The sequence below is a fragment of the Ixodes scapularis genome, unplaced genomic scaffold (genome assembly GCF_016920785.2).
Source record: "Ixodes scapularis isolate PalLabHiFi unplaced genomic scaffold, ASM1692078v2 PGA_scaffold9__187_contigs__length_104089568, whole genome shotgun sequence".
In the NCBI taxonomy this organism is placed as follows: domain Eukaryota; kingdom Metazoa; phylum Arthropoda; class Arachnida; order Ixodida; family Ixodidae; genus Ixodes; species Ixodes scapularis.
In genome coordinates, this window is record NW_024609884.1 from 100,614,496 (window position 1) to 100,686,584 (window position 72,089).

The window sequence follows — 72,089 nt, forward strand, 5'->3', positions numbered from 1 at the left end:
GCACACCTGAGTCGTAATAAACGAGTGCACGCCGTTGTGTCTCAGCAAGCGCTTTCTCTCCGTTTGTTCTTCGCGAGCGCTCCCCGTCCCCACCTCGCTCGGAACCAGATCGCCAGCATCAGGATTTTACTAAGAGCACACCTGAGTCGTAATAAACGAGTGCACGCCGTTGTGTCTCAGCAAGCGCTTTCTCTCCGTTTGTTCTTCGCGAGCGATCTCCGTCCCCACCTCGCTCGGAACCAGATCGCCAGCATCAGGATTTTACTAAGAGCACACCTGAGTCGTAATAAACGAGTGCACGCCGTTGTGTCTCAGCAAGCGCTTTCTCTCCGTTTGTTCTTCGCGAGCGCTCCCCGTCCCCACCTCGCTCGGAACCAGATCGCCAGCATCAGGATTTTACTAAGAGCACACCTGAGTCGTAATAAACGAGTGCACGCCGTTGTGTCTCAGCAAGCGCTTTCTCTCTGTTTGTTCTTCGCGAGCGCTCCCCGTCCCCACCTCGCTCGGAACCAGATCGCCAGCATCAGGATTTTACTAAGAGCACACCTGAGTCGTAATAAACGAGTGCACGCCGTTGTGTCTCAGCAAGCACTTTCTCTCCGTTTGTTCTTCGCGAGCGATCTCCGTCCCCACCTCGCTCGGAACCAGATCGCCAGCATCAGGATTTTACTAAGAGCACACCTGAGTCGTAATAAACGAGTGCACGCCGTTGTGTCTCAGCAAGCGCTTTCTCTCCGTTTGTTCTTCGCGAGCGCTTCCCGTCCCCACCTCGCTCGCTCGGAACCAGATCGCCAGCATCAGGATTTTACTAAGAGCACACCTGAGTCGTAATAAACGAGTGCACGCCGTTGTGTCTCAGCAAGCACTTTCTCTCCGTTTGTTCTTCGCGAGCGATCTCCGTCCCCACCTCGCTCGGAACCAGATCGCCAGCATCAGGATTTTACTATAGCACACCTGAGTCGTAATAAACGAGTGCACGCCGTTGTGTCTCAGCAAGCACTTTCTCTCCGTTTGTTCTTCGCGAGCGCTCCCCGTCCCCACCTCGCTCGGAACCAGATCGCCAGCATCAGGATTTTACTAAGAGCACACCTGAGTCGTAATAAACGAGTGCACGCCGTTGTGTCTCAGCAAGCGCTTTCTCTCCGTTTGTTCTTCGCGAGCGCTCCCCGTCCCCACCTCGCTCGGAACCAGATCGCCAGCATCAGGATTTTACTAAGAGCACACCTGAGTCGTAATAAACGAGTGCACGCCGTTGTGTCTCAGCAAGCGCTTTCTCTCCGTTTGTTCTTCGCGAGCGATCTCCGTCCCCACCTCGCTCGGAACCAGATCGCCAGCATCAGGATTTTACTAAGAGCACACCTGAGTCGTAATAAACGAGTGCACGCCGTTGTGTCTCAGCAAGCGCTTTCTCTCCGTTTGTTCTTCGCGAGCGCTCCCCGTCCCCACCTCGCTCGGAACCAGATCGCCAGCATCAGGATTTTACTAAGAGCACACCTGAGTCGTAATAAACGAGTGCACGCCGTTGTGTCTCAGCAAGCGCTTTCTCTCCGTTTGTTCTTCGCGAGCGCTCCCCGTCCCCACCTCGCTCGGAACCAGATCGCCAGCATCAGGATTTTACTAAGAGCACACCTGAGTCGTAATAAACGAGTGCACGCCGTTGTGTCTCAGCAAGCACTTTCTCTCCGTTTGTTCTTCGCGAGCGATCTCCGTCCCCACCTCGCTCGGAACCAGATCGCCAGCATCAGGATTTTACTAAGAGCACACCTGAGTCGTAATAAACGAGTGCACGCCGTTGTGTCTCAGCAAGCGCTTTCTCTCCGTTTGTTCTTCGCGAGCGCTTCCCGTCCCCACCTCGCTCGGAACCAGATCGCCAGCATCAGGATTTTACTAAGAGCACACCTGAGTCGTAATAAACGAGTGCACGCCGTTGTGTCTCAGCAAGCACTTTCTCTCCGTTTGTTCTTCGCGAGCGATCTCCGTCCCCACCTCGCTCGGAACCAGATCGCCAGCATCAGGATTTTACTAAGAGCACACCTGAGTCGTAATAAACGAGTGCACGCCGTTGTGTCTCAGCAAGCGCTTTCTCTCCGTTTGTTCTTCGCGAGCGCTTCCCGTCCCCACCTCGCTCGGAACCAGATCGCCAGCATCAGGATTTTACTAAGAGCACACCTGAGTCGTAATAAACGAGTGCACGCCGTTGTGTCTCAGCAAGCACTTTCTCTCCGTTTGTTCTTCGCGAGCGATCTCCGTCCCCACCTCGCTCGGAACCAGATCGCCAGCATCAGGATTTTACTAAGAGCACACCTGAGTCGTAATAAACGAGTGCACGCCGTTGTGTCTCAGCAAGCGCTTTCTTTCCGTTTGTTCTTCGCGAGCGATCTCCGTCCCCACCTCGCTCGGAACCAGATCGCCAGCATCAGGATTTTACTAAGAGCACACCTGAGTCGTAATAAACGAGTGCACGCCGTTGTGTCTCAGCAAGCACTTTCTCTCCGTTTGTTCTTCGCGAGCGATCTCCGTCCCCACCTCGCTCGGAACCAGATCGCCAGCATCAGGATTTTACTAAGAGCACACCTGAGTCGTAATAAACGAGTGCACGCCGTTGTGTCTCAGCAAGCGCTTTCTCTCCGTTTGTTCTTCGCGAGCGCTTCCCGTCCCCACCTCGCTCGGAACCAGATCGCCAGCATCAGGATTTTACTAAGAGCACACCTGAGTCGTAATAAACGAGTGCACGCCGTTGTGTCTCAGCAAGCACTTTCTCTCCGTTTGTTCTTCGCGAGCGATCTCCGTCCCCACCTCGCTCGGAACCAGATCGCCAGCATCAGGATTTTACTAAGAGCACACCTGAGTCGTAATAAACGAGTGCACGCCGTTGTGTCTCAGCAAGCGCTTTCTCTCCGTTTGTTCTTCGCGAGCGATCTCCGTCCCCACCTCGCTCGGAACCAGATCGCCAGCATCAGGATTTTACTAAGAGCACACCTGAGTCGTAATAAACGAGTGCACGCCGTTGTGTCTCAGCAAGCGCTTTCTTTCCGTTTGTTCTTCGCGAGCGATCTCCGTCCCCACCTCGCTCGGAACCAGATCGCCAGCATCAGGATTTTACTAAGAGCACACCTGAGTCGTAATAAACGAGTGCACGCCGTTGTGTCTCAGCAAGCGCTTTCTCTCCGTTTGTTCTTCGCGAGCGATCTCCGTCCCCACCTCGCTCGGAACCAGATCGCCAGCATCAGGATTTTACTAAGAGCACACCTGAGTCGTAATAAACGAGTGCACGCCGTTGTGTCTCAGCAAGCGCTTTCTTTCCGTTTGTTCTTCGCGAGCGATCTCCGTCCCCACCTCGCTCGGAACCAGATCGCCAGCATCAGGATTTTACTAAGAGCACACCTGAGTCGTAATAAACGAGTGCACGCCGTTGTGTCTCAGCAAGCGCTTTCTCTCCCTTTGTTCTTCGCGAGCGATCTCCGTCCCCACCTCGCTCGGAACCAGATCGCCAGCATCAGGATTTTACTAAGAGCACACCTGAGTCGTAATAAACGAGTGCACGCCGTTGTGTCTCAGCAAGCGCTTTCTTTCCGTTTGTTCTTCGCGAGCGATCTCCGTCCCCACCTCGCTCGGAACCAGATCGCCAGCATCAGGATTTTACTAAGAGCACACCTGAGTCGTAATAAACGAGTGCACGCCGTTGTGTCTCAGCAAGCGCTTTCTCTCCGTTTGTTCTTCGCGAGCGATCTCCGTCCCCACCTCGCTCGGAACCAGATCGCCAGCATCAGGATTTTACTAAGAGCACACCTGAGTCGTAATAAACGAGTGCACGCCGTTGTGTCTCAGCAAGCGCTTTCTTTCCGTTTGTTCTTCGCGAGCGATCTCCGTCCCCACCTCGCTCGGAACCAGATCGCCAGCATCAGGATTTTACTAAGAGCACACCTGAGTCGTAATAAACGAGTGCACGCCGTTGTGTCTCAGCAAGCACTTTCTCTCCGTTTGTTCTTCGCGAGCGATCTCCGTCCCCACCTCGCTCGGAACCAGATCGCCAGCATCAGGATTTTACTAAGAGCACACCTGAGTCGTAATAAACGAGTGCACGCCGTTGTGTCTCAGCAAGCGCTTTCTCTCCGTTTGTTCTTCGCGAGCGCTTCCCGTCCCCACCTCGCTCGGAACCAGATCGCCAGCATCAGGATTTTACTAAGAGCACACCTGAGTCGTAATAAACGAGTGCACGCCGTTGTGTCTCAGCAAGCGCTTTCTCTCCGTTTGTTCTTCGCGAGCGATCTCCGTCCCCACCTCGCTCGGAACCAGATCGCCAGCATCAGGATTTTACTAAGAGCACACCTGAGTCGTAATAAACGAGTGCACGCCGTTGTGTCTCAGCAAGCGCTTTCTCTCCGTTTGTTCTTCGCGAGCGATCTCCGTCCCCACCTCGCTCGGAACCAGATCGCCAGCATCAGGATTTTACTAAGAGCACACCTGAGTCGTAATAAACGAGTGCACGCCGTTGTGTCTCAGCAAGCGCTTTCTCTCCGTTTGTTCTTCGCGAGCGATCTCCGTCCCCACCTCGCTCGGAACCAGATCGCCAGCATCAGGATTTTACTAAGAGCACACCTGAGTCGTAATAAACGAGTGCACGCCGTTGTGTCTCAGCAAGCGCTTTCTTTCCGTTTGTTCTTCGCGAGCGATCTCCGTCCCCACCTCGCTCGGAACCAGATCGCCAGCATCAGGATTTTACTAAGAGCACACCTGAGTCGTAATAAACGAGTGCACGCCGTTGTGTCTCAGCAAGCGCTTTCTCTCCGTTTGTTCTTCGCGAGCGATCTCCGTCCCCACCTCGCTCGGAACCAGATCGCCAGCATCAGGATTTTACTAAGAGCACACCTGAGTCGTAATAAACGAGTGCACGCCGTTGTGTCTCAGCAAGCGCTTTCTCTCCGTTTGTTCTTCGCGAGCGATCTCCGTCCCCACCTCGCTCGGAACCAGATCGCCAGCATCAGGATTTTACTAAGAGCACACCTGAGTCGTAATAAACGAGTGCACGCCGTTGTGTCTCAGCAAGCACTTTCTCTCCGTTTGTTCTTCGCGAGCGATCTCCGTCCCCACCTCGCTCGGAACCAGATCGCCAGCATCAGGATTTTACTAAGAGCACACCTGAGTCGTAATAAACGAGTGCACGCCGTTGTGTCTCAGCAAGCGCTTTCTCTCCGTTTGTTCTTCGCGAGCGATCTCCGTCCCCACCTCGCTCGGAACCAGATCGCCAGCATCAGGATTTTACTAAGAGCACACCTGAGTCGTAATAAACGAGTGCACGCCGTTGTGTCTCAGCAAGCACTTTCTCTCCGTTTGTTCTTCGCGAGCGATCTCCGTCCCCACCTCGCTCGGAACCAGATCGCCAGCATCAGGATTTTACTAAGAGCACACCTGAGTCGTAATAAACGAGTGCACGCCGTTGTGTCTCAGCAAGCGCTTTCTCTCCGTTTGTTCTTCGCGAGCGATCTCCGTCCCCACCTCGCTCGGAACCAGATCGCCAGCATCAGGATTTTACTAAGAGCACACCTGAGTCGTAATAAACGAGTGCACGCCGTTGTGTCTCAGCAAGCGCTTTCTCTCCGTTTGTTCTTCGCGAGCGATCTCCGTCCCCACCTCGCTCGGAACCAGATCGCCAGCATCAGGATTTTACTAAGAGCACACCTGAGTCGTAATAAACGAGTGCACGCCGTTGTGTCTCAGCAAGCGCTTTCTCTCCGTTTGTTCTTCGCGAGCGATCTCCGTCCCCACCTCGCTCGGAACCAGATCGCCAGCATCAGGATTTTACTAAGAGCACACCTGAGTCGTAATAAACGAGTGCACGCCGTTGTGTCTCAGCAAGCGCTTTCTCTCCGTTTGTTCTTCGCGAGCGATCTCCGTCCCCACCTCGCTCGGAACCAGATCGCCAGCATCAGGATTTTACTAAGAGCACACCTGAGTCGTAATAAACGAGTGCACGCCGTTGTGTCTCAGCAAGCGCTTTCTCTCCGTTTGTTCTTCGCGAGCGATCTCCGTCCCCACCTCGCTCGGAACCAGATCGCCAGCATCAGGATTTTACTAAGAGCACACCTGAGTCGTAATAAACGAGTGCACGCCGTTGTGTCTCAGCAAGCGCTTTCTTTCCGTTTGTTCTTCGCGAGCGATCTCCGTCCCCACCTCGCTCGGAACCAGATCGCCAGCATCAGGATTTTACTAAGAGCACACCTGAGTCGTAATAAACGAGTGCACGCCGTTGTGTCTCAGCAAGCGCTTTCTCTCCGTTTGTTCTTCGCGAGCGATCTCCGTCCCCACCTCGCTCGGAACCAGATCGCCAGCATCAGGATTTTACTAAGAGCACACCTGAGTCGTAATAAACGAGTGCACGCCGTTGTGTCTCAGCAAGCGCTTTCTCTCCGTTTGTTCTTCGCGAGCGATCTCCGTCCCCACCTCGCTCGGAACCAGATCGCCAGCATCAGGATTTTACTAAGAGCACACCTGAGTCGTAATAAACGAGTGCACGCCGTTGTGTCTCAGCAAGCACTTTCTCTCCGTTTGTTCTTCGCGAGCGATCTCCGTCCCCACCTCGCTCGGAACCAGATCGCCAGCATCAGGATTTTACTAAGAGCACACCTGAGTCGTAATAAACGAGTGCACGCCGTTGTGTCTCAGCAAGCGCTTTCTCTCCGTTTGTTCTTCGCGAGCGATCTCCGTCCCCACCTCGCTCGGAACCAGATCGCCAGCATCAGGATTTTACTAAGAGCACACCTGAGTCGTAATAAACGAGTGCACGCCGTTGTGTCTCAGCAAGCGCTTTCTCTCCGTTTGTTCTTCGCGAGCGATCTCCGTCCCCACCTCGCTCGGAACCAGATCGCCAGCATCAGGATTTTACTAAGAGCACACCTGAGTCGTAATAAACGAGTGCACGCCGTTGTGTCTCAGCAAGCGCTTTCTCTCCGTTTGTTCTTCGCGAGCGATCTCCGTCCCCACCTCGCTCGGAACCAGATCGCCAGCATCAGGATTTTACTAAGAGCACACCTGAGTCGTAATAAACGAGTGCACGCCGTTGTGTCTCAGCAAGCGCTTTCTCTCCGTTTGTTCTTCGCGAGCGATCTCCGTCCCCACCTCGCTCGGAACCAGATCGCCAGCATCAGGATTTTACTAAGAGCACACCTGAGTCGTAATAAACGAGTGCACGCCGTTGTGTCTCAGCAAGCGCTTTCTCTCCGTTTGTTCTTCGCGAGCGATCTCCGTCCCCACCTCGCTCGGAACCAGATCGCCAGCATCAGGATTTTACTAAGAGCACACCTGAGTCGTAATAAACGAGTGCACGCCGTTGTGTCTCAGCAAGCGCTTTCTTTCCGTTTGTTCTTCGCGAGCGATCTCCGTCCCCACCTCGCTCGGAACCAGATCGCCAGCATCAGGATTTTACTAAGAGCACACCTGAGTCGTAATAAACGAGTGCACGCCGTTGTGTCTCAGCAAGCACTTTCTCTCCGTTTGTTCTTCGCGAGCGATCTCCGTCCCCACCTCGCTCGGAACCAGATCGCCAGCATCAGGATTTTACTAAGAGCACACCTGAGTCGTAATAAACGAGTGCACGCCGTTGTGTCTCAGCAAGCACTTTCTCTCCGTTTGTTCTTCGCGAGCGCTTCCCGTCCCCACCTCGCTCGGAACCAGATCGCCAGCATCAGGATTTTACTAAGAGCACACCTGAGTCGTAATAAACGAGTGCACGCCGTTGTGTCTCAGCAAGCGCTTTCTCTCCGTTTGTTCTTCGCGAGCGATCTCCGTCCCCACCTCGCTCGGAACCAGATCGCCAGCATCAGGATTTTACTAAGAGCACACCTGAGTCGTAATAAACGAGTGCACGCCGTTGTGTCTCAGCAAGCGCTTTCTCTCCGTTTGTTATTCGCGAGCGATCTCCGTCCCCACCTCGCTCGGAACCAGGTCGCCAGCATCAGGATTTTACTAAGAGCACACCTGAGTCGTAATAAACGAGTGGACGCCGTTGTGTCTCAGCAAGCGCTTTCTCTCCGTTTGTTCTTCGCGAGCGCTCTCCGTCCCCACCTCGCTCGGAACCAGATCGCCAGCATCAGGATTTTACTAAGAGCACACCTGAGTCGTAATAAACGAGTGCACGCCGTTGTGTCTCAGCAAGCGCTTTCTCTCCGTTTGTTCTTCGCGAGCGCTCCCCGTCCCCACCTCGCTCGGAACCAGATCGCCAGCATCAGGATTTTACTAAGAGCACACCTGAGTCGTAATAAACGAGTGCACGCCGTTGTGTCTCAGCAAGCACTTTCTCTCCGTTTGTTCTTCGCGAGCGCTCCCCGTCCCCACCTCGCTCGGAACCAGATCGCCAGCATCAGGATTTTACTAAGAGCACACCTGAGTCGTAATAAACGAGTGCACGCCGTTGTGTCTCAGCAAGCGCTTTCTCTCCGTTTGTTCTTCGCGAGCGATCTCCGTCCCCACCTCGCTCGGAACCAGATCGCCAGCATCAGGATTTTACTAAGAGCACACCTGAGTCGTAATAAACGAGTGCACGCCGTTGTGTCTCAGCAAGCGCTTTCTCTCCGTTTGTTCTTCGCGAGCGCTCCCCGTCCCCACCTCGCTCGGAACCAGATCGCCAGCATCAGGATTTTACTAAGAGCACACCTGAGTCGTAATAAACGAGTGCACGCCGTTGTGTCTCAGCAAGCGCTTTCTCTCCGTTTGTTCTTCGCGAGCGCTCCCCGTCCCCACCTCGCTCGGAACCAGATCGCCAGCATCAGGATTTTACTAAGAGCACACCTGAGTCGTAATAAACGAGTGCACGCCGTTGTGTCTCAGCAAGCGCTTTCTCTCCGTTTGTTCTTCGCGAGCGATCTCCGTCCCCACCTCGCTCGGAACCAGATCGCCAGCATCAGGATTTTACTAAGAGCACACCTGAGTCGTAATAAACGAGTGCACGCCGTTGTGTCTCAGCAAGCGCTTTCTCTCCGTTTGTTCTTCGCGAGCGCTCCCCGTCCCCACCTCGCTCGGAACCAGATCGCCAGCATCAGGATTTTACTAAGAGCACACCTGAGTCGTAATAAACGAGTGCACGCCGTTGTGTCTCAGCAAGCGCTTTCTCTCCGTTTGTTCTTCGCGAGCGCTCCCCGTCCCCACCTCGCTCGGAACCAGATCGCCAGCATCAGGATTTTACTAAGAGCACACCTGAGTCGTAATAAACGAGTGCACGCCGTTGTGTCTCAGCAAGCGCTTTCTCTCCGTTTGTTCTTCGCGAGCGATCTCCGTCCCCACCTCGCTCGGAACCAGATCGCCAGCATCAGGATTTTACTAAGAGCACACCTGAGTCGTAATAAACGAGTGCACGCCGTTGTGTCTCAGCAAGCGCTTTCTCTCCGTTTGTTCTTCGCGAGCGCTCCCCGTCCCCACCTCGCTCGGAACCAGATCGCCAGCATCAGGATTTTACTAAGAGCACACCTGAGTCGTAATAAACGAGTGCACGCCGTTGTGTCTCAGCAAGCGCTTTCTCTCCGTTTGTTCTTCGCGAGCGCTCTCCGTCCCCACCTCGCTCGGAACCAGATCGCCAGCATCAGGATTTTACTAAGAGCACACCTGAGTCGTAATAAACGAGTGCACGCCGTTGTGTCTCAGCAAGCGCTTTCTCTCCGTTTGTTCTTCGCGAGCGCTCCCCGTCCCCACCTCGCTCGGAACCAGATCGCCAGCATCAGGATTTTACTAAGAGCACACCTGAGTCGTAATAAACGAGTGCACGCCGTTGTGTCTCAGCAAGCACTTTCTCTCCGTTTGTTCTTCGCGAGCGCTCCCCGTCCCCACCTCGCTCGGAACCAGATCGCCAGCATCAGGATTTTACTAAGAGCACACCTGAGTCGTAATAAACGAGTGCACGCCGTTGTGTCTCAGCAAGCACTTTCTCTCCGTTTGTTCTTCGCGAGCGCTCCCCGTCCCCACCTCGCTCGGAACCAGATCGCCAGCATCAGGATTTTACTAAGAGCACACCTGAGTCGTAATAAACGAGTGCACGCCGTTGTGTCTCAGCAAGCACTTTCTCTCCGTTTGTTCTTCGCGAGCGCTCCCCGTCCCCACCTCGCTCGGAACCAGATCGCCAGCATCAGGATTTTACTAAGAGCACACCTGAGTCGTAATAAACGAGTGCACGCCGTTGTGTCTCAGCAAGCACTTTCTCTCCGTTTGTTCTTCGCGAGCGATCTCCGTCCCCACCTCGCTCGGAACCAGATCGCCAGCATCAGGATTTTACTAAGAGCACACCTGAGTCGTAATAAACGAGTGCACGCCGTTGTGTCTCAGCAAGCGCTTTCTCTCCGTTTGTTCTTCGCGAGCGCTCTCCGTCCCCACCTCGCTCGGAACCAGATCGCCAGCATCAGGATTTTACTAAGAGCACACCTGAGTCGTAATAAACGAGTGCACGCCGTTGTGTCTCAGCAAGCGCTTTCTCTCCGTTTGTTCTTCGCGAGCGCTCTCCGTCCCCACCTCGCTCGGAACCAGATCGCCAGCATCAGGATTTTACTAAGAGCACACCTGAGTCGTAATAAACGAGTGCACGCCGTTGTGTCTCAGCAAGCGCTTTCTCTCCGTTTGCTCTTCGCGAGCGATCTCCGTCCCCACCTCGCTCGGAACCAGATCGCCAGCATCAGGATTTTACTAAGAGCACACCTGAGTCGTAATAAACGAGTGCACGCCGTTGTGTCTCAGCAAGCGCTTTCTCTCCGTTTGTTCTTCGCGAGCGCTCTCCGTCCCCACCTCGCTCGGAACCAGATCGCCAGCATCAGGATTTTACTAAGAGCACACCTGAGTCGTAATAAACGAGTGCACGCCGTTGTGTCTCAGCAAGCGCTTTCTCTCCGTTTGTTCTTCGCGAGCGCTCTCCGTCCCCACCTCGCTCGGAACCAGATCGCCAGCATCAGGATTTTACTAAGAGCACACCTGAGTCGTAATAAACGAGTGCACGCCGTTGTGTCTCAGCAAGCGCTTTCTCTCCGTTTGTTCTTCGCGAGCGCTCTCCGTCCCCACCTCGCTCGGAACCAGATCGCCAGCATCAGGATTTTACTAAGAGCACACCTGAGTCGTAATAAACGAGTGCACGCCGTTGTGTCTCAGCAAGCGCTTTCTCTCCGTTTGTTCTTCGCGAGCGCTCTCCGTCCCCACCTCGCTCGGAACCAGATCGCCAGCATCAGGATTTTACTAAGAGCACACCTGAGTCGTAATAAACGAGTGCACGCCGTTGTGTCTCAGCAAGCGCTTTCTCTCCGTTTGATCTTCGCGAGCGCTCTCCGTCCCCACCTCGCTCGGAACCAGATCGCCAGCATCAGGATTTTACTAAGAGCACACCTGAGTCGTAATAAACGAGTGCACGCCGTTGTGTCTCAGCAAGCGCTTTCTCTCCGTTTGTTCTTCGCGAGCGCTCTCCGTCCCCACCTCGCTCGGAACCAGATCGCCAGCATCAGGATTTTACTAAGAGCACACCTGAGTCGTAATAAACGAGTGCACGCCGTTGTGTCTCAGCAAGCGCTTTCTCTCCGTTTGTTCTTCGCGAGCGCTCTCCGTCCCCACCTCGCTCGGAACCAGATCGCCAGCATCAGGATTTTACTAAGAGCACACCTGAGTCGTAATAAACGAGTGCACGCCGTTGTGTCTCAGCAAGCACTTTCTCTCCGTTTGTTCTTCGCGAGCGCTCTCCGTCCCCACCTCGCTCGGAACCAGATCGCCAGCATCAGGATTTTACTAAGAGCACACCTGAGTCGTAATAAGCGAGTGCACGCCGTTGTGTCTCAGCAAGCGCTTTCTCTCCGTTTGTTCTTCGCGAGCGATCTCCGTCCCCACCTCGCTCGGAACCAGATCGCCAGCATCAGGATTTTACTAAGAGCACACCTGAGTCGTAATAAACGAGTGCACGCCGTAGTGTCTCAGCAAGCGCTTTCTCTCCGTTTGTTCTTCGCGAGCGCTCCCCGTCCCCACCTCGCTCGGAACCAGATCGCCAGCATCAGGATTTTACTAAGAGCACACCTGAGTCGTAATAAACGAGTGCACGCCGTTGTGTCTCAGCAAGCACTTTCTCTCCGTTTGTTCTTCGCGAGCGATCTCCGTCCCCACCTCGCTCGGAACCAGATCGCCAGCATCAGGATTTTACTAAGAGCACACCTGAGTCGTAATAAACGAGTGCACGCCGTTGTGTCTCAGCAAGCGCTTTCTCTCCGCTTGTTCTTCGCGAGCGCTCTCCGTCCCCACCTCGCTCGGAACCAGATCGCCAGCATCAGGATTTTACTAAGAGCACACCTGAGTCGTAATAAACGAGTGCACGCCGTTGTGTCTCAGCAAGCACTTTCTCTCCGTTTGTTCTTCGCGAGCGCTCTCCGTCCCCACCTCGCTCGGAACCAGATCGCCAGCATCAGGATTTTACTAAGAGCACACCTGAGTCGTAATAAACGAGTGCACGCCGTTGTGTCTCAGCAAGCGCTTTCTCTCCGTTTGTTCTTCGCGAGCGCTTCCCGTCCCCACCTCGCTCGGAACCAGATCGCCAGCATCAGGATTTTACTAAGAGCACACCTGAGTCGTAATAAACGAGTGCACGCCGTTGTGTCTCAGCAAGCACTTTCTCTCCGTTTGTTCTTCGCGAGCGATCTCCGTCCCCACCTCGCTCGGAACCAGATCGCCAGCATCAGGATTTTACTAAGAGCACACCTGAGTCGTAATAAACGAGTGCACGCCGTTGTGTCTCAGCAAGCGCTTTCTCTCCGTTTGTTCTTCGCGAGCGATCTCCGTCCCCACCTCGCTCGGAACCAGATCGCCAGCATCAGGATTTTACTAAGAGCACACCTGAGTCGTAATAAACGAGTGCACGCCGTTGTGTCTCAGCAAGCACTTTCTCTCCGTTTGTTCTTCGCGAGCGATCTCCGTCCCCACCTCGCTCGGAACCAGATCGCCAGCATCAGGATTTTACTAAGAGCACACCTGAGTCGTAATAAACGAGTGCACGCCGTTGTGTCTCAGCAAGCGCTTTCTCTCCGTTTGTTCTTCGCGAGCGATCTCCGTCCCCACCTCGCTCGGAACCAGATCGCCAGCATCAGGATTTTACTAAGAGCACACCTGAGTCGTAATAAACGAGTGCACGCCGTTGTGTCTCAGCAAGCGCTTTCTCTCCGTTTGTTCTTCGCGAGCGATCTCCGTCCCCACCTCGCTCGGAACCAGATCGCCAGCATCAGGATTTTACTAAGAGCACACCTGAGTCGTAATAAACGAGTGCACGCCGTTGTGTCTCAGCAAGCGCTTTCTCTCCGTTTGTTCTTCGCGAGCGCTTCCCGTCCCCACCTCGCTCCGAACCAGATCGCCAGCATCAGGATTTTACCAAGAGCACACCTGAGTCGTAATAAACGAGTGCACGCCGTTGTGTCTCAGCAAGCGCTTTCTCTCCGTTTGTTCTTCGCGAGCGATCTCCGTCCCCACCTCGCTCGGAACCAGATCGCCAGCATCAGGATTTTACTAAGAGCACACCTGAGTCGTAATAAACGAGTGCACGCCGTTGTGTCTCAGCAAGCGCTTTCTCTCCGTTTGTTCTTCGCGAGCGATCTCCGTCCCCACCTCGCTCGGAACCAGATCGCCAGCATCAGGATTTTACTAAGAGCACACCTGAGTCGTAATAAACGAGTGCACGCCGTTGTGTCTCAGCAAGCGCTTTCTCTCCGTTTGTTCTTCGCGAGCGCTCTCCGTCCCCACCTCGCTTGGAACCAGATCGCCAGCATCAGGATTTTACTAAGAGCACACCTGAGTCGTAATAAACGAGTGCACGCCGTTGTGTCTCAGCAAGCGCTTTCTCTCCGTTTGTTCTTCGCGAGCGCTCCCCGTCCCCACCTCGCTCGGAACCAGATCGCCAGCATCAGGATTTTACTAAGAGCACACCTGAGTCGTAATAAACGAGTGCACGCCGTTGTGTCTCAGCAAGCACTTTCTCTCCGTTTGTTCTTCGCGAGCGCTCCCCGTCCCCACCTCGCTCGGAACCAGATCGCCAGCATCAGGATTTTACTAAGAGCACACCTGAGTCGTAATAAACGAATGCACGCCGTTGTGTCTCAGCAAGCACTTTCTCTCCGTTTGTTCTTCGCGAGCGCTCCCCGTCCCCACCTCGCTCGGAACCAGATCGCCAGCATCAGGATTTTACTAAGAGCACACCTGAGTCGTAATAAACGAGTGCACGCCGTTGTGTCTCAGCAAGCGCTTTCTCTCCGTTTGTTCTTCGCGAGCGATCTCCGTCCCCACCTCGCTCGGAACCAGATCGCCAGCATCAGGATTTTACTAAGAGCACACCTGAGTCGTAATAAACGAGTGCACGCCGTTGTGTCTCAGCAAGCACTTTCTCTCCGTTTGTTCTTCGCGAGCGCTCCCCGTCCCCACCTCGCTCGGAACCAGATCGCCAGCATCAGGATTTTACTAAGAGCACACCTGAGTCGTAATAAACGAGTGCACGCCGTTGTGTCTCAGCAAGCACTTTCTCTCCGTTTGTTCTTCGCGAGCGCTCCCCGTCCCCACCTCGCTCGGAACCAGATCGCCAGCATCAGGATTTTACTAAGAGCACACCTGAGTCATAATAAACGAGTGCACGCCGTTGTGTCTCAGCAAGCGCTTTCTCTCCGTTTGTTCTTCGCGAGCGATCTCCGTCCCCACCTCGCTCGGAACCAGATCGCCAGCATCAGGATTTTACTAAGAGCACACCTGAGTCGTAATAAACGAGTGCACGCCGTTGTGTCTCAGCAACCGCTTTCTCTCCGTTTGTTCTTCGCGAGCGATCTCCGTCCCCACCTCGCTCGGAACCAGATCGCCAGCATCAGGATTTTACTAAGAGCACACCTGAGTCGTCATAAACGAGTGCACGCCGTTGTGTCTCAGCAAGCACTTTCTCTCCGTTTGTTCTTCGCGAGCGCTCTCCGTCCCCACCTCGCTCGGAACCAGATCGCCAGCATCAGGATTTTACTAAGAGCACACCTGAGTCGTAATAAACGAGTGCACGCCGTTGTGTCTCAGCAAGCACTTTCTCTCCGTTTGTTCTTCGCGAGCGCTCCCCGTCCCCACCTCGCTCGGAACCAGATCGCCAGCATCAGGATTTTACTAAGAGCACACCTGAGTCGTAATAAACGAGTGCACGCCGTTGTGTCTCAGCAAGCGCTTTCTCTCCGTTTGTTCTTCGCGAGCGATCTCCGTCCCCACCTCGCTCGGAACCAGATCGCCAGCATCAGGATTTTACTAAGAGCACACCTGAGTCGTAATAAACGAGTGCACGCCGTTGTGTCTCAGCAAGCACTTTCTCTCCGTTTGTTCTTCGCGAGCGCTCCCCGTCCCCACCTCGCTCGGAACCAGATCGCCAGCATCAGGATTTTACTAAGAGCACACCTGAGTCGTAATAAACGAGTGCACGCCGTTGTGTCTCAGCAAGCGCTTTCTCCCCGTTTGTTCTTCGCGAGCGCTCTCCGTCCCCACCTCGCTCGGAACCAGATCGCCAGCATCAGGATTTTACTAAGAGCACACCTGAGTCGTAATAAACGAGTGCACGCCGTTGTGTCTCAGCAAGCACTTTCTCTCCGTTTATTTTTCGCGAGCGCTCCCCGTCCCCACCTCGCTCGGAACCAGATCGCCAGCATCAGGATTTTACTAAGAGCACACCTGAGTCGTAATAAACGAGTGCACGCCGTTGTGTCTCAGCAAGCGCTTTCTCTCCGTTTGTTCTTCGCGAGCGCTCTCCGTCCCCACCTCGCTCGGAACCAGATCGCCTGCATCAGGATTTTACTAAGAGCACACCTGAGTCGTAATAAACGAGTGCACGCCGTTGTGTCTCAGCAAGCGCTTTCTCTCCGTTTGTTCTTCGCGAGCGATCTCCGTCCCCACCTCGCTCGGAACCAGATCGCCAGCATCAGGATTTTACTAAGAGCACACCTGAGTCGTAATAAACGAGTGCACGCCGTTGTGTCTCAGCAAGCACTTTCTCTCCGTTTGTTCTTCGCGAGCGCTCTCCGTCCCCACCTCGCTCGGAACCAGATCGCCAGCATCAGGATTTTACTAAGAGCACACCTGAGTCGTAATAAACGAGTGCACGCCGTTGTCTCAGCAAGCACTTTCTCTCCGTTTGTTCTTCGCGAGCGCTCTCCGTCCCCACCTCGCTCGGAACCAGATCGCCAGCATCAGGATTTTACTAAGAGCACACCTGAGTCGTAATAAACGAGTGCACGCCGTTGTGTCTCAGCAAGCGCTTTCTCTCCGTTTGTTCTTCGCGAGCGATCTCCGTCCCCACCTCGCTCGGAACCTGATCGCCAGCATCAGGATTTTACTAAGAGCACACCTGAGTCGTAATAAACGAGTGCACGCCGTTGTGTCTCAGCAAGCACTTTCTCTCCATTTGTTCTTCGCGAGCGCTCTCCGTCCCCACCTCGCTCGGAACCAGATCGCCAGCATCAGGATTTTACTAAGAGCACACCTGAGTCGTAATAAACGAGTGCACGCCGTTGTGTCTCAGCAAGCACTTTCTCTCCGTTTGTTCTTCGCGAGCGCTCTCCGTCCCCACCTTGCTCGGAACCAGATCGCCAGCATCAGGATTTTACTAAGAGCACACCTGAGTCGTAATAAACGAGTGCACGCCGTTGTGTCTCAGCAAGCACTTTCTCTCCGTTTGTTCTTCGCGAGCGCTCTCCGTCCCCACCTCGCTCGGATCCAGATCGCCAGCATCAGGATTTTACTAGGAGCACACCTGAGTCGTAATAAACGAGTGCACGCCGTTGTGTCTCAGCAAGCACTTTCTCTCCGTTTGTTCTTCGCGAGCGCTCTCTGTCCCCACCTCGCTCGGAACCAGATCGCCAGCATCAGGATTTTACTAAGAGCACACCTGAGTCGTAATAAACGAGTGCACGCCGTTGTGTCTCAGCAAGCGCTTTCTCTCCGTTTTTTCTTCGCGAGCGCTCTCCGTCCCCACCTCGCTCGGATCCAGATCGCCAGCATCAGGATTTTACTAAGAGCACACCTGAGTCGTAATAAACGAGTGCACGCCGTTGTGTCTCAGCAAGCACTTTCTCTCCGTTTGTTCTTCGCGAGCGCTCTCTGTCCCCACCTCGCTCGGAACCAGATCGCCAGCATCAGGATTTTACTAAGAGCACACCTGAGTCGTAATAAACGAGTGCACGCCGTTGTGTCTCAGCAAGCACTTTCTCTCCGTTTGTTCTTCGCGAGCGCTCTCTGTCCCCACCTCGCTCGGAACCAGATCGCCAGCATCAGGATTTTACTAAGAGCACACCTGAGTCGTAATAAACGAGTGCACGCCGTTGTGTCTCAGCAAGCACTTTCTCTCCGTTTGTTCTTCGCGAGCGCTCTCTGTCCCCACCTCGCTCGGAACCAGATCGCCAGCATCAGGATTTTACTAAGAGCACACCTGAGTCGTAATAAACGAGTGCACGCCGTTGTGTCTCAGCAAGCACTTTCTCTCCGTTTGTTCTTCGCGAGCGCTCTCTGTCCCCACCTCGCTCGGAACCAGATCGCCAGCATCAGGATTTTACTAAGAGCACACCTGAGTCGTAATAAACGAGTGCACGCCGTTGTGTCTCAGCAAGCACTTTCTCTCCGTTTGTTCTTCGCGAGCGCTCTCTGTCCCCACCTCGCTCGGAACCAGATCGCCAGCATCAGGATTTTACTAAGAGCACACCTGAGTCGTAATAAACGAGTGCACGCCGTTGTGTCTCAGCAAGCGCTTTCTCTCCGTTTTTTCTTCGCGAGCGCTCTCCGTCCCCACCTCGCTCGGATCCAGATCGCCAGCATCAGGATTTTACTAAGAGCACACCTGAGTCGTAATAAACGAGTGCACGCCGTTGTGTCTCAGCAAGCACTTTCTCTCCGTTTGTTCTTCGCGAGCGCTCTCTGTCCCCACCTCGCTCGGAACCAGATCGCCAGCATCAGGATTTTACTAAGAGCACACCTGAGTCGTAATAAACGAGTGCACGCCGTTGTGTCTCAGCAAGCACTTTCTCTCCGTTTGTTCTTCGCGAGCGCTCTCTGTCCCCACCTCGCTCGGAACCAGATCGCCAGCATCAGGATTTTACTAAGAGCACACCTGAGTCGTAATAAACGAGTGCACGCCGTTGTGTCTCAGCAAGCACTTTCTCTCCGTTTGTTCTTCGCGAGCGCTCTCTGTCCCCACCTCGCTCGGAACCAGATCGCCAGCATCAGGATTTTACTAAGAGCACACCTGAGTCGTAATAAACGAGTGCACGCCGTTGTGTCTCAGCAAGCACTTTCTCTCCGTTTGTTCTTCGCGAGCGCTCTCTGTCCCCACCTCGCTCGGAACCAGATCGCCAGCATCAGGATTTTACTAAGAGCAAACCTGAGTCGTAATAAACGAGTGCACGCCGTTGTGTCTCAGCAAGCACTTTCTCTCCGTTTGTTCTTCGCGAGCGCTCTCTGTCCCCACCTCGCTCGGAACCAGATCGCCAGCATCAGGATTTTACTAAGAGCACACCTGAGTCGTAATAAACGAGTGCACGCCGTTGTGTCTCAGCAAGCACTTTCTCTCCGTTTGTTCTTCGCGAGCGCTCTCTGTCCCCACCTCGCTCGGAACCAGATCGCCAGCATCAGGATTTTACTAAGAGCACACCTGAGTCGTAATAAACGAGTGCACGCCGTTGTGTCTCAGCAAGCACTTTCTCTCCGTTTGTTCTTCGCGAGCGCTCTCTGTCCCCACCTCGCTCGGAACCAGATCGCCAGCATCAGGATTTTACTAAGAGCACACCTGAGTCGTAATAAACGAGTGCACGCCGTTGTGTCTCAGCAAGCGCTTTCTCTCCGTTTGTTCTTCGCGAGCGCTCTCTGTCCCCACCTCGCTCGGAACCAGATCGCCAGCATCAGGATTTTACTAAGAGCACACCTGAGTCGTAATAAACGAGTGCACGCCGTTGTGTCTCAGCAAGCGCTTTCTCTCCGTTTGTTCTTCGCGAGTGCTCTCTGTCCCCACCTCGCTCGGAACCAGATCGCCAGCATCAGGATTTTACTAAGAGCACACCTGAGTCGTAATAAACGAGTGCACGCCGTTGTGTCTCAGCAAGCGCTTTCTCTCCGTTTGTTCTTCGCGAGCGCTCTCTGTCCCCACCTCGCTCGGAACCAGATCGCCAGCATCAGGATTTTACTAAGAGCACACCTGAGTCGTAATAAACGAGTGCACGCCGTTGTGTCTCAGCAAGCGCTTTCTCTCCGTATGTTCTTCGCGAGTGCTCTCTGTCCCCACCTCGCTCGGAACCAGATCGCCAGCATCAGGATTTTACTAAGAGCACACCTGAGTCGTAATAAACGAGTGCACGCCGTTGTGTCTCAGCAAGCACTTTCTCTCCGTTTGTTCTTCGCGAGCGCTCTCTGTCCCCACCTCGCTCGGAACCAGATCGCCAGCATCAGGATTTTACTAAGAGCACACCTGAGTCGTAATAAACGAGTGCACGCCGTTGTGTCTCAGCAAGCGCTTTCTCTCCGTTTGTTCTTCGCGAGCGCTCTCTGTCCCCACCTCGCTCGGAACCAGATCGCCAGCATCAGGATTTTACTAAGAGCACACCTGAGTCGTAATAAACGAGTGCACGCCGTTGTGTCTCAGCAAGCACTTTCTCTCCGTTTGTTCTTCGCGAGCGCTCTCTGTCCCCACCTCGCTCGGAACCAGATCGCCAGCATCAGGATTTTACTAAGAGCACACCTGAGTCGTAATAAACGAGTGCACGCCGTTGTGTCTCAGCAAGCACTTTCTCTCCGTTTGTTCTTCGCGAGCGCTCTCTGTCCCCACCTCGCTCGGATCCAGATCGCCAGCATCAGGATTTTACTAAGAGCACACCTGAGTCGTAATAAACGAGTGCACGCCGTTGTGTCTCAGCAAGCACTTTCTCTCCGTTTGTTCTTCGCGAGCGCTCTCTGTCCCCACCTCGCTCGGAACCAGATCGCCAGCATCAGGATTTTACTAAGAGCACACCTGAGTCGTAATAAACGAGTGCACGCCGTTGTGTCTCAGCAAGCGCTTTCTCTCCGTTTTTTCTTCGCGAGCGCTCTCCGTCCCCACCTCGCTCGGATCCAGATCGCCAGCATCAGGATTTTACTAAGAGCACACCTGAGTCGTAATAAACGAGTGCACGCCGTTGTGTCTCAGCAAGCACTTTCTCTCCGTTTGTTCTTCGCGAGCGCTCTCTGTCCCCACCTCGCTCGGAACCAGATCGCCAGCATCAGGATTTTACTAAGAGCACACCTGAGTCGTAATAAACGAGTGCACGCCGTTGTGTCTCAGCAAGCACTTTCTCTCCGTTTGTTCTTCGCGAGCGCTCTCTGTCCCCACCTCGCTCGGATCCAGATCGCCAGCATCAGGATTTTACTAAGAGCACACCTGAGTCGTAATAAACGAGTGCACGCCGTTGTGTCTCAGCAAGCACTTTCTCTCCGTTTGTTCTTCGCGAGCGCTCTCTGTCCCCACCTCGCTCGGAACCAGATCGCCAGCATCAGGATTTTACTAAGAGCACACCTGAGTCGTAATAAACGAGTGCACGCCGTTGTGTCTCAGCAAGCACTTTCTCTCCGTTTGTTCTTCGCGAGCGCTCTCTGTCCCCACCTCGCTCGGAACCAGATCGCCAGCATCAGGATTTTACTAAGAGCACACCTGAGTCGTAATAAACGAGTGCACGCCGTTGTGTCTCAGCAAGCGCTTTCTCTCCGTTTTTTCTTCGCGAGCGCTCTCCGTCCCCACCTCGCTCGGATCCAGATCGCCAGCATCAGGATTTTACTAAGAGCACACCTGAGTCGTAATAAACGAGTGCACGCCGTTGTGTCTCAGCAAGCACTTTCTCTCCGTTTGTTCTTCGCGAGCGCTCTCTGTCCCCACCTCGCTCGGAACCAGATCGCCAGCATCAGGATTTTACTAAGAGCACACCTGAGTCGTAATAAACGAGTGCACGCCGTTGTGTCTCAGCAAGCACTTTCTCTCCGTTTGTTCTTCGCGAGCGCTCTCTGTCCCCACCTCGCTCGGAACCAGATCGCCAGCATCAGGATTTTACTAAGAGCACACCTGAGTCGTAATAAACGAGTGCACGCCGTTGTGTCTCAGCAAGCACTTTCTCTCCGTTTGTTCTTCGCGAGCGCTCTCTGTCCCCACCTCGCTCGGAACCAGATCGCCAGCATCAGGATTTTACTAAGAGCACACCTGAGTCGTAATAAACGAGTGCACGCCGTTGTGTCTCAGCAAGCACTTTCTCTCCGTTTGTTCTTCGCGAGCGCTCTCTGTCCCCACCTCGCTCGGAACCAGATCGCCAGCATCAGGATTTTACTAAGAGCACACCTGAGTCGTAATAAACGAGTGCACGCCGTTGTGTCTCAGCAAGCACTTTCTCTCCGTTTGTTCTTCGCGAGCGCTCTCTGTCCCCACCTCGCTCGGAACCAGATCGCCAGCATCAGGATTTTACTAAGAGCACACCTGAGTCGTAATAAACGAGTGCACGCCGTTGTGTCTCAGCAAGCACTTTCTCTCCGTTTGTTCTTCGCGAGCGCTCTCTGTCCCCACCTCGCTCGGAACCAGATCGCCAGCATCAGGATTTTACTAAGAGCACACCTGAGTCGTAATAAACGAGTGCACGCCGTTGTGTCTCAGCAAGCACTTTCTCTCCGTTTGTTCTTCGCGAGCGCTCTCTGTCCCCACCTCGCTCGGAACCAGATCGCCAGCATCAGGATTTTACTAAGAGCACACCTGAGTCGTAATAAACGAGTGCACGCCGTTGTGTCTCAGCAAGCACTTTCTCTCCGTTTGTTCTTCGCGAGCGCTCTCTGTCCCCACCTCGCTCGGAACCAGATCGCCAGCATCAGGATTTTACTAAGAGCACACCTGAGTCGTAATAAACGAGTGCACGCCGTTGTGTCTCAGCAAGCACTTTCTCTCCGTTTGTTCTTCGCGAGCGCTCTCTGTCCCCACCTCGCTCGGAACCAGATCGCCAGCATCAGGATTTTACTAAGAGCACACCTGAGTCGTAATAAACGAGTGCACGCCGTTGTGTCTCAGCAAGCGCTTTCTCTCCGTTTTTTCTTCGCGAGCGCTCTCCGTCCCCACCTCGCTCGGATCCAGATCGCCAGCATCAGGATTTTACTAAGAGCACACCTGAGTCGTAATAAACGAGTGCACGCCGTTGTGTCTCAGCAAGCACTTTCTCTCCGTTTGTTCTTCGCGAGCGCTCTCTGTCCCCACCTCGCTCGGAACCAGATCGCCAGCATCAGGATTTTACTAAGAGCACACCTGAGTCGTAATAAACGAGTGCACGCCGTTGTGTCTCAGCAAGCACTTTCTCTCCGTTTGTTCTTCGCGAGCGCTCTCTGTCCCCACCTCGCTCGGAACCAGATCGCCAGCATCAGGATTTTACTAAGAGCACACCTGAGTCGTAATAAACGAGTGCACGCCGTTGTGTCTCAGCAAGCACTTTCTCTCCGTTTGTTCTTCGCGAGCGCTCTCTGTCCCCACCTCGCTCGGAACCAGATCGCCAGCATCAGGATTTTACTAAGAGCACACCTGAGTCGTAATAAACGAGTGCACGCCGTTGTGTCTCAGCAAGCACTTTCTCTCCGTTTGTTCTTCGCGAGCGCTCTCTGTCCCCACCTCGCTCGGAACCAGATCGCCAGCATCAGGATTTTACTAAGAGCACACCTGAGTCGTAATAAACGAGTGCACGCCGTTGTGTCTCAGCAAGCACTTTCTCTCCGTTTGTTCTTCGCGAGCGCTCTCTGTCCCCACCTCGCTCGGAACCAGATCGCCAGCATCAGGATTTTACTAAGAGCACACCTGAGTCGTAATAAACGAGTGCACGCCGTTGTGTCTCAGCAAGCACTTTCTCTCCGTTTGTTCTTCGCGAGCGCTCTCTGTCCCCACCTCGCTCGGAACCAGATCGCCAGCATCAGGATTTTACTAAGAGCACACCTGAGTCGTAATAAACGAGTGCACGCCGTTGTGTCTCAGCAAGCACTTTCTCTCCGTTTGTTCTTCGCGAGTGCTCTCTGTCCCCACCTCGCTCGGAACCAGATCGCCAGCATCAGGATTTTACTAAGAGCACACCTGAGTCGTAATAAACGAGTGCACGCCGTTGTGTCTCAGCAAGCACTTTCTCTCCGTTTGTTCTTCGCGAGCGCTCTCTGTCCCCACCTCGCTCGGAACCAGATCGCCAGCATCAGGATTTTACTAAGAGCACACCTGAGTCGTAATAAACGAGTGCACGCCGTTGTGTCTCAGCAAGCACTTTCTCTCCGTTTGTTCTTCGCGAGCGCTCTCTGTCCCCACCTCGCTCGGAACCAGATCGCCAGCATCAGGATTTTACTAAGAGCACACCTGAGTCGTAATAAACGAGTGCACGCCGTTGTGTCTCAGCAAGCACTTTCTCTCCGTTTGTTCTTCGCGAGCGCTCTCTGTCCCCACCTCGCTCGGAACCAGATCGCCAGCATCAGGATTTTACTAAGAGCACACCTGAGTCGTAATAAACGAGTGCACGCCGTTGTGTCTCAGCAAGCACTTTCTCTCCGTTTGTTCTTCGCGAGCGCTCTCCGTCCCCACCTCGCTCGGATCCAGATCGCCAGCATCAGGATTTTACTAAGAGCACACCTGAGTCGTAATAAACGAGTGCACGCCGTTGTGTCTCAGCAAGCACTTTCTCTCCGTTTGTTCTTCGCGAGCGCTCTCTGTCCCCACCTCGCTCGGAACCAGATCGCCAGCATCAGGATTTTACTAAGAGCACACCTGAGTCGTAATAAACGAGTGCACGCCGTTGTGTCTCAGCAAGCACTTTCTCTCCGTTTGTTCTTCGCGAGCGCTCTCTGTCCCCACCTCGCTCGGAACCAGATCGCCAGCATCAGGATTTTACTAAGAGCACACCTGAGTCGTAATAAACGAGTGCACGCCGTTGTGTCTCAGCAAGCACTTTCTCTCCGTTTGTTCTTCGCGAGCGCTCTCTGTCCCCACCTCGCTCGGAACCAGATCGCCAGCATCAGGATTTTACTAAGAGCACACCTGAGTCGTAATAAACGAGTGCACGCCGTTGTGTCTCAGCAAGCACTTTCTCTCCGTTTGTTCTTCGCGAGCGCTCTCTGTCCCCACCTCGCTCGGAACCAGATCGCCAGCATCAGGATTTTACTAAGAGCACACCTGAGTCGTAATAAACGAGTGCACGCCGTTGTGTCTCAGCAAGCACTTTCTCTCCGTTTGTTCTTCGCGAGTGCTCTCTGTCCCCACCTCGCTCGGAACCAGATCGCCAGCATCAGGATTTTACTAAGAGCACACCTGAGTCGTAATAAACGAGTGCACGCCGTTGTGTCTCAGCAAGCACTTTCTCTCCGTTTGTTCTTCGCGAGTGCTCTCTGTCCCCACCTCGCTCGGAACCAGATCGCCAGCATCAGGATTTTACTAAGAGCACACCTGAGTCGTAATAAACGAGTGCACGCCGTTGTGTCTCAGCAAGCACTTTCTCTCCGTTTGTTCTTCACGAGCGCTCTCTGTCCCCACCTCGCTCGGAACCAGATCGCCAGCATCAGGATTTTACTAAGAGCACACCTGAGTCGTAATAAACGAGTGCACGCCGTTGTGTCTCAGCAAGCACTTTCTCTCCGTTTGTTCTTCGCGAGCGCTCTCTGTCCCCACCTCGCTCGGAACCAGATCGCCAGCATCAGGATTTTACTAAGAGCACACCTGAGTCGTAATAAACGAGTGCACGCCGTTGTGTCTCAGCAAGCACTTTCTCTCCGTTTGTTCTTCGCGAGCGCTCTCTGTCCCCACCTCGCTCGGAACCAGATCGCCAGCATCAGGATTTTACTAAGAGCACACCTGAGTCGTAATAAACGAGTGCACGCCGTTGTGTCTCAGCAAGCACTTTCTCTCCGTTTGTTCTTCGCGAGTGCTCTCTGTCCCCACCTCGCTCGGAACCAGATCGCCAGCATCAGGATTTTACTAAGAGCACACCTGAGTCGTAATAAACGAGTGCACGCCGTTGTGTCTCAGCAAGCACTTTCTCTCCGTTTGTTCTTCGCGAGTGCTCTCTGTCCCCACCTCGCTCGGAACCAGATCGCCAGCATCAGGATTTTACTAAGAGCACACCTGAGTCGTAATAAACGAGTGCACGCCGTTGTGTCTCAGCAAGCACTTTCTCTCCGTTTGTTCTTCACGAGCGCTCTCTGTCCCCACCTCGCTCGGAACCAGATCGCCAGCATCAGGATTTTACTAAGAGCACACCTGAGTCGTAATAAACGAGTGCACGCCGTTGTGTCTCAGCAAGCACTTTCTCTCCGTTTGTTCTTCGCGAGCGCTCTCTGTCCCCACCTCGCTCGGAACCAGATCGCCAGCATCAGGATTTTACTAAGAGCACACCTGAGTCGTAATAAACGAGTGCACGCCGTTGTGTCTCAGCAAGCACTTTCTCTCCGTTTGTTCTTCGCGAGCGCTCTCTGTCCCCACCTCGCTCGGAACCAGATCGCCAGCATCAGGATTTTACTAAGAGCACACCTGAGTCGTAATAAACGAGTGCACGCCGTTGTGTCTCAGCAAGCACTTTCTCTCCGTTTGTTCTTCGCGAGCGCTCTCTGTCCCCACCTCGCTCGGAACCAGATCGCCAGCATCAGGATTTTACTAAGAGCACACCTGAGTCGTAATAAACGAGTGCACGCCGTTGTGTCTCAGCAAGCACTTTCTCTCCGTTTGTTCTTCGCGAGCGCTCTCTGTCCCCACCTCGCTCGGAACCAGATCGCCAGCATCAGGATTTTACTAAGAGCACACCTGAGTCGTAATAAACGAGTGCACGCCGTTGTGTCTCAGCAAGCACTTTCTCTCCGTTTGTTCTTCGCGAGCGCTCTCTGTCCCCACCTCGCTCGGAACCAGATCGCCAGCATCAGGATTTTACTAAGAGCACACCTGAGTCGTAATAAACGAGTGCACGCCGTTGTGTCTCAGCAAGCACTTTCTCTCCGTTTGTTCTTCGCGAGCGCTCTCCGTCCCCACCTCGCTCGGAACCAGATCGCCAGCATCAGGATTTTACTAAGAGCACACCTGAGTCGTAATAAACGAGTGCACGCCGTTGTATCTCAAGCAAGCACTTTCTCTCCGTTTGTTCTTCGCGAGCGCTCTCCGTCCCCACCTCGCTCGGAACCAGATCGCCAGCATCAGGATTTTACTAAGAGCACACCTCCCCCCGTTAAGGCTGAGGCCCCACAGCGGCCATCTTGAAGACGCTTAAAATTTGAGCCCTGGATGGAGACACCGATCCGTGTGGCCAAGCGACTGTGGTGCGGCTCGTGGCAGCGATGTTCGGGCCCCTGTGCACGTTTCACGTTCACCGCCTGGTCTCGCCCGCGTCACGTGGCCCAGTTTGCTTGGCTGCTAAGCAAGCTAGCCATGCCAGCTCATTCATCCGAGAATGCCAAGCAGTCTCTGATATGGGCGTCTGATCAGCGGTCCAGTAATTTCTACATGCTTTTGTGCAAGACATCACGAAATGAGAAGCTCTTGCCGCTTCACTTGCTAATTTTCTTTTTTTTTTGAATTAAAACTTATCTTTTGTCATAAACGTTCAGCAGGCCCTCTCTGTCAAGACGCAGGTTGACGAGGACGTCTGCTACGATGGTGGCGACGCTTGGCGATTGATTTGTCTGATCAATGCGATAAACATTTAAAAGCGACTAGAAGCTAAAGAATAGTGCTTCAATGAACAAAACGTTACAGCTCAAACTAGCTGGTGATGATTGAACATATTTTAAGACAAACCCCCGAGACAGGAGAAAAAACGAATAACTTTGTTATGTTGTCCTTTTTTTTTTAGTTTTGGAATTTTGTTTAAAAGTACTGATTCGCAGGAAGGCACTGAATATTTGTTAAATTAAAGCGCCTAGATAACAGCTGTGCCCACAGAGAACGGTATTCCTTGAAGAGCCGACTAGGTTAAGCTGAGTAGATCATTCCGATAACTACAATGGGTACATCACCGTGCCTTTGCGCATGCATAGGATATCGCTATCAAAGTGTAAAAAGTATCTGCGTGTTTTCATTTCCTTCAACCACAATTTGGGGTCCATATTTAGATTTTTTTAATATATATAATGTATAAGTCTAACAAGAGAAAGCAAACACCAAATTTGGCTAATTGTTTTTGCTTTCAAGTTATTTACCATTGAAGCGGCCGAGGCCAGAACTAAAGTTTCACCAACCTGTCGGGGATCGCAAGTTTGACCACTCGTTATTTTGTCACTTCTCAAGCAATTGCCCTATGAATCTTCTTTGACACTTACAAACTATATTTTATTATGGTGAATAAAACAAAACAAAAATCATGTATTTTAAAATAATAAACCAAAATATGTGACAATCTCCTGTTGATGATTTTCGCCAAAGTTTTGCAGATTCTTACGTCAGGTCTTTTTAAGACATTTTAATGACCTGGATATTACCAGAGAGCTCAATGTAGCTATTATCTAATATATCGATATTATATGCACTAATTAAAATCTGTTATATACATTTGCTGGATTTGTTTTCATCAATACCAAGGTATGATCGTGATCACTCATGAAATATAAATAAATATAGAGCCGGAAGTCCGACTTGAATCGTGTTAAACATGCGTTCGAAAACGACAAGCATTGTTGCGAGTTAAATAACTTTTACCTCTTTAAGTTTACGTGTCAAGTATTAATTTTAGATAATTATCCATATTAATGACACAAGATTGTCCATAATATCACCTATACGAGGACGCTGTCACAACGCACAACTGATAAGTTTGAAGTTTCAATCGCAGTCATACAAACAACATACTATATTTTCTTTTCATTTTTTTGATAGAGCGAAATCTTAAAAAAAACACTAAGTAAAACAATTTTTTTTTTTCAAGAAAATCGGTTTCAAATTTTGTTTTCGAAATATTTGCTGATACAAATATACGGCGAGTCCCCCAAAATATTTAGTTATTTTTACAGCAAAAATAAACTCCGCATCACCCAACGTTTATTGTCCGTCCGAAATGTAGCGCCAGCGGTCGAACAATATGTCGAAATTTCAGCACTAACCATTATATTCTTCCAAAATAAATAGGTGTTTCTTTTTTTTCTTTTTTTTTTTTTATTTCAACGGGAAAGTTGGGTCTATTTTTGCCAGTTTTTGGTAACTGGAGACATGAAGCTCCACGGAATCGAGAGCTCTGTCGGCTGTCATTTTTCCATTACAAATTTCAGAAAATGCCGGATCACTATTGAATAAAGTACCGGTTAGGGCTGAAACTTTGGCATCTTCTTCGGACCAATACCGCTAAACTTGGGCGGAAAATGAGCGTTCGAGAAAGCACAGTTTCTTTTTAGGTTTAAAATATCCTTCAAATCTTTAGGGGGGGGGGGGGGGGGGGGGCACCCATGTATATAACGAATTTTATTTTGTATATATATTATTGAATTCATATTAACTAAAAGGGCTAGCTTTCAGCTTTTGTGGTGATGTCAAGTCTCTTAAGATACCTTATGTATGTCACATGTAAGAACTTGCCAGTCTTTGCCTAACGTGAATGAAAAAATAAAGTTCGACTTTTTTTAACTATTCCATTACGTTGAAAGCGCCACAAAAGAGTTCTTATACAGTAGTGTTAGAAGTAAAAGGAATAGCGAGCGGTCAAACATGCAATCTCCTACAGGTGGAACAAACATCAGTTTTCGCCTCAACCACTTCAATCATCAATAACTCCAAAACGAAAAATCCGCGAAGCTTGTCAATTGCGTGGTCGTTCATTTCGGGAATTCCTCTAGAACATGGTACTTATTTTATTAAATTTCGACCTTAAACTTGTGCCTAAATTAGATAAAAATGCCATCTACCAAATTGTCTTGTGACACTAAAAGCGAATTAATATTACCCTGTGAAAGTCCTACGCGGGATATCAGGGCACTTGGGCCAAACAAGTTATTATTGATGCGCCGAGAAGCCTAGCTCGAGGTTTCACATTTTTCTAACCGCCCCTTTTCCCCGCCCGCTAGGTCTAATGGGTCAATTATGACTTTCTATTTTTATTTCATCCTTTTGTAAATGAAAATTTGCAAACACCCAGGGAAAGAACAGTGTTCCCTTAATTTAACGCCACCACAAGATGGTTCGTTTTTGGCACTCTCTGTGCTATTTGTGCACCTCTACAGGTCGAATTCCTTGGTGCAAGCTTGACTCCCCGATCGTTGTCGAGTCTTCGACGAACGAAGGCTAACTTTTTTCTGAACAGTGTCGGCGTGTAAATACGGTAAGTGTGGGGGAATGCCACGCTAAATCTTCGCAATCTCGAAGTTAGTTTTGCGCAGCACTGCATGCAAAAACCGGCTTTCCCACATCGCCATGTATCTCTCGTGGTGAAGCTCCTAACGGTGTATTCACACGTCAGAGATTTCTTCCACAGAGAGGAGCACACGTCATCGCGCTTCGAGGTCATGTGCGCCGCATCACCGATGCTTGCTCATCCCCGTACTCCGCAGACAGACGAGGATCGCAACAACGTTCCAAAAAAAGAGAGCGTCGAATGACAAGTTCGATGGCGTGTGCAAAAAGCATGGGGCAAGCTTGAAGTCGCCGCATTATTTCGCCAACAGTGTTAACGTTTACGATCTGACATTGCCCTGGTGGCGTACTCATACAACGGAGACTTTTTTCGTAAACTGTGTTTTGAAGTGATGTGGGTCACGTCACGGATGCTTGCTACTCCCCGTACTCTGCAGGGAGCCGAAAACAAACCGTTCCCTTCTAAGAGAAAGTCCCATCGTTGCGGCGAGAAAAGAAGGTGCGGTCGAACAATGAGATAAAATAGTTTGATGATGTGCGTGAAAAGCATGGAGGATGCTTGAAGTCGCTGCATTCTTAGACCAACAACGTCAAAGTTGACAGTCCGACGCTGCTCCTATTTCCGTCGATGAAAGAAAAATTTCTCCCAACCTCAGACTGTCAACCTGGGCACTGTTGATGCAGGACGGCGATGACTTCAAACTTCCACCACGCTTTTGAAGCGACAACTTTGTGGGCGACACTTTGCAGAGATTGCGTCCGTTGTTATTGCCGCTCGCCTGAATCCCGTCCTCCGTGCCGCGCGAAGCGAGCGAAGAGGGCAGCCGATGCGCCCCTCCAAGAGTAGACATTTTTTCCAGTAACGAGCGCCGTCTTCGAAGTTGTCTTCGAACAACAAAGCAAGGGTAGCCCAACTTGTCTGCGCCGGTCAGAATATATTAACATCGTGCTGTTTTATTGATTTTCGTTGCCTTTTATGACCCATACTAGCGTATACCCAAACAAGAGTGGCCAAAAAAAAAACGCGCAAAGGTAGAGGCTGAATATGTTGGTTGACCGAAACTCTGCCCTGCGAAAATAGCGACAGTGGGAAGCAAGGCCAGGGGAGGGGGTGCACGCATGCGCACAAGCTTACTGCGAAAAGGGCACTTGCGCGACGAAGCGGATATCATCGTGTCGTCTGCTTGAAAGACTTGTGTTCAAACATTTATTGGGTTATGCGAAATCCCTCTTTGGCAGTATTCCGCTTCTTCGCGTACACTCTTAGCGGGGTAACCTTTAGCAGAGGGTACGTTTTTGCAAATTTGTACCTTTGAACATTGGAGTTACAATGTAACCGCAAACACTGTACCTTCTATGCAGCGGTCACGTGGAAGCTCCTGCATAAAGGTTACGGTGGCGTCTGACATACACGCTTCTTTTTTTCTTTTTTTGTAAGGTTTTAAAATGTGGGCGACCGTTGGCGTCGGGCCTTTTTTTTTCTTCTTTTTTTAGAGTTGTTTTTAGAAAAGGTGGCAATACCTACGTGGATGCAGTCTTCACCGTATTTTCGTTTAGTCGGCGGAAATTATATGAATGATCAACCTCACATTATGTTCACTAATTAATCAAAATTTGATAACTAACCTTTTAATTAATGGCTTAATTGGTCATGTTGCAATTGAAGTCATAACGTGAGTAATGGTTACTGCCTAACCCAATCGAGGCGATTCGTGAAAAGACAACGATCTTTGAGATATTCATGCTTAAAATTTTGCCTTCGGTCAATTCAAGGCCGCAAGCTAGATATAATCAGCAGGAAAGTGACGCAGTTACCTCTGTTCCTCCGTCACTATCACTGAAGTTTGACAAAGGCGCGTCCTCCAAAGGCACGCCGTCGAGATAGTTACGAGCAGCCGATAAAATTGCGTCACGCTTCTACGCACCATAATCAGGCGCACCTTTCTGCGAGCAGTTTTGAATCAAGCAAGGAAGGCAAACTTTGAAACGAAAAATATCTCAAAGGTTGTAATTTATTTTTGTGAACTGTCGAAATTGGGTCAGGCTTCAATAATTGGTCCCGTTATCACTGCAATTGCGGCATGGCCAATTGAGCCATTAATTCAAAAGTCAATCAACATATTTTGATTAAGTAGTCAACAAAATGGGACGTTTATCCCCTCACCTAGTGTCCGCAGAGCCCCGCAAAAATGCGGCAAAGACTGCATCCAGGTAGCAATACCTCCTTTTCTCAAAAACACCGTGAAAAATAAAAAAAATACGCTCTGTATATAGTATTTACTTATGTACACTTTTTAGCAAGTCATTTTCGCCAATTTAACCGCTCCTTGAATATAGCTTTTAGCAATAAAATTAAACACGAAGCACGTCCCTCGCCCTAAGATCGGCCCTCATTTAAAGTTGACTATAGTCAATAGTATTATATTTGTGACCCTTGTCATTTTTACGCTTACATAGCCTCGCTGATTGGCGAATATGAACATACCGCATAAAGATATGCGCTTGGGTAGCTTAAATAATGCAACAATTTTTGAGAACTACTCCCTTTATTGTCAAAGCCTTAAAGTAATTACAAACAAAAATTAAAACGCCCTGTCCACGACGATGTTCCAAAAAAATGAACTTTTTATGCAAGGTAATGTTCGACAAAGCTCACCCAGGTCTTCATTGTCCCAGCTTAACCAGCAACGCTTTCAGTTTTCCGTTCATTAACACTCGGGGTTCAGTATCCTTGGGCAAAAGCAGTTTTTGGAGCAGTATCAACGGCTGCGGAAGTGCGATCACGAAGGCTTTCACTGAGTGGAACACGTTCTCCTGGTTTTCGGCCGTAAATCACAGTCTTCTCAGCTGTTGCGTATATGTGATGGACCGACGAAGCGGACCTGTCTGGCACCTCTGCCTGCGGTATGAGCAGACAAAAAAGAAATGAACTCACCAAGCTTGTGGAATTTTTCATATCATTGGTGTGCTGATCGTTTATCAATATTGGTTTGACAATATGTGGATTTTGTGCCTCGACTTACATAAATCATATACATCAGAAGTATCAAACTTTTTAACGAAAATCTCACACAAAACAATGCACAAAATTAATATTGAAACCTTTCGTACCTGGTTGGTCAAGAGGTACTTCGCTCCAGCTTGCTTCAGCTGTCGCTCAATGTGAGAATGTACAGCGTTTTCCGTACATGTCCGAAAAGGTGTTGACTGCATTGATCCCGACGTCCACGAGAGCAGACACTTGCCTTTGGAACCTCGACTCGGACTCAGAACCAAGCTGGATATAAAGAACATTCGGTATAGAAACTCGAACCGAAGCTGTGATGCAGATTCAATCCTGCGTCGAGTATAACATCTTTCTTACAAGCCAAACGTGAAGCATACCTTGTGAAGATTTGTCGTTTTACAGTAATCCAGATGAAACAGCAGCGACGACGAGTTCCAATCCGAAACCATGCACGACAGCCGCGCGCGGCCACAACCGCGATACCTCCAAATTGAAGAGTCGGCGGTGAAGGCAGTGATGGTGCCAAAGAGTCTGGTCACGTGAGGTTACGTCTCCATAGTTTCGGAATTCGTTCAACTAAAAAGGTTAGGTTCACTCCTCCTCTTATTATGCCTCCTCTCTCACTCGTGTCGGCCCCTCCCGTCCTCTTTCCCTTTCTAAGTTCTCTTTTTGGGAGGAAACAAAAGTAAACAATCCTTTCGATCGTGTAAAGGTTACCCGTTCTTGTCCAACGTTACATTTTAGAGGTTACAACACAAGAGTCGCAGCGTAACCACTAAACGTGATCCTAGACAAAAAAAGAATCGCCGTTTTAACCTCTAAGGCAATGGAAACCATATGAAACCTTTAAAAACGGCTTCGTAACTCCTAAAATAGAAGTTTCATTCGTCTATAGGTAGCCATAGAGGGTACGCCGTTAAGAGTGTAATGTTGGATGGTTCTAGAAGCTTCCACCGCGCTTACCCACTTCACGGATCACTGGTGGCGGTCGTCCGTGGCATCCACGACGTCAACCACGACGGCTATGAGAAGTAACCACGCCGCACCTCCGTCCTCGGGTACGTGACGGCGCCATTCCACCCGCATTGTGCGACTTGCTATCGCTTTCGTTTCTTCGCACAGTGTGGGCGAAAATACGACTTTTTACACAACATCGGAAGTGTCGTTCGAAGCCATGTTACTTTCTCGCCAGAACGGTGGGACAATCGCCAACTCTTGGCGTAGTGGCGTAATGCGGGGATTAGCAAGTATTCGTGAGGCGGCGCACGTGACCTCGAAAAGCGATGACGTCAGCTCTCTTCTGTGTAGAAAACCTTTTTAGAGCGCAGCTCTTAGGGGCCCGTTCCCGGCTTGAGCGGCGTCGGCGTCGCCGTCGGCGTTGGCGTCGCCGTCGGCGTCGGCGTCGGCGTAACCAAGGTCACCCCAAGGTCATCCCAAGGTCACGTGACCCCCAGAGGTCACGTGACACCCAAAGTCACGTGACCCCCGAGGTCACGTCCCCCCCCCCTGAAGTCACGTGACACCCCCCAGGTCACGTGACCCCCCGCCGAGGTCACGTGACCTCCCCGATGACGTCATCGTCACTGATGACGTCACCGGCATCCGCATCGTCATCGTCATCATCACTGATGACGTCATCAGTGACGTCACTGATGACCTCACCGGCATCTGCGTCGTCATCGTCATCATCACTGATGACGTCATCAGTGACGTCACTGATGACGTCACCGGCATCCGCATCGTCATCGTCATCATCACGGATGACGTCATCAGTGACGTCACTGATGACGTCAGCGACATCCGCATCGTCATCGTCATCATCGCTGATGACGTCATCGGAGTCCGCATCGTCATCGTCACTGATGACATCATCGGCATCGTCACGTGACCCCCCAGGTCACTTCACCCCCCCCCCCCCCCAGTACCCTTCCCTCCTCCTCCTCAAGAGCTGCGCTCTAATTCGGTGTTACAGGGAGTTGTAAACGGCTTTCACTTTTTTTGTGCGAACACACCGTGATTTTTGTTGGAGGCAGCGGAACGTTAAACTACCCCAAGAGGCGCCTGGTGTCTCTGATGTGGGCGACAAATTTACCACGCCGGTACGATGCTCATCCAGATCGAAACGGGCGGCGGTGAGGTTTGAGTCGACTACTCCTAGGTTCTGCGACGCATTTTTCCCCTCCTCGATATTCTCCTTATATGCTTAGGTTTGAAGCCATGTGTGCTAATGAACAAGCTCTGGCCTCGTTCAGCGGTTGGAAGAACCATGGCCGGGCTAGAAGAGTAAACCGGTGCTATCTCTTACGGCCTTCGCTCGGGGAGTGGTTGCTTGCTGCGGCCGCAGCTCAAAGGGGTCGCTGTAACCATACCCTTCCTACAGCGCTTTAATTCCTTCTAAGATACACCTTTATTTTACCGTTTTGGCGTCCTTGCTTCGGGGTTGAGTTGGGCAAGTTTCTAGAGTATTTAGACCGACAGGTCCCGAGGCATCCTGCATGCGTGGGAACTTATGCGCAAAACATCTTCCTTTTCGTCTTCTCAAGATGCGAGTTTCTAGAGACAAGTGTTTAACTACCGTAAGCTGAAACATAATTCAGTCGCCTAAATACTGTTATTTCCGATAAGCATATTGTCACATATATTGAATCGCAGTGACCGGGAACAGTTCTTCAAGATGGTGAGGCAGTACGGGGCAAGGTAGTGTGCTCGCACCCCCCGCAGCTAAAATAGTTCCATTGCTTCTTGGCGAAAGCGAAAGCCGTAAGGAAAGCCGCTCTCCCTAGCCCGTCCATAGAATAACATTTCAAGGAAGCACTGATTATCTCGCTTAGTTTTATTTCGCAACGCTGATTGCGGGTTCCTGCAAGACCGAAAGAGAAGCGCGAAGAAACTTCACGAGTAGTGATCCTGGCTGCTTTTGAGTTGTTGCAAAGGACAATATTCATGGTGGATGTAAAAAGCACTGTGGAAGCTTAGAGAATTCTATCTGGATGAGCACCGTACCGGCGTGCGGTCGTGTATCACTACTGCGTGATGCACGTTAAAGACCACAGGCTAGCGGTTGTACCGCACTGGCTAAATTGCTCACCTACAGCTGGGAGACAAGTCGCCCGTTGAGGCAGACCAAGCTCTAGGCTGTATAAACATACACACAACCCAATTTTTTTCGTCGCATATCAAACTAACACCGTCAATGTTGATCGTCTGAGATTCCTCTTATTTTATTGGATTAAAGAAAAGTAATCAAAACAAAGACGACCTAGGGAGGCTTTAGCTTAGTTCGGTCCATATTGCAACGCTTCTGGTAGCGCACTTCAGGGGTAATGGTTTTATTAGGTCCTTTTCTCGAGAGTCAGATTTCAGTCGCAACAACAGGCTTCCTGTTACGTCACTGAGATGCCCAGCCGCTAAAATGGGTTATGAGATGAAAACGAATAATGCCCAAGACAACCTTTTGAACATAACGCTGTTATGGATAAAATTCAATAACCTGTATCGCGACCACACGAATAAAGTGAAGCGTACCAAATTGGAGCAAGAGAAAGTAAAGGTCAGTCATGGCTGCGCACATGCTCAAGGGCAAAATCAACGCCACCCTATGAACTTTCCTGAACAAGTAGTTGATCAATTTTGGTCACAACTCAACAGATGGCACAATCGGTCATAAAAGCTCCAAAAGAACTTGCTATTATGATATTTGCTGACTTAGATAAAACTGATCTACGTTTACTGAACTCAAAAGCTGCTAATTATCGTTCAATCAGTAAAACATGTATATTAAAATTACCGTTTCTGATTCTAAAGGTAAACATTTCCCTGCAGCTAAATTCTTTTTTTTTTTCAGAAACACTAAACGCAAAATTTGAAAAAGAGGACTACGATATGCAAGGGAGCATATATTGCCGCGTGCGTGGTCGAGTGGCAACGCACCTGACTCGCACGCAGAGGCCCCTAGTCAGATTCCTGAGGGCGGCACAACTTCTTTTATTGTGTTGTACTAATACAGAGATATCAAAAATAGAGAATAAATAGAAACCACCAAGTGTGCTTATGCCTGTCGGAACCGGAACAGCTATCTGCGGACAAGTTCCGCTGGAAGGAAGCGTTCAGCTGATCCTAGGAAGAGGGATCGGCTTCGTAAGAGGCGTAGCGGAGTACCAAGACGGACGCAAGGTTGTCCTCCTAACGAACCTCCGACAGGAGGCCATGCATCTTACGTAAAGCACTACCCTGGGCCACGCCGAGGAACTCAAGGACTCAGCCGCGATCGCTGGAGTTTTGGAAGACGCCTCTTCGTCGCAACACGAGACAACGCCGCCTTTGGTGTTCGACATCGACCAAACTCTGCCTATCCCACAAGAACGAGAGCTGACGGACCTTCTCGCCGAGTTAAGGGAGTGCTTCGCCACGTCATAAAAAGTACGCCAAACGTCGGCTGCGAAGCATCAGTTTGTTACTAACGACGACGTACTTCCTGTTCATCGGCCACCCTACCGAGACTGAGTGAAAGAGAGAGAAATCATTCAGGAGCAAGTTCAGAAAATGCTAGACGACGGCATCATCCAGCCCTCAAACAGCCCGTTGGGTTCCCCAGTGGTCCTGGTAAAGAATAAAGACGGAACTCTGATGTTGTGTGTGGACTATCCTCGACCGAACTCAGTAACAAAAAAGAGCGTCTATCCGCAGCCCGCATTCCCAACACTTTGGACCGGCTGCGCCACGCCCGATACGTTTCGTCGATGGACCTGAAGAGCCGGCACTGGCAGACTGAGGTCGACGTCACACCAGACAGACTGTACGAATCGAAAGTGGTGCCTTTCGGATTATGCACCGCGCCGGTGACCTTCCACCGCGTTATGAACACCCTACATTCAGGCTTGAAATGGCAGAGCTGTCTCGTCTACCTCGACGACGTCGTAGTGTTCGCAACCGACTTCGACGAGCACCTAAGACAACTTCGAGCCGTGCTATTTGCTGTCAAGACTGCTGGTTGACACTGAATACGTCGAAATGCCGGTTTGGTTATGACGTGCTGATATTCCCTGGCCGTGGATGCTCAGGGTAATATAATGCCTGACCCTGCAACGACCACTGCTGTAGCTGAATTGCCGGAGTCATTAGAGAAGAAGGCCGTACGAATATTTATTGGGCTGTTGGCATACTACAGACGTTTCGTTCGCTATTTTGCGACGATCTCTGCTCTAATCAGGTATTTGACGAAGGACGACATGAACTTCCAGTGGGAAACGAGCAGGAACAAGCATTCAACAAAGTAAAGAAAAGACTCCAGTCGCCTTGTGTTCTCGGACATTTCTATCAGTCAGCGGAGACGGGAATTCACAAGGACGCCAGCAACACCGGACTTGGAGCGGTGCTCATCTAGTGACAAGATAGAGCAGAGAGGGTGATCGCTTACGCAAGCCGGGTCTCATCCAAGACAGAGCGAAATTACTCAACGACCGAAAAGGGGTGTCTTGCCGTCGTCTGGGAGATAGCAAAGTTCCGTCCGTACCTGTACGGGAGTCCGTTCCGTGTCGTCACAGTCCACCACGCCCTCTACTAGCTCGCGAACCTGAAGAATTCGTCAGGACGCCTCGCCCGCTAGAGCCTTCGCCTGCAAGAATTCAACCTGACTATTGTGCAAACGTCCGGCCACAAGCAGAACAACGCCGGCTTTTTGTCTAGGGCCTCAGTCGAGTCTCCTCCCACAGACACCGACGACGACGACAACGACAGTTTTCTCGGCGCTGTTAGCGTTAACGACATGGGGTCACTGCAACTAAACGACGTGGAACTTCGCGCCGTCATCGAACACCTCGAAGGTCGATCGAAGAAGTTCAGTTCCTCGAGTATTTTCTCGAGATCTGTCAAATTCGTCCGTCGACGAGGTCTGCTCTTCAAAATCAGGGACTAGCAGCCCTGCGCGACTGTTGGTTGTCTCTACCAGCCTACGAGGCGAAATATTTCAAGCATGCCACGATGACCCAACGCCTGGACACCTCGCCTACAGCAGGTATCTGGCCCGGATTCGTGACAACTACTTCTGGCCAAGACTTCCGAAGACCTTCAATATGTTCACTCGATCGTGTCACAAGGGCCAACGGCGGAAGAAGCCACCAACAAAGCCAGCAGGACCCCTACGGCCGATATCTGCCCCGACTACGCCCTTCCAGCTGATAGGAATGGATTTGCTTGGGCCCTTCCGACCGTCGAAGTTGAGGAACCGTTGGTTCATCGTTAAAACAAATTATCTCGCACGATGCACATAGACGAAAGCACTTCTGTCGAGAACAGCGGTGGAAGTCGCCAAGTTCTTCGTCAAGGCCATCCTCCTACATCAGGGCACCCCAGAAGTCTTGATTAGAGACCGAGGGTCATCGTTCATGGCACAGCTGACGCAGGAGATCCTTCGGCTCAGCCAAACGATCCATCGTCGAACCACTGCTTATCATCTACAGACAAACGGGCTCAGAGAGTGCATAATATTGTCACGAATTAAAATTGGTGAGGCGACGAAAACTGAACTAACAAAACATTTATTGGGGCTTGACTGAGTGCGGCTCGCCACGCGGAGCCCCTTATGTACATGCGTGGATTTTTGGAACAATCGGCGGTGGAAGGTTCCGCGCTTAGAGCATTTGGACCATGAATTAACAACAATGTTCTTGAATTCACCAGAACGCGATATTTACAGAAATAACAAAAAGGCGCGTCCGCTATCAGGCATCGAACCTCGAGCCCTTTCCGTAGGAGCGAAGGACGATGACCATTCGGCCACGGGCGCGCTTGGTCGGCGACGCGCGTGGCATTACTCCCTCCTTTAAAAGGGGTATCGTCTCGATGCAACGCGCAAGGAAAGAAAACAGCAAAACAAACATAAGAATAGTAAAATACGGAGGCTGGTAAAACACAGTCCTATCAAGCGTAACACGGCATCACCGCCCACAGTCTTATCGTGCGTAGTACGGCTTGAGGCGGACGACGTGGACGACTTCATGTCGGGGTGGACGGCGTGATGATGTTCTTTTCCAGTCGGGCATCACCTCGTAGTTCAGATCTCCAAGTCGACGAAGTACATTGTGGGGTCCGAAGTACCGTTTTAACTGCTTCTCGCTGAGACCGCGGCGGCGAATGGGTCTCCACACACACACTCTGTCTCCGGGCTGCAAGTGGACGTCGCGACGACGAAGGTTCTACCACCCCGCGTCAACACGTTGTTGGTCATGGATCCGCAGGCGGGCGAGCTGCCGTAACTCCTCTGCTCGTTGGGTTATGAACTGGACGTCGTCAGTACCGTCATCTGCTGGATCGTGGGGTAGCATTGGCTTAAGAATCGTTGTCAACCTTTTTGCTATGCACCAGCTGCAATGGTGTCATTTCGGTTGTCTCTTGAACTGCAGTGTTGTAGGCAAGCGTGACGTACAGCAATACTTCATCCCATGTATTGTGCGCAATGTCGACGTATATAGCAGACATGTCGGCGATAGCCTTTTTGAGCCGCTCCGTCAGTCCATGGTCTGCGGATGGTATGCCTGTGGTCCGAAGGTGTTCGGTGTGGCTTAGACGAAGTACCTCCTTCGTCAGCTGCGTTGTGAACGATGACCCCTGATCTCTAATGAGGACTTGAGGAGCGCCATGTCGTAGGACGATGGACTCGACGAAGAACTTGGCGACTTCCACAGCAGTCCCCGACGAAGGGCTTTTGTCTCGGCCTATCGCGTAAGATAGTCAGTGGCCACGATTATCCAATGGATTCCAGGGTCGACTGCCGAAAATGACCAGGTAGATCCATTCCGATCTGCTGGAACGGTGCATTTGGCGGAGGAATTAGCTGCAGGAGACCAGCCAGCTTCGTCGGTGGTTTCTTGCATCGCTGGCACTCGTGGTATGACCGTGAGTAGAGATGGACGGTATTGAGAAGCCTGGGCCAGTAATACTTCTCACGAATGCGGGCCAGTGTCCGGTTGTAACCAAGGTATCCGGACGACAAGTCGTCGTGACATGCTGAAAAGATCTCTCGAAGGTCGGTCGGGATTATCAGCAATCAGTGCGAGTTGTTCGCCCCGCAGTTCTCTTTGTAGAGTACACCTTGGTCGTATGGCAAAGGTCGGCAGGGCTCGTAAGAAAACACGTGGCATGGTACTCCTGCGTACTTCCAGGTGCTCTATTAGTGCGCGCACGCTATAGGACTACCTCGTTGACGTCGTGCCATGTCGTCGGAGTTCACGGCGCCTAAGAACAGCTCGTCGTCATTGTCATCGCTGCTGCCGGAAGTTGTCTCGGCGGGGCTCTGTAAGGGCAGTCGGCGTCGCTGGGCTTGCGGCCTGACTTGTACACCAAAGCCATGTTGAACTTTTGTAGTCGAAGACTATATTGAGCGAGGCGTCCTGAAGGGTCCTTGAGGTTCGCAAGCCAGGAGAGCGAGTGGTGGTCTGTGACTATACAGAATGGACTCCTGTACAGCCCCGGCAATACGAAGGTTAACACCTTACCTGGTTTCTTGCCTGTTTTACGACTCCCTGAAGCTATATTAACTCTCAATGTTTCAGATGGTACGTGGCTTGGGGTCTGAACTTTGCGTTCTAGCCCTATTCTGGAACAGAGCTTGTTCCAAAACTTGCAAAGCGTCAAAAGCAAGAGGGCTCTTCACCTTCATATCACTCACGGGCGTACAAGTACTAGCGAAACTTCGTGATTGCCCAGACCACTACAAGACATTATTTTTAAGTCATGGAGTAATTTCTCTCCGCTTTGAACAGAGTCCGACTTGCGTAGGTGATAACTCACTCGGTGCATTCTTGCACTTGAACCGGTACCGCTCCAAGACCTGCGTTACTAACGCCCGTGTGAATCTCGGTTTCCGCAACCTGATCAAAGTGTCCAAGAACAGGAAGTGTCTGGGGTCTTCGCTTCAGCTCCTTGAATGCCTGCTGCTACTCTCCGGCCCATTCGAACTTCTCGGCGTCCTTCGTGAGGTCTGTGAGCGGTGCAGAAATCTTCGCGAAATCCGAACGAAGCGCCGATTGTAGGCACATAGTACAAGGAACCTTCGCACGGCCTTCTTGTTGGTCGGCGGTAGAAATTCCGCGATGGCCCGAGTCTTCTCTGGGTCTGGGCGAACGCCTTCGTTACTAACCACGTGTCTTAGGGACTTCAGTTCGTCATAGGCGAACCGGCACTTTGACAACTTGAGGGTGAGTCTGGCGGTCTGTATGGCTTGGAGCAGCTCGGAGTCGTCGCGAGCGCTCGAAAACACTACGACGTCGTCAAGGTAGATGAGACACTTCTGCCACGCGCTGATACCCTTGGCCTCTCGGACTCGAATGGCCTCCCCACGGTTCTGCCCTCTTATATGAAGGACAGAAGCCCCCCCTGGCGGCGCCCCCTCATTGGTCAGAATGGGACCAGTGTGCGGTTGAAGCGTGAGGGGGCGTCGGCAGGGTTGGTCGCCGTGGGGACCCACCGGGTCCAGAGGACCTTTATTACAAAAAGAAGTGAAAGTACAACTGCAAGACGCCAGGGTAGGGCGCGGCCGTGGCCTCTTGTGACGGCGGCGACGAGGGCGGCATTGTCACATAAAATAATAGTGTTCCTTGGGCAGATGAGGGCGGCGATGGCCAAAGCCATAGCCTCGCGGACATAGATGTTGGAGTCAGCGTTGGTCATGATGGCGAGGTTTCCGAAGCGGGTTGCCACGCCTAGTCCAGTCGTACTGGCGTCTGCTGCCACTGTTTCCGACGGAGCGGGAATAGTCCAGGGGACTCGATGAGGAAGTAGTTTCCACACTTGTAGGAGAATGGCTGGATAGTCCGGGGGAAGGCTCATTTTTTTGAGACCGTAATACTTCTTTACGGCTGGCCCACCGTTGCTCAATTTTGCCGAGCTAAAGAATGCAGCTGTGCCGTGGAAAAAAACAAAAATGAAGCCCCTATAAAAATGGCATTTTTTTTTTTTACGTTTTGCATTTGTAAATTTTGTTGTGATTTTTTTTCTTGCTTATCTGAGTACAATTTGCATATGCGAACATGACACGCTGGAAAGTTGCTGGTGCCGTGCTTAGTCCGAAGGGCATCGCCTTAAACTCGTACAGTCCATCCGGCGTAGCGGCACACCACCGCTTTAGAAATGGAGGTCTTAGCACTCATCGTCGTTCAGGTTGTTTTAATTCACCTTGATTGTTACAAAATTGATGACCTCTTGTTAATAGCTGTGTCGTGCCCAACCCGTTGGGAAATGTTTATCGTCGACATCATCACTTACGCCGGTATATGGCTATGTATATGGCTTAGGCGAGAGCCCAAGCCATATACAAACGCTATGGCCACGAACCAACCACCGCATACACGGACGCGGCCTCTTATCCCGGCATAAGAGCCATGACAGCCGTCGTCGTCCTACAAAATCACCATGTCAGCGGCATCACACTACCAAGATACGAACCCTTACAAGCGGAAGAGGCCGCCATTTCTCTTGCTGTCGCGCAAACTACAGCTGAAGTCATCATTACCGACCCGCAGCACGCGTGCCGTAATTTCTCCAGAGGAAGAATTCACCGTACAACAGAACGGATCATCTCCCAACACCCGCCGGATAGACTCATCACTATCATATGGACACCCGCCCACTCCTCTGTACCAGGCAATGGAACCGCCCACCTCTTGGCCTGAGAGTTATCCCGCCGGGCCCCGGGAGACGAGCAGAAGCGGCCGGTCCCATTGGTAACATATCAAGAGATCACGCAGCACTATAGGTTGGAGCGACGTACCTACCCACCGCCACATAAACAACTATCGAAAGAGCAGGAACGACATCACCGTGCCCTACAAACTAACACCTTCCCCCATCCCACTGAATGCCATATCTTTTTCCCCACCCTCTATTCCCCATTATGCCGCTTTTGCGGAGCCCCTGGGACCCTCTTTCATATGGTAGGAGGATGCGGCCAAAATCCCACCCAATCGTCTAACCCCTTCCAGTCTTCATACGAGCTTTGGGAGAGAGCACTGACCAGCTCCAACCTCGATGACCAGCTCATGCTCGTGTCGAGGGCTGTGGAAGCAGGGAAAGCTCAAGGCGTCTTGGACTAAGCACTCCTCCCCATTGCTTCCTCATAATAAAGATGTTTATTCTCTCTCTCTCCGTTGTAACGAACTACTTCTCTTATTATCTGGTGATGTAGATTCACCCCGGAATGACTAAGGCCCAGGAAGCCCAATTAGAATCTGTCCTGGCCATTGTACGACACCTTAAAGGGGCCGTGCAACAATGTTTTGACTTCATTTGAATAGTTGTGGTAGTTGTCCCCTGTCACGCATGGGTTAAAGTACTGAAAATAAATATTGCCTACGCACGTTAGTTCTTTAGAAAAAAGGTGAAAAAATTTACTTTTTGCGCGCCTCTGAATCACCCCCAACTCTTGCACCTTCTTCCGAGTCACGTGCGCAGTGACGTGCAATTGGGAAAGGGAGTTTCCGGTTGGGATCTCTTTCAGAGCCTTCAGCGCGCGCGGACACTGCTTGCGGATCACATGGCGACCTTGAAGGTTGTTCTGAGCATACTTGGGTAGTAATTCTATTACTATAATTTAATTACTGTAACTTAATTACTTTTCGTGGTAATTTGTAATTGTAATTAATTACTTTTGGCTAAAAGGAATTGTAGTTTAATTACTTTCTAGCGTTAGTAATTGCAAACTTTCTGGCACAATTACAATTACTTTTGCAAAATGTTGCGGCGCCGGCGCTCTTCCTTCCTGACCACGGAGACGACAGTAGAGCAAAAGCGACAGTGGAGAGAGTGTATCCCAACCTGCTCAGAAAGAGGGAAAGGAGGAATAGGAAAGAGGCGCTGGGATAGTACGGAATGAAGGGTTTTGTAGGCACTAAAGCGATTTAATGAAAAATTTGAGAAAAAATTCAATAAGTGAGGGCTGCATTCGCGTCCATTTGCTTTCCTGTTGTAGCTGAATCTGTCTCTTCGTCTCGTTCGCTTCCTGTTGCTCGTGTTTCTTGGGAGTCTTTCTTATTTCTCATTCCCATCCGGGGACATCGGGGGTCGAGTTCGAGCAGGTTGGGCTCCGATCATATCATCCGGTCGAGGCGGGGAGGTACGAGGTTCTCCTTACGCGTCTACGTCTTCGCCGCTAGCATATTCGCTTACATATTTCAGTCAAAGTTGGGGATTTTTATTGTACATGAAATTATTATCTTTATGAGTTTTTCACGTCCCTCTCCTATATCTCGTCTGTTGGTTCCATTTGCAGTAAGTCGTGCTACCCTAACATCAAGGCGAAGAAGCAGCAGGTCTCGTTTACACGACTCACGTCCCGCCTGTACTTCCAACCGTTGTTGCTACGCTGCTCTTCCCTCTCCCAATCCTCGCCTACCTTTTTGTATAAATTTTCATTATTTAGTGTTTGCTCTAACCCCTAACCCTTTCAACCGTTGCTCAACCTGATTGGACCAAATTCCGAAACTTTACAAACCGCGGCTTTAGATTGTAGGGAGCTTGTTTGTTACATTTGCTTTTCGTTGAAGGCTTTTTTTTTATAGAGGGCTTCTCACGCACATGCGTTTCATACACTTTGGTTTTACACCTCTATCGTGACCCTCCACGCGTTTCCCTCTCGTCCTGGCCTGTGTAGCCGTCCCGAGGCGTGCAGTGTCGCTTTGCATTGAGACACTGCAACGGTCCTATCTGCAATGGAAAAGGAAAGGTTGCCGTTACCTTCTTACGAAAACGTTTTTGAACAGATTAGCAGCAATGAAAAACATATAATCGTAAGGTGCAAACTCTGCGCACCGTCTCTGAAAACATATTTAACAAACAGAAAGGAAACCTCCAATTTGCGGAAACATTTGCAAGTCAACTCTCTTGTCGCTTTCAATAATACAGTTATAAAAAAATAATAATAATGGCTCGTCTATATCTTTCAGTTGAAACACGCTCAAGTAACTGATGAAATCGAGGCGTCCAAGAGGCCTGCATTTTGGAATAATTCACGGGTTCTAATTTTCGCCACGCAGTGGGATCTTAATATAGATTCCGATGTGTTTATATTTTACCGGAATTGTTCGCGGGACTTATTTTTCGCCAATTAGGCGATTCGTGAAATTTGCAAAAATTAAGTAGTTTACAGTATATCATAAATTTTTCGAGTTGGCTCTTGCCATGGTAAATTCAAATCAGTCTTCTTTTTGATTCGCATAACATCGATACAATCATTGCTCTCCTAATGATTAGCTACATGGCGATCCTAAATTTATTACCTATTTCAGGAGCTTTTTTGGGTTTTACCGTGCACTGGATTAACCCAGAATCCCTTGCAAGAGAGTTGCTGCTATTGTGACACTAGTTTTAAGGAAGCGACCAGAGTTCGCGTGCTACGGTTATCCACATCCGGCATATTACGCGTCCCCAGACAGAGAGAGGCAGCGAATCGTCGTGGCTGTAATGTTTTCGTAAGTTGTCGTATTCCTTAAATGATTGATGTCGTTTACAAGTTTCTCTTATCAGCGATTTTCACGTGAGTTTAATGACACCAGTACTGTCGCATATTTGTTTCCTTGTATTATTTTCAAGTTTATTTTTTGTTGGTTTAACTTGGATACCATTTCCATAAGCACTAAGGAGACTCACCTCGCACCTGTGAATTTTGTCACCATTGATTCGGGAGCCCCGCTTCGGTTCTTATAAATCTCTGAGCCATTATTATTTCAACTCAATGTACAGTGTGCTCAACTGTTAAACATAACGGGGGAGCGGTGGCCGAAGCTGATACCAGAGCTGTCTAGCGATTAAATCAATGATGCGGCAGAGAATAAGCCGGTTCTTCTTGGGATTGTCGCCACTCCCCGATACAATTATCGCACGACCTACTCGTTCCTTTCTTTATCACCCACGCTTTAAATTTTTACTTGTTTGTGTTGTTGTTTTTTCCAGTCTGTTTAGTCACATCTACGCATTTACCATGCTTGGCTACCATATCTCGGTGATCTTGCAGTTTCTCTAATAAAGGCCACCTTCTTTAAACAACAACAAAAAATATCAAAAAGCGTTTTTTTTTTTTTTTTTATCGCCGAGTCACGCATCGGTGATTGTTTCGGAGCTGGGAGTGTAACTCCAGAAAACAGCAGCTGCATAAGCTTCCAGAGTGAGCTTCGGCCACCGCTCCCGCGTTATGTTTAACAGTTGAGTACACTGTACATAGTTTACAATAACATGAAAGGCTGTAGGTGTATGTGGTGGTATTAGCGCGTGTCGATTGTAGTTTGATATAACACTAATAAAATATTTCAAATATGACTGTAATTGTCGCATTTTAGTTGCCTGACTAACAAAAGTGTGGCAACCCAATTCCGCTTAGCGATTGGGCGTCTTGGAGTCTGTAAAATAATTTATTTTTATTATTTGAGAATATAAGAACGCAGTTCATTACTCCAAACTGTTAAGTTCTATAATGCATTTAACAAAGTTCATAAAAGGAAAGTACGATATGTTATATTTATGTTTTATTTATATTTATGTTATATTTATTTTTACATATAACTCGTTTAAAGTTATATGGCCCAAGGTGGGTAACTCTGAGAAATAAGTAATTGTGAAATAATTGCATTACTTCTTAAAAATAATTTGTAATTGCAAGGAATTACTTTTGCGTTGTGGTAATTGTAATTGTAGTTAAACTACTTTTAGAGCAAAGTAATTATAATTGTAATTAAATTACATTTTGAAAGTAATTTACCCATGTATGGTTCTGAGACTCTGAGCGATGTGGAGAGGGGGAAGGGGGAGAGTGGGAGAGGGGGGAGAGCGCAAAGAGCATGCCTTGTTGTAAGGAAGTTCGACTGACGTAGTAGCACAACGACGTGAGGGTCAAGGGAGGAATACTTTCTTTCGCCATGAGCAGATGGCGCCGCTAAAACTGAATATAGTACAACTTCGTCGATGATATGGGATTTTTTACATATTGATTCATGTTGAAACGACAACATATATCAAATAGGGAATTGTATTGAGCACATAATGTCACATTCGGCCAACTTATTACAGTATACCCACTGCGCGTCACGCCTTAGCTCCCGTGGCCACCACCCCGCGGCTGCGAATCGCTAAATATTCCAGTTCTTTTCTTTGCCAATATGCAACGGAATCGCGATATTTCAAAAGAATGAGGCGGTTTCTCCGTTTCTTTTCGTAAGATAAACAATCTGAAAATTGAAAACTGCACATTTTTTTTGAAGTTAATATTGTTGCATCGCCCCTTTAAAGAAGGGCAATATGAAGTTTTGGGCGAACTAAAACAACTGAGAGAAGATCAGTCTCGTATTGAATCAGCCGTGACTGCCCGGACTAAAAGAGCAGTAAATGTGTAAGCAAGGGTGTTTAGTTTGGATGAGATATGCAAAGATGCAGAAAGCATCAGAGTGGTAATAGCGGTGTTTTCCCCCAAGGGTCGTAGGACCAGCATAAATCGTGGGGTAACATGAAGAGTCGAAGATCCAGGAATCATAAAGTGCGCTCGTTTGGAAGCGCATGAGTGATTTCCAAAGGACTCATGCAGACTTTCAAAATGATATTACCACTCAACTCGGCGCATTCAAAACTTGTTAAAAGGAGCTTCGTGCGGTTATGCCTCAAAAACTCACTCACAAATTCCTGCTCACATCCAATCCCAACGAGCTTTGACGGGCAAGACTTTCGACTAAAGCGCGTAGGATATCCAATCTCATTATTAACGTCAGTGGCCGAAAAGCTCATCAACGAAAGCAGGCAAAACGTTTGCACTCAACAAAAGCAAAGAGACAAAACAGAGAAACCCATCATTGCGCTATTAATTCATAATTTTACTCACGGTCTGAAGAAATCAGTTAACCGAGTAAGCTTGGAAGTCATCTTCTCAGCTTCTAACAAACTTCGCAACTTGTGCAAAAAAGTAAATACCCCACCAATTACAACTCTCGTCAGCTAACATAAGCATAAGAACACTTTCGTCTCTTGTAAAGAGAAGGTGGTGTACTCCTTTCCACTCTCTCGTAGAAAACTCTACATAGGTTAGACCGGAGGTGTCTTAACGATCGCCTTTGTGAACATAAGAACACATTCACCAAAAAGACTCCGGACATTTGGACATTCCCTGTCGAGACTGTGGCTGCTCAGTGCTCCTGAATAACTGCGCCCTGCTTGGCAAGTACCACAACCAGCTCACAAAAGAAATTATCGAGGCAGAGAATATCGCAAAACATAACGACAGATGTGTTAGTACTTCGTCTTTAACCTTATCACAAAAAGAATCAGACTACATAGCCTTACATTAATTTCAATTTAGTTAGTTTTCGGTTTAGCTTCATACTGAAAGAAACGAAAAAATACCAGTTATTTTTCTTGGCCCTGGTCTATAGTACAAGTAGAAGAAAAAAAACGTAAATATACCCGAGCGTTGCTAGTCAGCGCCGCGTAAGTGTCTCCTTTTGTGCATGTGTTGACTTTAGTGACTGTTTTGCGGGTGCGCTGTTCCCCCTGTACATCTGGCTGGCACGTACGTTCCAACCATCGGAATTAAAACAGAGAGTGGAAAGCCTTGGTACATCAAAACAATCTCCAAATTAAGTGCAAGAAAGAAACGACATTTCAAGCAAGCTAAAGAAAAGCACAGTATTATTGCATGTAATAAATACAACGCGTCTGCTAAGGAATATAAAAGAAAAATGAAAAATGCAAATAACTAATTTTTTTAACTTCGACCTTCTTAACATCTTAAAGAATAAGCCTAATAAGTTTAGGGAGATTTTCATCCTAAAGGACATAAATCCATCCCCCTGACTAATATGAATAGAATTCCCGCATCAGATAGCGAAAGCGCCTCACTAGTAACCCAAGCAGCACGTTGTGAATGGGCCATCGCTGGCAAGTGTACTATGGCCAACCAGATTTTCGATGGCCCAAGCTTGGCCAAAGTGCTCGGCAATAGCAGTGTTTTCGTCCTCGTCTGGTGACTTGCCATTCACTTTATGCCAGTCGCTGGCCATTCACTTTATGCCAGTCGCTGGCCATTCACTTTAGGCCAGTGACTGGCCATTCACTTTAGGCCAGTGACTGGCCATTCACCTTTGTCCAGTGGCTGGCCATTCACTTTAGGCCAGAGAATGGCCATTCAGCTTTGGCCAGTCACTTTCGGCCAGCCACTGGCCATTCACGTTTGGCCAGCCACTAGCCATTGACTTCCGGCCAGTCACTGGCGGAAAGTGGCTGTAGTTATACATTTAATACATAATTTATCACAGACTGCCAGAAAATTTGGGTGTTCCTCAGAAGAGTGTCAAGAGTTTCGGGAGGTCAAGTTTGAGAACTCAACCCCAGAAACTTTTACATAGTAATGACACGCGAAGCTGCTGCAAGTCTGCTCAATATTTATTGGACCTTTTTGAGTACTAAGTCTTACGACGCTGGTTGCGACCACCATTCCAGTCGTCGTGGGTTCAGGGATGGTATGTTGTCCCACCATTAAGATCCCCCGGTAGTGCAGCAGTAAAAAATAAAAAATAAAAAGAAGTAACTTTAGGTGAAGGGATAGTGCAATAATAGAGAGTTTTAGTAGATCGTTCCGATACCTCCGATAGCCGCGATAACGATACAATGCATGCGCAAGGGAGGCGGTGGCGGAGTATCGGGTATCGTTATCGGAGTCATGGGAGCGATCTACTAAAACTCTCTACTCTTCAGTTACAATATTTTTCAGTTTACACAAGCTTACTGGCACTAATGGGAAAGAGAAGCCTTGAGTACACAGTAAAAGTTTTTACACACTGAAGGGTGTAAATCAGTTTGTCCCTGGGCTAACACCCTTATGGCGTTCAGGCAAGCACCCTTCATAAAGGGTGCTTGCTAACACCCTTGGTAAAGGGTGCTTGGCATGAAATGGGCACCCGCTGGGGTGGCCCAGTGGATGCTGGGCCACCCCAGCCAATCTGGCGCCGGGAGAGTATCATGCGACGTTTTGGTTATGTAAAGTTCAAGGTCACATGACGCTCTCCCGACGCTGGATTGGCTGGTAGCGTCCGCCGCGCTCGGACGAAGGGTGAAATGAAGTATAGACCCCAGTGAACATTTCATTGGAATCTGTCCAATACACATAACAGAACTTGTAAATTGTACAAAAATCATATATGGTATTGCATATTCTTATATTATTATTACATGATTTACAGCTTATCATGTTTACTGAACACATTTACACTTTTTTCACTTAGAGGGATTGCCACATCACCACATACGAGGCATGTGATAAAGAAATAATGAGTCACACTAAACACAACTCACTTCATGAAGTAATACAAAAGAGCTCCTTGCAAGCCACATCATAACCCCGTGGGCAATTGGGAAGTGCTACGGCACCCCCCTTTCTCAAACTCTAAGTGAGCAAGCAGTGGCCCCAAGCATCGTACTGCACAGCTGAACCATTGTGAACATCATGGTCTGCCACAAACGAAGCATGTAAAGCTTTCCTGTTTGGAGATCAAGTGACATGTTTTGTTTGTCTCAGGGGATCGCAGGCAACCCACGCTTCGCTTATCACTTGTCTCCTACGCGCATCTGACTCAACTCACAAATCGCGCATTGTACCAAACGGTCCAAGAAGACGGAAAGGAAGGACTCCCCTCATTCTCGGACCCTCGTTCGTGCAACCGGAAACAGCCATTTACCCCCTAGAAGATTAGCCCGACGCTTAAAACTCGAACAAAAGTTGCTTTCCCCACCCCGTTCAGCCCTAAGCTGACAGTGTTGTGGAAGCTACGTGCTCCTTGGGCCAGCCCACGTGGGCCAGCCACACGCTCGTCACGCCACGGGTACTTCGAACGGCTTGGTTGTAACGCGCTGACGCTATTGACACCACCACAACGCTGCCAGCGCCACCAAGGGCAAAGCTGATAACCACGCCTGCCTTGCTACTCCCCGAACGCGGGGAATCTTTTCTTTCTGCTTTTGTTTGCGCCGGATATCCCCTGACGCATCGCGCTCTCCGTTCGCTTCTCTTCGAGCGCTTGCTGGAGTGCACCGTTTGGAACGCAAAATATAGCCAGCCGTCCAAAATACAAACGTGCGATTATCATTTACGGTTATTATCCCTCATACTTGATTCACTTCCAAACGAAACTTGAATATTTCGATTTTTGTTTCCGTACCGCTTTAAAGAACACAACTGTGATGATGATTTAATGAATGATGATGATGAAACAATTTTGACTAAAGAGAGTGACCACAAGGGTATACTGAAAGAATCACTAACAATGATGAAACCTAGAAATCTATTAGTGCCTTCCCTGTGTTTTGCCATTGAGTGGAAGAAGTTTCTTGGCCTATATTTTTGTTAGAAACAGGTGTGATGCGTCCGTCTGTTTTTTTTTTTTTTAATCTTGATGTTGTACATATTTTTTTATTATCTAGGTTGAAAGCTCAAGGCATTCCCTGTTGTTTGTTCAACCACATTTACCCAAATGTTAGTAGGTTGCTTTTTTATGTTTACTGTCCTTGGGTATGTCAGGGGTTGTGAACAGTAAAACGCTGTAAGACCCAGGAAGGAATTCCCCTTGTAAAGTGGTGGCAAGCAGAAGAGGAATTGTAAAGACTGACTTCATGTCTTCTCCTGCGTTTTCTTTTTCGGGTCGCCTATTCATTTTTTGCCCATTAATACTCAGCTGTGTTTGATACTTCTCTGCGTTTGTGTCATCCTTCAGAGAACCCGTCTTTAATAAATTATGTGTTTAGCCTGTTTAGCTAGCTTGCACCCTCCTTTTTGTTTTTGACCATTAATAAATGACTGTAGGATTCAACTGCAAGCACGATGTTAATGCATACTAATAAATAGCAGCATACTTTTATTGACTAGTGGTGATGATTGGACTAGTTAGTAGCCAATTATTGAAAAGAAATCATGAAGAATATGGGAACAGAGGATCTGAACACAACACAGCGCTGTGTTGATCTCCTCCTTTTTGTCCGTGCCATTCACATTCCATGTTTTTAATAACACATTTATTAATAATTTTCTGCTTGGTATCATCTGTATAGGGGTTCACTGGAACGACCCATCTGCTATTGCATTCACTTTAGGGCAGCTCCCCTTTCCTCATGGTGCCATCGCTCAGGAAGTGCAAGGCGGGTGTCACTCTCACTCTTGTGGTTCAGTTCCCCAGGTTCCCATAGGTTTCAAGTTGCTAGCCAAACTGAGTCAGGCCTTCCAGCCCTGCAGGAAATGTCAATTCCACTCTTTTAGACGTAGACACCCACATTTTGCGTGTACGTGAAAGAAGCTCTAACAGAGAGGAAACAAAATGGTTGGCCTTTTTTTAATGCATCCTTTTCTTTCGCTGAGAACATACATAAACGTTACACGCTATTGTACATTCAGTGGTGCGGCTTAATTTAGGAAGAGCACTTTTTTTCATATAACTTTTATATAAAGAAAAAACTCAATATAATCGGTCGGACATAAATGGTTGCTATGACCCAGGTAGCACACCATGTCGGCCGATACTGGGATTTCGTCGGCCAGTACCGGGAGCTGTACGGCGGATCCCGGCCAGGGACGCCGGTGAGAAACCGACGCCGGCCGATATCGGGGACTCGTTGTCTAAACTGGCCAGCACCAGCCGGAAAGTTCCCGATACCGGCCGACATCGTTTTCTTGCTGTAGTCACCGGCCAGTCTAGCCATGGAGTTTCCGGTGACTGGCCGACATCGTTTTCTTGCTGTAGTCACCGGCCGGTCTAGCCATGGAGTTTCGGGTGACCGGCCGATATCGTTTTCTTGCTGTAGTCACTGGCCAGTCTAGCCATGGAGTTTCCGGTGACTGGCCGACATCGTTTTCTTGCTGTAGTCAGCGGCCAGTCTAGCCGTGGAGTCTCCGCTGACTGGCCGACATCGTTTTCTTTCTGTTATCACCGGCCAGTTCAGCCACTGAGTTTTCGGTAACTGGCCGACATCGTTTTTTCGCTGCTTTCACAGGCCATTCGAGCCATGCAAGTTTTGATATGTAACCGAAATGGCTTTTTCGCTGATATGGAAACTATATGATGGTTACAAATGACCATTAGGTTGGGCATGTCTTCAATATGCTAAAAGGTGACACCTAATATTATCCTTGGCCTAGTATTAACGCCGCGTCATCCTTAAACCAGTTAACAAAGGCTTATTTCAGTTTTGTTAAAAAAGACGGGATCAAACATGGCTGTGGAATGAAAATTTAATTTGGTTTACATCTATTAATTTTTTAGAGAGCAGCTCTTGGCGCCCGTTTCCGGCTTGAGCGGCATCGCCGTCGCAGTCGCCGTCGGCGTAACCGCGCGTTGCGTTATGGGAAACGTCCCAAAATGACGGCGTGTGTGACGTCACGAGGGTCCCGCGCGTTGCATTATGGGAAGCGTCCCATGATGCAACGCGCGGTCGGCGACGGCGACGCCAACATCGCCGTCGGCGTAACCGCGCGTTGGGTTATGGGAAACGTCCCATAATGCAACGCGCCGTCTCATTTGTGACCCGCGCATTGCATTATGGGAAGCGTCTCATGATGCAACGCGCGGGCCGGCGACGCCAACGTCGCCGTCGGCGTAACTACGCGTTGAGTCATGGGAAACGTCCTATAATGCAATGTGCAGTCGCATTCGTGACCCGCGCATTGCATTATGGGACGTTTCCTATAATGACGTCACAATTGACGTCACAAGGGTCCCGCACGTTGCATTATGAAAAAAGTCCAATGATGCAACGCGCGGGTCACTCGTGACCTGCGCGTTGCATCGTGGCGGCGAAACTTGCTTTCGATGAGTTGGGCATTTTTACTATGGCACTGCGCTTCCGTAAAAATTTCCACATGTTCTCATCGGCAAGTCTCAGGGCTTACACAGGGTTTTAAAGAGCTTCTTCGACGAATGACTACGAACGAGTAGAAAACGTGTCTTCAGCATGTTGCCGCCAGCCTCCGCAACGCTCCGAAAACGCGATTTTCCAACATGCAAAATCGCCGATCGGTGGCTTTACTCCCTCGCTGCAGCTGCAGCGACCAAGCGGGGATGCGCGATCCAGCCCTTCGCCCAGGCAGATGCCGAGCGCTCCACGCAAGCGGTCGTTGAGCGGTCGGCCTCAGTAAGCGATCCTCCCAGTTGCACGCGCTGCCACCGCTTTCATAGCGTCTGCCCTCGCTTTTTAACAGTTTCGGTTCCCATTGCTATCTTGCTGAAAGCATGAAGTTCTGATCGGAACTTCATGCTTTGACAAAAAATGTTGATTGTTACTACTTTATTAACGGTGACCCCGACGTTGAGGCAGTATTTATTTTACCTTACAGTTATATAAACCCGATGAAGACAACTACAAGTATTTTTGTACGAGCCGCAGGATGCAATAGACCCTTTGCAAAAATCCCAAAAGCCCGCGCGCGCCGCGCTTCAAATAATGGGAGTCCTCGGTACGCCCCTCCTCCGGCTACCACGTGGCATACGCGAGCAGGCACAGGTTACCACGGCAACAAAGCAGCCGAGTTGGGCCGTTGGTTGGGCGAGCGACGATCCGACGGCTGCCCCTTTCGTATCCCTCTCCTTTGTACCGGTTCTGTCGTCTGCTGCACCAACGCTTTGTCGAACCTGGTCGAAACCTGCCATGGTTGCGGTGCAAACTAAATGGATTTGGTGACACTTCAATACGTGAAGGTAACTTCCGACGAATAACGTGTTGGAATGAGTTCACCTTTCGCGATGCCTTTACGTTGCCACAGATACGGTGCGCCGGCAACGACGTACGACTCGGCGGGATGGCTGCAACGGCTGCTGGCGGTAGCTGCCGGGACGCGCGCGCAGTCGTGGAGGCGCAACGAGAAAGCGCGTGCGCGTGATCTGTACCGAGGGTTCCCAAAATTTCCTGCCATCGTGGCGCTGTACGTTTTGCAAAGGGTCTATTAAGCAATACCAAACAAGTATGCCGTAAAGCGACCGTCATCTCCGAAGGCGAGTTCCATCTGAGGGGAATTTGTCGTATTGTCTTCCAGCAAACGACATACCTAGCTCTCCATCCGAATAGGTGCGCACAACGTCTTCGACGTAACGCCATATCTTGGGCCTCTTCGCCGGCAAGGCGAATGAGTCGGCAAAGACTTCGCCGAGAACGGCTGCCTCGTCGTCACTCGAGCTGGAGCTAAGCTTGTATCTCCGTCGCTGTCGCTGATTTCGCTGCTACTGCGTTTTATTAGACCTCCTGAAATTAACTGCAGCGATGTCAGCGCCGCAGTATGCTCGAGCCAGTCGGTCATGACAAGAGGAACGAAAGCAAGCACAGCAAGAGAGCCCACCCAGCAATCGAAACAAAAAAACAGCGACACTCCTTCATTCCCCCGCGCAACGTTGATAACGAAACTGAAATGTTGCGAGTGACTACAGATCGTACTCCCCCGAGAAAGGCTGCGCGGATAACTACTCCGGGTCCGGGCGGTCTGTCCGAGGAAGACACAGTTTAAGCGGCACATTCGTTTCTTATAGCGAGTTCGTTTCACACGCACTGGCACCGTTCGAGTTCTCTCCCAGAATGCATCGCACTCACAGAGTGTTGCACGGAAAACGACTCAAACGAACTCGCCAAATGCACCGAGTGCAGAAGACTGACGCTACCGCCATCTATGTTGTAGAAAAGGTACCGACTTCAAACCGAAACTAGCGCCTTTCTGTTCGGAGTGATGCGTGGGAATGCGAGAATGCAGTCGGCTACCAACATTTATCTACAAACGTTGGTCGCTGCAACCTGTAATTTATAGTTGCGATGACTTCAAGCAGCTAGGCTGCCGTAGAGATAATTACAGACGGCGTAAATTTCCGCAACCAGCTGTCTACAAAGCAGCTGGTTGCGATCTTTCAAATCTTATAACCGTTTACACTGAAGAAAACTGATGATGCTGTCCGAGCAGAAGCTTGATCCGTTTGAGCATGGTATTATTCGTGAACCACTGAAAGGGTACGGCTTAAAACTAGCCTGTTGGAATATCCAGCAAAACTGGGACTTTCGATTTGGATCGTCAGGATTAGATATTAGCCTTGGTGAGGGCGTCGAGAACGAGAGCTTTCTCGAACAAAATACGACGGGGCAAGTTAGCTGACGTAGCTAAATGTTAAACATGATGATGTTGCCCAATCCTCGGGTAAAGTCTCCATCTTTAGCTTTCTCTGATGCTTATTGAGCAGTCAGAGGTTTCTGCTGGGGGAGTTTTGTCGACAAATGTTAAATTTTTCACCCGCACACGGATGGTGATAGACATCTCGGGGGCCGCTGTTGCCTTTGTTCTCAGCTAGGATATTTCAGCGTTTGTGCGGCAACAGAGCGATTTAAAACCTGCAAATAAATCACGGGTTGTCAATTGCTTCCTTCCTGAAATAGCAGACGCTCACAATTCAAGCTCGCGTTTGATTTCGTTTCCCGCGGGACGCGATTTCTATCAGAAAATCTACTTTTTTCCCGTTCGGTTCCGCGACACATCGTAGCAGACGAACCCTCGTCGTCTGCTCCCGCTCCTCGCCGGCCCCACCGGAGCGAGGCATGACGGGATTGCATTTTGGCGCACTCCCGATTTTCTCGCTGCAGCGAGTGCATGCACGCGCGGGGTGTCAGCGCTGAAACGAACTCGGAGAGTGCAACCACTCGTGGAGTGCCGGCCGAAACGAACCTGTTCCACGCTGCGAGTGGGCACGCGTGGGCACGAGTGCCGTGAAACGAACTCGCTATTACATCTTTCTGCATGATCACAATCGAAACATCACGTGCACCCTATATTCAACCAGAAAGGGTCACTACATTTAACTCTTACGCGCTTATTAAAACCAGATCTGCTTCTCGCTACCACTGCTAGGAGATTCTATGGACTACTTCCATAAACCCCTGCGTGCAACACGGCGCACGTTGCTCTTTGGAAACTTATAGTTGGCCAGGGAGGAGAGTGGCATGGTTTCGGTTTCGATCGGCAGCGTGGACTATTAACGGCCGTGATCTCACGTTTTTTGGTCACGAGAGCATCATTTTTGCTCTCTAAACTAACCTAAATGGCCAGACCTCGAATCTATAGCACAAGCCCGAGACGTATAGCTTGTCTTCACACATGCTTGTTGCATTTTTGTACACTATCGAGCCTTTCTGTTTGCATTTCGAGATATATGTGAACGAGCCAGTGCTGGAAATCTCGACGCTGCGTAGCTCGGGGTTGCTTGTGTACGAGTCAACAAGCTGTAACGACCAATAAGTTTGCATACATCAAACTCGCACCTTTACAGCTGGTCAGGAAGTTTGTTTGTTTTGTGCGTCCATAGACGAAATATTATTTTTTGCGACTACTCTTTTTCTTAATACGCCTAAGTACGTGAGGTAAAACTTGGAGGCGCCATTGAAAAGCTCAATTTGAATACACATCTTATCTCTTATCTGTACTGACCCGCAGCACTGCACGAAGCTAAGTCCCCACCCGCTTGCATTCCACTAATATTCAACATCGCGTATGCACATAAAATTTTTCTGCAATCATATAGGCACATTCTTACACACAAACCGTTTTAAGAAAGCAAAAGTCGAGCAATTGTGTGAAAAATGTCGCACCGTTCGCCGGAAGTGCGTCGGACGGGCGTGAACATCTATGCGGTGTACCGAAGGAACGAAATTATTCAAAGCGCATTTGACGGTTGCTAATGGCCGTAATAATTATGTGTTTGCTTTCTTCCTGACTGAGTATGCCGAGATAATTTCAAACACACCGTTCAGACACAGATCTTGGGCGTCAGTAACAGCTCGTCCAAAAAGGCTTAGCGAAGAGTAGGAGACGCTTTTTACAGCCTCCGTCGTAGCTAGCCGACCTCAGCGTTTGCGAAAACCTAATTTCCTATCAGCGTAAAATTTGAGTGGGCGATATATGATGACACGAGGAAGACATCATAGTAATTTGTGTGCAGTAATTTGTGTGCAAGGAAATTGCCCCAGTTTTCGTTTTGTATCGTTCGAGAATGAATCAGATAATCGAAAACTCAAGCGGCGCATTCGGTCACGGCGTGATAGCATGAAAGGAAGCTGCTCAATCGAAACCGAAACTGAGTGGCCAACTAGTTCCCAGAGGGCACTTCGTCGAAGCGTCGTGTATTTCTTCGTGCCAACGTTTTTCTTTTTTTTTTTTTTATGGAGTAGCACAGTAGCACAATTATATATTTGCGACTTTGTGTCGCAATATATAATTGTCGCAATAAATAATACTTCGACTAGAACAGACCTCATCCAGCGTCGAGCCAGCTGTTGATAGACTTTGCTAGAAAGCCGATCCAGCATCCAATCCAAAGCCGGACAAGGTGAAGGTGAGCAAACACAAATGGCGAGCGGGACGTTGGCGTGGTTCGCGGCTTGGTTCAGGTACGGTGGCTCCAGGGTTGAAAAATTGTTTGTGACAGTGGTGGCGAGTGAAAGCGCTGCATGTAAATCTATGCGGGGCAGAAGTCGCTCGAAGTTACCGCCTGTGCTTTGATTTTGATGTTCGTGTTCTGTCGGTTTCGTCGCATGTAGGCCTAGTGAACCAACTTCCGCTCAACAACGCTTGCTGGTGGTTGACTCGACGGTGTTGACGGCCCTTCGCCGTATCCCGACGATCGTTTCGTCGGCATGTCCCGCAAGACGGAGTAGCCGTCAAGTAAGAGAAAGTACGAGCAGCAGGAAAGGGATGCGGCCGCGTATTATTTCGTAGTGGCGAGCGGCGGCACTTTTCTGTTTACGTTCGCGCACGTTTTTGCATCGGCTTCTGCCCGTTCGTGGTGTAGATGCCCTTTGCCTTTCGTTGCATCGCGCTGTTTCCACGCTTCGAGCGCACCTTCGGGGCTCCCGGCCGAGTATGGACGAGTGTCGCGCCGCTAGCCCGGCGAGACTGCGATCGGTCGGCCGCGGCCTACGTGTGTTGTAAGCGTTGAAGTAAAATTAAGGGGGGGGGGGGGGAGGGAATAGAGTCAGCGGTGTACGCGCGCTAGGCGCTACTTGGGGTAGGGTGAGAGGGGAGAAAAGTGAGGGAGAAGATAGAAGTAGGAGTCGGGCGTCAGCAGCGTCGTCTCACCGTCCCGCTAGCTCGTCATCCCATCGTCGCGCTTAATCCGTGAGTGAGTGTGTGTGTGTATGTGTGTGTGTGTGTGGGGGGGGGGGGGGGGAGGGCGGGGTTTAGCACTGGTGGCTGGCACCGCGCTGTGTCCGGTGATCAAGGCGGTCTCCGGGGCGACAACCAACACGGCGACCGCGCCGTGTTGGTGGAGGCATGCTAGCTCGCCGAGACGCTGCTGGCGGGGCAGACGCTTGTCCGTTATTTTATTTATCCTTGCATCAGGTTTTAGATTATGACGGTAACATTGCATTGTTGGCCATACTTCGCAAAGCCGTAACAATTTTTCTGCAGGCGACTCCTAGAGCCGCTCGTCAAATTTTGCAGCACGCATTGCAACTTTTTTTTTTTTTTTTTTCGACACAACATTTTTTTTTTGCATTATAACTTAGCGGTATATCGAAACTTTCTGCTCGTAGCGCAATCGCACCAATGCTGAAAAATTCCGCACGTACTGGCTAACCGTCATCATCGTAAGCTCGGCTCGTTTTTCGGAGTTCACATCAAACAAAACTAGGTTCCTTCTATGGAAATACGGTGTATTGTTAAATACCGGGCAAGCGCGCACTCAAACTTTGGAAATAATCGCAAAAAAATGGGGGATGGGTGCTTGTCCGGTCGTCAATTTTACATATAAATGTACTGTGCGTATTTCCTCAGATCTCACAAATTTGGTAATGGGTGCTTAATGTGGAATGGGTGGATGCACGGTATTCTACGGTATGTCCAGGCAGTTAACGGCATCCTACGCCTTGGTAAGCACAACCGCACGTTGTGAAGTCCACCACCGGCATGGCACAGGGCCCCGTCCTTACCTAGCGTGTCGTCTTATGCAAGGAATGTATACTTCGTTCGCCCCTAAGCTGAGACTAGAATCTCCGCCTTCAGTGCGAGCTCGCTGGCTTCTGCAGTGCTTTGGTTTCGCGTGCCTGCGTGATTGCACTTGAGTTAGGAAAGGCAGAAAGTTTGCGTTAAAGGCGGAGCTTCTAGTCTCAGCGTAAAAATGAACGGAGTATAGTCGAAACGCCATTGCCATTGCTTGAAAAACTGGATGTAAATAAGCTATTATCACGAAACCGTTGCAAGTAAAAAGCTACAAAGCATGGTGTAAACAGACCTTTACGCGAAATGAGCACCGTTTTTCTCTTTTACTGCTACTTTTATTACTTGGCGTATATCGGAATGCGACGCCGTCATGTTTCATTGTGGCCGTGCATGGGGATATAGCCATGGAGTTATAATATATGCTAAAGGTTGCGAAGACCTGACAGTGTGAAGTAACTTGAATGAACATCATGTCTGACCACGCCTTTTATTCTAGTGAGGAGGAGTACTGTTCATCGAAGAGAATGACGAAATAACAGTGGCGCCCGTCCCTCTGTTGTGGTTCGATGTGAGTATGAAACAACGGCGTGAGGCCAAGCAAAATGTTTGGGGCGGACATCTTGTCTCGTGTGCGAGCGGACCGAGCACCAGACCCTGACTGGCCTTCGTTCAGAGCATCAAGTTTGCAGAAATGCAGTAAGTATTATTTTGTACTGTTCCTTTTCACCTAAAGTCCTGATAACGTTCTAGCACACGTTTTTGATCTGCCCTCTGTTAGCATGCTTGACCAGGTTAGCTTGCGTGCAGTTGCTCAATTTAGTTAGCTCCATAATCTTCGTAGTGACACATGCACAATTACAGTAGTGACCGAGTCCTTCAATACGCTACTGGTCAAAAAACTTTGTCGTAATGCTGTGGGAAAGCATTGCATGCTGACAAGAACGGCCGTGGTGCTGTCCTACTCTGGAGAGGTTCGACGGACAGCTTAGAGGCTTGTTTTTAGGTGCAGCAAGTTCGCTTCGGCGCCGTGCTGTGCAGCTTCTGTTTGTACCTTGAAATGTTGTACCAATGGCCCGATTTTGGTGTTTTATGAGATTGAGATCTCGGCAGGCTTGTACTGAGGGAGCTGACCTTTCTTTAACAGACACGTCGCCTGCTAACGTGAGTAAAGAGGGAGGATTTGTCTGCCCTAGAGTGTCATTTGCTGCGGGAAACAAGACGCCGTTGCGTCGTCTGCTACCAGAACCGAAGAAAGGTGGATCATCTGTTACACGCTGTATGCTACAAGTGAAACGATAGAAAACAAAGTTGCATTTGGAACTTCTGCTATTTAACAAGGGGAGCAATTGATGACCTGTGCTTTACTTGGAAGTGCCAATTCACTCTAAAGCGTCATATGCCTAGGCACGAGGTATCATGTGACCACAGAGCAGCCACTTGCAGCCAATTTTTTTTTCTATACCAGGGAAAGTGTTCTTAACGGGATTCTCTCCCATTCTTAGACGGTTGATAGTTTTAAAAAAAAGGCCGTCCTGAAAGCCCAGAAAATGGCAGTTCCAACAAGGGTACAGGCACCAAGCTAGGCCTAATAGGCACGGACCTATATATCAGATTTTTAAACTGGTGCTTATCGCAGCCAAGCGCAGCGCGTCTCGCGTTCGTCGCCGACGAATCATTATTGTTATTTCCTTTGATTGTCAAAACACATCATAAAACTTTGTGGGAGCATTCATTTTGACCGTACAAGCCAAAACTGTGAAGTTCTGAAAATTGGGGCCGTGTCTGCTTTTCAGAAAGTTTATTTGATTAACACTTTTTTTTTTATTAAATTTATGAATATTGCATACAAATTATAACGTCTCTTAAATTTTTACAAAAACTTGAAGCACTCACTGTGTCTGGCAACCGTTTCAAAGCTACCCAAACCATCCGAAACACCTGAAGGTTCAAGCGTTCTTCTGAAACTTCCCGAAACCCAAGTTTCTGAAAAAGTTTCTTCGCATCATCAGTGCATATTGTTGATCAGCAAAATGGATAATGCTTTCTTATGCCTTGGTTATCTTGCAGCCTTCGACGCTCAGCTGCTTAGGCCGTGATAGACCTGCACATCCAGAATGGGCACCTACAGCAGCAGAACAGGGAACTGCAAGTCTGTTGGGCAGGTGCTCGGGCACGTGGCGTCTTTCAAGCACCAGGGAGAGCAGGCGAGGCCCGGGGAACAGGCGACGCCTCAGGAACTGGCCAGGCCTGAACCACCCGAGCTGTTCCTGATGCCTCTCCGCAACATGGAACAGCTTAGTGCTGCAGAAGCGCAGCTGAAGAACTTCACCAACAGTATACTGCCGGTATTTATGTGTCCTCTTTTTCACAATATTGACGGGCATAAGGCTGCGATTCTTACTTTGTGGTTTAACTTGGGTTATCTGAAGATTTATGCAAATGGGGTTGGAATGTGGACTGAAGCCTTTTACCGTAATATTTCAAATGGATGCCCACCCAAACTATGTTTTAAGCACAGTCGGTGGCAAATTAAAAATGAGTAAGTTGCCCTACTTTCAATATGGGCCCTCTGTTATTTATAACAGCAGAGTGCATGCACAGCCAATGCACAATGGAAGGCTATTTATTGTAAGGGGTACCCTTAAACTGAACCCTGCGATAGAATTGTGTCAAGGTGACTCAACGCCAGTTGCACGTTTTGCAAGTCAGCTTTAGTAGCCTGCGTAAAGTTTTTGCAATTGTTAAACTTAGTTTCATAGAGGCTACTGAAGGGAGAAATGATGGACGGTGGCCACCAAAAATGAAATATTTGTGCATCATTACATTTTTGAACAGTTCTTTCCACTCGAAGGTCGTGTAGACAAGAGGCCTTCATGTGCATCCTCATTGAACGGCATTTTATGTCTTTTTCAACTGCCACTTCTTGAAATATTTTTAAGTAAAACATTTCACAACGGGGGAAGTAAAATCGCCCAACACATTTGCCTTTGGGTGCTTACAATATGTCGGCCTGCAAATAATCATAAATCATGCTGATTTGCTACGACACTTCTGCCCGTTTTATCCTTAGAAGTTAAATTCCGCACCTGCAACAACTCTTGACGTGAGTATGTGTGCGGAGCACGCACAAACCTGCCTGCGTGCTTTTTGTGTTTAATGCTTGCTTGACAGAAGGATCGAGATGCTGTAGTATATATTGGGCTTCTTTTGGTTTTGTTCCTGTTCTCACTTGAGGCTATAGTCAAGAGATCTAAATATTTAGGGCGATAAATTCATTTGTGCTTTCGGCATCTGCTACAGAAGTAAAGGTACATGCTTGAAAAAAACTTTTAGCCTGGTCTAAAATCGCTTTTGAGCGTGCCCACCATATGCGTATGCCCAAACAAATTTGTAAGGGGTTGCCAGGTAAATCTTAATTAGTTCCATCTTTACTTTACATTAGTAGTGCATTTCCAAAATGAGATGTTAACCAGTCCTAACCGAACTGTTCCCCTATGAGAGGAAATCAAATTTTCCAAGGTGAAAGAGTAACTGTCATTGCATCCGCCACTTTATTCAGGGGTTGTGAGTGCATGCGTAGCTGTGTCTCCAGGCATAGCATACGGTAGTCGCACAAGCGATTATTACACGAGGCGAGCTTGAGCTGAGTAAGTTGGTTCATTGGCCTACAGGGCCGCAACTGAGTCAGCACTAAACAAAAATATGGAAAGGTAACTACTCATACTGTGCTGCTGTTGCCATTTTTTGCAACTATGATGACGGTTTTGGTCAATTCCTGCCTTTTTATGTCTTTTTCAATTCCAGTCTTCGTAAAGTCGCAAAATAGGTGATAAATTTGTAGGGTGGCTAGCCGGCAGCTAGACTAAGCTTTAACAGTCAAGATGCGCAGGGTCTTGAATGCACTGTTTTGAGAACCACATACATTATTAAAATTACTGAGTGGATGCTGATGGGCAAAGAGGATCCATCAAAACGTTTGCAAAATTTGAACGTTGCAACAAATTGGACTGACTAATGAGATTTAGCGGAGTATGGGGGGAAATATTTTAATCTTTGTGGTTTCGTCTAAGACAGGTAGAGTTGCCATATATTCTTATATTTTTTATTCTCTCTCTAGTAAATATTGTAACATTTTGATGCATGTATAGTGTGGCTTGCTGCATTTACCTGGGCATTCACATTCTCTTACTTGAGACATGTTCATACCATTGTATCTGCATATAAATAACTTTATTGACATATTGAGAACACATTTTGTCTTTCTAGGAGGAGCAGCTCGTGTCTCTAGGAGACAGCAAGAACCTGCAGAAGGTGGTGCGAGAGATAGTGGGACGCCTGTTCTCAAAGCAAGTCCAGGAGCAGTTCTTCAGCCCTTCTGGGCTACCAAGGAAAGTCAAGGTTCAAGGACGCCATGATGTGTAAGGTGGTCATCAGTAATGCATATTCTTTACTAGCTATTAAATTGATGGTATCTCTATTGGAGCTCAATAGACAAGCACAATCTTTGAAATATGTTGACAATTAAAGGGAAACTAAAACACTTCTTGACAAAAAAAACGAGTTATAGGTGACTTCTGGCATATTTTTGTCCTGTGAATCTGAATATCGCTTTCGCTTTCGTTTTCCCCGAAGGTGTAACTAGACGCGAGAAAACACGAAAAACCTCAGAGCAGTCGTAACGTCGTACTAGGATCTTTGGGGCGCCAAGCACGTGTCGCTCGTGTGGGCGGCGCGTGCAATTGCAAGCTTGCCAGTTGTATTTTTCCACACTGACGCCAGTTGTGGCGTCTATTTCTGACCTTTTCACAAATACAAGAGTTCACGTGCATAGGTTTGACAGGAGCTGAAGATGAGCGAAAGCAGAAATTCCGAAAACTCCCAGCATGACGTCACGCCCCGGGAAGGAGGGGCTTCAGCTGTACTTTAGAAATTAATTTCTGCAGCCTCCGTGCACCAGATTGAAAAAATAAACTGGATATTCGTGATCCTGGAGGCCATATCAAGACGATTTTGGTGTTCTTCCTCAAATACAGAACAGCTTCAGTTTCCCGTTAAAGGGCCCATGAAACAATTTTTGGGTTGGGATAAATCATTTTAGATTGGGATTTTACTAATAGCACATCGTTCTGTGGACTAAAAGAAAAAAGGTAGAAAGTCAAAAGCCTGACTTTCAGTGCGAAAATTTGAAAACAGAGCGGACTATTTCGTACCTCCTCCCCTTCGCAACCTCTCTGCCTTTTCACAGTGATACATCCGCGGTCCCAAAAGCGCGTCATCGGGTCCAAACTGACGTCACACGCAACCGGACCTCACTTATTCCCTTCACCCCTAAGCTGACATTGTGCTAGAAGCTACGCGCTTGCCCGACCAATCAGCCGCCTCCCTTTCATCACCTGACTTCATTCTCTGCAGCCACATTTGCCACGCTCACGTAGCAAGTGTGGCTGGCCCAACGAGCACGTAGCTTCTACAGCACTGTCAGCTTCGGAATGAACGGGGTGGGGAAAGCACTTTTGTCTGAGTTTTGAGCGACGCGCTAATCTTCTAGGGGGACAATGGCTCTGTCCGGTTACACAAACCAGATTCCGAGCGAGGGGGGCCTCCCTTCTTTTCGTCTTCTTTAACCGTTTGGTGGAATGCGCGATTTATGAGTTGAGGAGGAAAGCTAAACAGGAAAAAGTTGGAAAAGCGTTTCATGACCCCTTTAAGTCTTGCAATATGCAAAATTTAAGTCGTCAATTCCTGTCGTTTTTTTTTTTTTTTTTTTTTTTTTAATTTGACTTGCATTATCTAATATGAATATCTCCTGTGTTAGCATTCTCGGAACCTTCATACTGAAAAGCAGCGTTTTGAAGGAACTGTAAAAAAAGGTTTTTGTTGGTCTTGTCTTGTTATCCTGTTAGTTTCCAGGTTGAAAATCTAATGACGACCATTTAGAGGCCTTGGTCTGTAGAGTGTCAGTTGGGGAAGTTTTGCTCTTTTTTTTTTAACCACTCATCTCTGCACTCCACCCCTTCTCGCCCCCCGCCCCGTCTCGCCCCCCATTTCAGATTAATAGGATGTTGCGTGAAATAACCATATGCCTCCATAGAATCTGCACCTTAGCGTGGTAGCCAAACCCACAATCTCCACCTCTGTGGTGCTCTCTTTCTGTTACCTTTGAATTGCAGGCGAGGTGAGGGACCTATATTTACACGAAGGAAACGCTCACAAACTGCAGTGTGTGAGCAGCACCCTGTGTGTAGCTAATATGCAAGATATTGGCTTCTCCTATCCCTCAACTAATCTGTGTGATCTGACAATTCTCTTTACAGGTGCCATACAAAGTTGCACTCATGCAGCGTGGACGCGGTGCAGAAGTGGCTGACGGGCAGGGATCGAGGCGGGCAATGGCAATAGAGTTAAAAAGACGGACACTCCACTGGTGGTTCCAACCGCCTTTGACGATGAGGGACACTCTGGCTGAGGAGCTAGCTGCTATGGATGCACGAGTCACAATAAAGAATGTCACGGTAAAAAAAATTTTGGATGTTCCCTTCTTGTACTACCCACAATATGCATCTGGGCGACAGATGAATGGGACATGTCGTCTCAACGACTATACAATAATTGCCATGAGTATACTGTATTCATGGAGGAAGTCAATTGTTCACACAGAATTGTTTCTTAAAATTGCACAAATACTAAACCGGCTTTTTTCAGTTCAAGTCCAAAAAACATGTTAAAAACGGTCAGCACCTATAAAAGATATGAAAACCAATAAAATATTTTGGACTGAGAAATTTAGCATTTCCACGTTTAAGTCAATTTGATCTACTGAGAAGTTAGCTGTTCAAAAATTCAGTAGGATGTCATTCCTGGGCTTTAAAGCCCGACACAGCTAGCATTCTGCTGGTTCTATGCTGGGTACACTGAATGACGCATACGCTGGTGCTGATCCGCAATTTCGCAGGCACTGACCCGCAAGTACGCTGGCACTGATCTGTTTTTACGCTGGGACTAATCCGCAATTGGACTGGCTCCGACCCGGAAACACGCTGGCACACTGATGGTTTCCTACCGTACCACCGGTTCCATGCCGGGGATCTGTGTCGGGAGCTCACTGGGAACATCCCGTATTCCCGGCATCCCAATAAGGTCCCGGTACCGGCCGGATTCCGGCATTGGGCCCGGCCGATGTCGCCCCTTGGGGCGTTTCCGGTACTGGCCGGTATCGCTATCCCGGCAGGCCAATACCGCCCCATCCCCAACCCGGCGTGTTGTGCTACTTGGGGAACTGCCCTATACATTTACACATTACCTGATATCATTAAAAGAGTAGAGTAGCGTATAGGGCTGCACTGCACCAATTACGTCTTTGTAACCAATTAATAGTTGGCATTTATTTGTTTATTACTATTGGCTATTATTCTTTGACAGAAAGAATAACCGGGCGAGTTGGTACGGTGGTAGTCTTTGAACTCCATCAAATATTCAGGTTTGACATTAGTTAAAGGGGCCCTCCATATCGTTATGCGATGATCTATTTATGGCGGTAACTCAATCTACAGGCCCTAAGGATCCTAAAAATCGTAAAATTACGCTCATGCGCGGCGGATTTCCCTACTAAAATTGCTATCAAAGTCCACGGCACGCCCCCTTTCTGAGATGAGCCCGGAAAAAGGGAGGGGCATCTCTTTACGCGTCAGCCAATAGCAAGCGAAGGATTCCGGCGTCACTGCGCGTCACCGACGCGGCCGACCGCCGACCCGCGGAGGAATCTCTTGAACACGCGCGGACCGTCGTCAAGGAACCCGGACTTTGTGCTCGGCAGTCGTCGTTCGTCGCACCGCACCGTCGCGCTGCTACTGCAATACGCAGTCGCATTCCACAGATGACAAGGAAAAGTTTGACTCGTTGACGTGGAAGGATCGCAAAGCTGGCTTCGGAGTCGGGATCCACGGGAAGGAGGAACATGTGTCCCGCAAACGCACGCCTGCAGACGCCCCGGGAAGCAGACGAGCCGACGCGCCGACGCATCGCCCACTAGCAACAAATTTGCTTGCGGGGAGAAAACATAGTTCGCTGGTATTGGAGCGATAATTGCGGACTATGTTTCCCGCACCACAATCAGTTTACGTTTTTTTCAAACTCTAATTTACAACAAGCTTAAAAAGTGTTGCAATAATAACGTTCGCATTCACCGCGAGATGCAGCATTTCTATTGGTCAAGTTTTAGCGATGGGCAGGGAATGGGGGATCGTCTTCCAAGAGAAAATAGTCCCGATATATTTCTTCTGCCATCTGCTTAATAAACGGTTTTGTAATCTAAAACTTTGTATACATATTAACTTGCACCTACTATGCAATATAACAACATAAACAGACGATCGCAGAAAGCTCCGGAGGGCCCCTTTAATTTTTCCCGCCTTTTTTAATGTTTTTCTTTTTTCTAGCTGCTCTGATTTTTGTAAGGGCTTTCGCCACTACTAAAAAACGTGACATCTAAACTCCTTTTATTTTTTGCATCACACAATCGTAAACTTAAAAAGTGTGCCGGTTCGGTAAACGCGAAGAAACCTAATTTCTGAGGGTGAAACCTGTAAAAACAACGGACACGTAAAAGAAACAAACACAGGGCTTTGTTTGTCCGTTGTTTTTAGCGCTTTTACCCTCCGAATAATGACGAAGCGACCGCGCGTCTCTACGCACAGGCATTAGCTTATGCAAAAAATCATGCTGCATGCTCGCTCTTCTAACGTTTTTCTCGCTCCCGCTTTATGAAACAAATCGGTGGCGAGCGGCTGTTAGGACAAGATGTCAGAACTAGCATGACCTGTGATTAACACTTTGGGACGGCGACTGAATGCTTGAACTGCCGTCAGACGGCACTTGAACGCTCCGCACAAGCGTCGTCGGACGAGCGCCGCACAACGGCGCAAAGAACATGCCCAAGGTTCCGCCGCGCGGGAATCTTTCTCACACTGCGGAGCGAGCCACAGGTTTTGAAGAAGATACGCTCTTTTCAAATAACGAAATAACACAGGGCAGAAGCATAGTTAGAATCAAGCATAGCTTAGCAAGCACACGGTACACGACAAAGTTTGAAACAGCAGCCCACTTCGCAGAAACAAAAGAAAGTTGCTAACCGGCGTTTCACGAGTCGTGCATGGGCGGTTCTGAACTTACGGGCGTTGCCAAGACGCAGCGTCTCCCAGCTGTCAGTCATCGATTGTTATTCTTGAACACGGTATTCGTAAGGAAGATATTTAAAATATCCACTAAAACGGCTAAAACGTAAAAAAAAGGAGATTTCCGAAGCATCTGGAACTTCAACGACCATTCAAATGAGCCCAACGGAAGCTGATTGCGATAGCGATGGTCTTGCGCAGTCTTCAAGAGTCTCTTTTCCTTTTTATTTATTGTTATTTTTTTTAGAACTATACTAAGCAAAATAAATTATATTAGTAACAATAAGAATTTCACTAAAATAATAATGTAAACATTACAAAAAGTGAGTAAATCTTAGGTTTTATTTAAACTTTAGGTTGTTTCTTTTTTGTGTAAACCGAAACCGAAACTAACTCAAGCAACGTTTCCTTCGTCGTAATTGTTTGCGTGTGCGTGTGTGCATGCACGTGCGTGTGTTTGTGCGCACGCGGGTGGATGCGTCCGCGTGCATGCGCGTGTGCGTTTCTGGTTGTGCGTGCGTGTGCGTCTGCGCGCGGGCGTGGGTTTACGCTTGTGCATGCGTGTATACGTGCGTGCGCGCGTGTATGTGTGCGACTGCGAGCACGCAAGCGTCTGTTTGTTCGTTCTATTGCACTGTGCCTTCAAGAAGAACAATTGGATGTCCCTGGACACTGTTAAAACACTAACTTATTGATTATTATTATTATTATTATTATTATTATTATTGAAACATAGCCCTGAGACTTTAGACACAGGGCCCTAAACTTTTCTTTAGCTGGCTGTAGCTGTATCTATAAATTTTTAAGGCCGACCATGCGAAGCTACAGGGGGTGATAGCCTCCCATTGAATTTCCCATAGACGACCATAGGCCATTTTTTATGGGATGTCTCGGACTGGTTTATTATGGGATTCGCCTCTTTATGTGTGTGAGTTTTTGAGCATGTCACCATATTCTCAAAGGAATATTTTACTCGGGTTGACATGGTCATGAGACAGGTTCTAGCAGCATGTCATGAATATTTGTCAAACATTTTCACAATATTTTGATTTCATGTTGCCAGATATAAACTCGAGACTAACTGATTTTCTTACTGTACACTTCCATCAATCAATATTTGTAAAAAATGCTTGTATAGAGCATTTCACCCTACTTTCCGATTTCTGAGCATGGAGTGATTTGTAAGAAAATTAAATATGAACTCATATATAAAATTTTGTTCTCAAACATAAAAATTGTATGCAAAAGAGGCACTTAATTATCAGCTATTTGCATGAATTACAACTGACATTATAAGAAACTAGACTGCTACCAACTGTTGCTTTTCAAGCAGAAATCTTACCTGTACATTATGTACAGAGCCATATATAAGCTTTCCAAAACCATTTCACATTATTTATTTAGCACCCTGATCTACACCCTTCTCACATTCTTCACTAAATGTAGGGTGTAACACGAAACAGCACCTTTTTCGGTAAAATTATGAGGTTGTATTCCTAGTTTTAGGTTGTTAAAAAGGTGTAGCCGAGGGTGTAAGTTGCTACAACACCCCTTTTACACCCTTAAAGGTGTAAAAACTTTTACTGTGTAGTACGGCCGAGCATCACTGGCGTCGATCACCACGATAACGTCAATAGCGTCACGGCGTTGCCCACTACCCGCCAACAATCACGTTGTTAACAACAAAACCAGCGTTCTGCACATCTAGGTCGAGATGTTCATTTTCTTTTTCTTTTACGTGTGGCTCGATTTTGAACGTTTCCGTTGCGGTTTTAAAAGAAGCTGTTAGCTTTCCTTGGCTCAGGAAATCAGTATCCTAGTACCTAATTAAAATATTAATATTACTGAGACTAGCTTAAGTTTAATCAATATATGAGAGACGTCTTGTTTAGGCTCTTCCAAAACACAAGGTCTGAAATATCCAATCTTATCCGATTCAAGCACAAGCTGATCGGGGTGCATGGCTAGAGTGGCGGTTTACTAAGCTGAGTGCATTGATACACCTATAGGTTTTTAAGGTAGAGAAGGGGGCTTATGGTCGGTATACAGGTACACTGGCTGGGTAACGGTGGGTGCGTCTTCCAGGAAAGGGGAGCATCTGCGCCCGACGCACCCGACTACAACTTTTTTTTCTTCGAGTGCAGTTGGGATGTAAATATGTGGAGCAGTAACCGAAAAATCGCGGATGTGGCATTCGCGCTAAGAGTGCCGCGCGGCGACAGAGCGGTATAGTTAACGCGAAGATGACGTCGGCGCTGCTTTCGTATTTTATTTTCATAGAACAACGACGGGCACAATATTTTCCCACTTCTAGTATAATGTTCCAAATGAACATATCACACGACAGTGCTAGTTAAGACAATAACCTTTCAAGTCTAACGAAAAAAAAAGAAACTGAATAAAACGGTGATCGTTTGCTTGCGCTAACAGTGTTCGCGCGATGCACGCACTAATATTCTGCCAACCACTCACTCGTGATGCTTCTCTCGCTGCCCGTCGTTATGCCAAAGTTTCGTCAACGCGATGAACGTTTAGATTATGGGTGTCCCTGCGGCGAAACTGAAAATCAGCACTTTTGGCAGAACACTTGTCGGCCATGTTTATGTCCACGGCGGCCAAGCTGAGAAT